Consider the following 72089-nt stretch of genomic DNA (forward strand, 5'->3'; position numbering starts at 1 on the left):
TGTTAAATTATTATAATTACATTGTTAATGTTAGAAAATAATATTCGTATATATAAATGTGGTAGTATAAAATTTAGTAAATCGACAGTTGTTTACAATAATAATTTTCGTGAAGACAATATTTTATAATGAAATAATAATTAATATTGAGCGCTCGAAATTATAATATTATTTTAATCTGTTGCAGCGGACGAAGAATACGGCGACCGGATGAAGGAGAGATAAGCTCGTAGTGCAGTTGCACTGAACGAAGGGGAGATAACGAAGTCACTTGGTAAAAACTTTCTTAATACGCTTTGTTCTTTTATTCATTTAATAATTGCATGCAATATTCTTTCAATAGTCTTTTAAGTCCTTTGACTTCAAAATTTATTTCGCGTATGTATATATGTATATATGTATATGTGTATGTACGTTCATACGTTTAAGAACTTTAAAATGTTTTATATTATTAATTAGCAATATTAATAAGCATTAAAGACTTAGTAATATTCTTATTGAGATTGAAAATAAATCATATGCATGCTATTATACTCTCGGGCTATTATTCTTAAGTCCTCTTGGTCTTAATACTTGGGCTCGAGATAATAGGGGAGATAACAAACCGAAGGGGAGATAAGTCGCGCTTCAACTTATTTGTGACGCTCTTATAAGCTTGAATAATTTATTCGCATATAATGCTATGACGTTGAATATTCACATATATATATGCGTTATTTTTTATAATGTTTAAATCATTTCTTTTACTGTCAGTAACCTTTATTGAGTATATGAAATTATTATAATATTCTATTTTATTGTATCTTTATTTTTGTTCTATGTTCAAATTATATCATTGTAATTTTTAAATTTGCATATGTATATGTGTTACAAAAGGTTATATATGTAGCGCACAGTATGTTAGATTTATTTTATTTCACGCTTGAGAGACTTCTCGCTTTGAAGTCTCCTTCGTATAAGACTTGTATTCCGAAGGGTAGATAAGTCGGCCGACGCGAAAAGCATTAGGGGAGATAAATCGCGCGTCCGCTCTGTCTTAAGCGTTCATAACGCATTATAATTCTTGCATGCTATTTTATTCGCGTTATAAATTTTTAATGTACCATAAGCAGTTATATGTACGTTGATTGTCTTTTCTACATAGGCTTTGTCAAATGGATTAAAATAATTTTAATTATTTTTATATGCACATGTTCTCTCTTTTAATTTTTATTAATTAATTGCATGTCTCTTATTAATTTATTACCATCGTTGGCTGGTTTAATACTGTCTCTTCTAAAGTTATATTCTTATATTCATTCTCTTCATTTATAATTCTTATTTCCTAGGCCGTATACTAGGCTGGATGATGCAGCTACGCATGACGTTATGCACACCGGATGAAGGGGAGATAACGAATCATACGAGGCTGGCCTTGGTCGAGCATTATAAGGCTCTTATAATTTTTTGTATGAGACAAAGAGTTAAGTATATAATTTATTCATTTATTCTTATACTCATTTTTTATTGGCCTTAATAATTTTGGAGTATCATACAAGTCGTTTAGCATATAATTTCGTTATGAATTTATTAATATTAATTATTAGTTTTATTCTAGATCATTTATTATTCTTTATTAAATTTATTTTCAGACAATTAGACGACTGCGAATTTGAGTATAAGTCTTGGCGTTACTATTATGTGGTGCCTTTACTCTGCTATATTCTTTCGTAAGTATTTCCTTTTGAGACGATTGCTAATTCGATCGTGCATATTCCATATTGAAACTTGCATAGGTACTTTTATGAAAGTCATTTATTAATTTTATGTTCGCGCTTTATATTCATCTTGTAAGATTGAATTATTAAGATTTATGTTTTCTAAAAAGCTCATGTATAAGTTCATGCATATTCGCTTTTGTTCAGTATTTTATATTTACGCTAATTTTATATTTGAAATTGTCAATGTAATAATCATTCTTTAACTGGCTTAAATGATGCTTCTACAGAGTTATTAAAATTATAATCACCTTATTAGTATACATATATTGAATAATTCATTCTTTTCAGATGGAGCTTTGCATGTACGTTGGAAGGAGACTATATATACGTCAGTCTATACTATAGTACTTCTATAGAAAGCTATGAATAATATACGAGTAAGCATAAGTATTTTCTCTTTTATTTATTTGGCTCAACAAAATGATTTTGCTGTCGTCGGGAGTTATTTTATAATTATTTCCAAATAAATAAATCAATATATTGGTATGCATTGATTTTTAATTTCATTATATATTTCCTTGATATTTATAAATTTTGACAATAATGGTCAGGTTCATTTTGTTGTTCCTTTAGTTTGTATATATATATATAATCTATTTCTATTATGTGTCTGGCTATGCGGTTAGTTCTACTAGTATACGATTTTATTTGTTAAATATATATATATATAATAATGAAAGAATAATCATGGTTAAATATGTATATATCGAATAAAATATGAGTTGAATAATATTTGATTATTGAAATAAGGAAAGAAATAGAAAAGTCGAGAAAAAATTTATTCTTATAATATTTTTGTTGCGGGACGTAACACCTCCCCCCTTAAAAGATCAAAATCCGATTGTTTTCGGAGGATTTTGTCTATAGAGGTTAGACGTGTTGTTCTAGATTATTGATGTGTTCTTTAGGTGAGAATAAGTAACAGACGTATTTACGTTTTCGGTGTTTCTCTCTGTGTAAGGTCTGGTCATCCTAGGTGCGGGAGTAGGTTGGAGGATGTCCATTTCTGGCGGTGCAGATTCAATGGTTGCTGATCGGTTTGGCTCCCTGTTGAGAGATGGTCTTTCGGAATTGTTTTCCTTTTCCTGTCTTCGAGAATCTCGTGCCAGGTGTAGTAGTAGATTTGCAAGTGAGCTCCATATTGCTCCAAGTAGATGAAAACTGCATCCATATACGGTGTGCAGAGCATAGCCATGAATGATTGTATCAATGGCTAATTTAATTAATCGGATGATCATGAATATTCCCACGATTCCGGCAGTAGCTGAGCCGAAATTAATGAATCCTTGCCAGATTCTTGAGGCGGTACTCTCTACAATTTTATTTAAAGAGTTTTCGTCGAGAAGGTTATATACTAATATGCCTTCAGTATTCATGGAGTGTCCAGTCAGTCCTCTCGCTACGGCGTTGAGTAAAGCTGATCTTTCTGCGGGAAACATAATGTGGTTCCGTAATTTTTCCAAATCGGCATCAGAGTATATGCCGCTTACAGCGAGTGGTCCTGGAGTTAGATATCTCCATGACAGTGCTGCCATAGGTTTTAGCTGATCAGGTGCTAGTTGCCTGATTTGTATTTCGGGTGTTATTTGTACCCATGTATCTTCGATTCTGTATAACGTGGGTAGTTCAATACTACATTCATGTTCGATTCCGATTTTGGTAATGATTCTGGATTTTGGTGTGAGAAAGAAGGATTCATTACGTACGGTAATTGGGAGTTCTGTTTAACATTTTTCTGTTCTTCTCACTTTTACTTCCACAGGTATACATTTTATTATTTGCACGGCCTCTCCAGTGGTGACGGCCATGTATCCTGGTCCTTTCATGAGTCTGTATGCAAATTCGTCAGGTTGCAGGGTTGCAAAAGATAATGCATTCATTATCACTTGTCTTTCCAGTTCACATTTTTGTGATATAACATTATTGTATAGAGAAGTCATTTGTTGTTTGACATGTTTTTCAATATACACAAATTTCGAATTCATATATGTAAATATATCGAGGTTATTAACAGGAATGGTTCCTCGGCTGGCGAATGTATTTCCAAGTTTCGCTTCTAAGATGAATAGTTTCGGATGTTCCGTTCGAAGAAGAGTGTATCCACACAGAGGTAACTCTGTCGTTTTCATGAGGGCGAAAGTAAATCTTGAGTCACCAAACTAGATGACTGGGGAATCTGCTTTGGAAACGTCTTCAGTGATTTTATTTGCAGGTCCTTCATATAGTACATCATATTGATGAAAATTGCAAGTAGTGGTTGGTATCGACTTCCAGTAACTATGTCCATCGTCAGCATCCAGACAGAAGCCGTCGATGAGATCACAGGTGGTTCCAGATTTTAGTTTAATTTTTCCAGTATTTAATTGTATGGGAACATATGAAGATTTTAAAGAAATCTTGACAGAGGCTTGTACGACTACGTCATCCCATGTTCCGTATGGATCATTATATTGCGTTCCCTTGCAATAACCATCAACTTGTATGCGTCCAGCAATGGTTATGCTTCTGTACGTTGTTTGATTGACTTTAATGCCAGTGATAAGACTATTATCTCCGAGAGAAAGTGTTCCGTCTTAAAACATTCTGAGGCATTGCATGTATCTAACTTCTTGCACATAATCGGCTCGTCCGTTATGAACAGCGGAAATGTGTGAATGCATGCCACAATGATATATGTTTCGAGAAATTTCAACCTTACATTGTATCACTTCAGTGTGACTATAGTCCGATAATTGTAAGAGTTGAATATGAATTTCGGTTGTATTAGGTTTCTTTATATTTAACTCGCATTCTCCCACATCAAGTAGAGAAACGGCTGTTACGTTTAGGTGTTGTCCACCGCAATCGAATCCAATTAGAGCGGCAGTTTCGCTCAGGAATAATATTAGGGTTAGAAGTATCATGTTGATTTCTGTAATAATTACAAATTCAAGTAGATGTAAATATTCAGTATATTATATAATTTGAATAATTACATAGTTACCATTTCTTTCCTTTTACATAGGTTATGTGGTTATATAATATAGTTTTGTAGGTATAATTCTATGAGTATAGCGTGTGTATAATATTCGATTGAATATATATATACTTATATTTCCGAAGGCTAATATAGGGCCTTTTATATTGATATACTATTATTTTCATTTCATTGTTTAATGTTGTTTTTTGTTATATTTCATTATATGTATATAATGGTAGGTATATATATGTTCAAGTATATGGACTTGTGAGTATATATTTTTATGTGATTATGTAATACTTAATTGTTTAGATATGCATATATATAGACATACATATGGGTATAAAAAGCTTAAATATAAAGTTATTATTTTACTTATTTATTATTATTATATTTTTTTTCGTTCTTTTCTTTTGTTAATTTTCTTGCATAATAGATATATAATTGTAGGTATGTGTACATATATATATATGATTACCATAATGATTATTGATAAATGGTTATATATTAATGTATATGTTTTTGCTGAAGCGGGAATTGACGGTATAATTGTTATTTAGTCAGAAAACATTTCGTCTAATATCTCAGGATTGTTAGGATCAATTCCAGCTTCTAGTGCAGCATAGTCTATTTGGATATTCCAACTATCGTTCGATACAATTGTTCCTTTTTTGCTTCGTGAATTTTTCGTACAAATTGAAAGTATGCTTTAATACAGGTATCGCAGTTGAAGAGAGTTTGTTTCTCTGTACATGAAAATTCTTTACAGTTGGCGCATTTCCGGTTTGGAACATTACCGTATTGAAATGAATGTGTATAACGTGTAACTACTCGATTATAGATAGCGGGATTATAACAGTTAGTACATACAATATGTGGACTTTGAAAACTTAATACGTCATGTGTCATTATTTTGACGCATTGTATATAAAAAGAGTTAAAAATTGAGTCATCTAGAAATGGATGTGCAAACGGTTTTGTTTTAAAATGTGGACACATTTTCTTTATGCATAGATTCCTTGTTTGTGAGTTCTACAAAAAGCAAAGACATTTAAGTGGCCAATGTCTCTTCCTTGGTTTCTTTCGAATATTGCTCTTTCCATGTATGAATATACACAATCATTGCATTCAAATATAGGACGCTTGAATTCTAGGGAAGAATTGCAGTACTCACATTTAGGAAAGCTTATATCTCCGTATGTTACCCAGTGGCAAACAATTAAAGCAGCTTTTTTCCTTAATTGTCGCAACCTGTAACACGAGCAACACATATAGGTGCCTTTACGATTTTTCTTTCCTACGAATCTCCGATAAAATATTACTTTTTTACATTCAGCTTTATGAAAATTTGATAGATGTGGAATAAGATCATATATAGGGTGACTGCAGGAAGGCTCGTATATATCGTTCATTTTAAATTTCAACAACTCCTGTTAAAGTTAAATTCCAATGCTTGCTCGGTTTGCAAGTAGTAAATCAGGCACTTCCTACACTCAACAAGAGGGGTACATAGAGCTATATATCTATCACACATATAGCATCTAGTGTTATAAAGGATACGGGGAGGGAAATAGGAGACGTGATGATAGATTGCAAGTTGCAGGGGTTTGTTCTCATAAAATGTGCAAGAGTGGCAATAATAGCGATCATTGGAGGGACAGAAAAACCCATCCAATTCTTCATGCAATAACTTTGAAAGATTGTAGAGGGTTTGATCGGATAATATTTTAGGCAAGACTTCCATTCGATCGGTTCAATGAAAGTTCTCGTTCTCGCTCTCCTGCTAAATAGAGCAGAAAACACTGTCGGCAATCAACTAGAGGGGTTATGATAGATACATTGCACCCACAAACACAGCATTTAGATTCAGTAATATCAGAAAAGTCTTCGGAAACGCTATGGTATTTCAGCTGAGTTTCCGTAATTTCAAAACGTTCTGCACATGAAGGGCAGTAATATTTATAGTCGTTTGACAAGTATGCATCGAATACTTCATGCACTACATGAGATAGAGTATCTGGATTTTCCTCAGAAGACATATTTAGGGAAAATAAAATTTAGCTGGAAGGTCCGACTTTGCTTATCGAGAGGTTAGAAGGATGAGTAATTCGGAATATTTCTTCAATATTCCTTAGACAAATCGTGCAATCAGAAATTGGTCGAATAATAGTAATAGGACGTTGGCAATAAGAACAGATGGTTCTATAAGGATGAGAGGCGATAGAGATTATATGTGTATCGATTGGTAAGAATGACCGTTGAGAGATAGGCGTTTGTAGCAGACAAAAGCAAGCACAACAGTAATGATTATGATTATTTAAATTTAGATAACCATGTAATTTTATACACAAAGCATTAAGCGGAGGTGGAGACATTGTAGGACATGGTCTCAGAAAGAAGGCTAATAGAACGAAAATTGAAGAATAAGAATGATCATGAAGAAATATATACATATATTTATATACGTATGTGTAAGATATTACACCTTATTCTACGAGGTCTACTTCGAAGATTTTAGGAGCTAGCGGATATCTTAAACAATCAACGTGAATTGATGAGGCTTCTAATGAACGGATAAGTTCACTTATTTTCCGAACGCACGATAGGCAATCATCAATTGGCCTGGTCGCGATGACTACGACGCCACAGGAGGAACAGTAGCTGTCTCTTGCGACGTGGCTGTTGATGAATAAGTGCTAGTCTAAAGGCCGATATTGTTGGCGAATAATATTGGTTTTGAGTTGAGAGTAGCACTTGTTGCATAAATTTGTCTCATCCAGGAGACAGATAGCTCCCTTTACGTATGCACAATGTGCGAATAAGAAATTGTCCTTTATGAGATGCAGGTCTTTCGACTGAGGTTGCGGTTGAGTTGGCTTCCTATGCCAAAGCATCTGTAACAAAGATTGTCATTTTATTAATTCATCCCGGCTGGAGATGAGACATTTTAAGCTTGTTCATGTGCACGACTTTTGTGTGTTTTCCAATTTTAAGTTTGACATTATTGGGAGGTAAAATTTCGATAATTTCATAAGGTCCAGTATATTGGTCAGAAAATTTCCCTTTCTGTGGTTCTTTCAATAGGAATACTTGCATTCCTACTTGAAGTGTTTGTTGTTTTATTGCTCGGTCGTAATATCGTTTACTTCTCTCTTCGGCTTGAATTAAGTTTTGTCTAGCCGATATCTGAAGGTCTGTTAATTTATTAAAAAGAGTAATTATATAATCTTGATATGTTGGTTCTACGTTTTCTTCAATGATAGGATGAGCAGAAGGTAGACGAGCTATTCGTCCGAATACTAGTTCGTATGGGGAATAATTGGTTCCTTCATGGACGCTGGTATTGTATGAGAACATAGCGAGTCTGATGTATTCGTCCCAGTTTAGTTCTCTGTCTATCTGAGTTTTTAAATACTCCGTTAGCACGTGATGTGATCGCTCTAGTGATCCATTCGATTGAGGGTAATATGCTGTAGTTTTAAAGTGTTGAATACGAAATTTTTTCGTTAATTGTCTAATTAATGCGGATAGAAAATTTGTTCCTTGATCTGTTAATATAGCACGAGGTGTGCCGTATATACAAATAAATTCTTTTGTAAATGCATCAGCAATAGTTAACGAGGTAGCTTCCGGTAGAGGTACTGCTACAGAATATTTAGTGAGTAAATCTTGCATAGTTAAGACATATTGATTATTGCGATCGGTTATAGGAAGAGGTCCCATGATGTTGTTACGTCCCGCAACAAAAATATTATAAGAATAAATTTTTTCTCGACTTTTCTATTTCTTTCCTTATTTCAATAATCAAATATTATTCAACTCATATTTTATTCGATATATACATATTTAACCATGATTATTTCTTTCATTATTATATATATATTTAACAAATAAAATTGTATACTAGTAGAACTAACCGCATAGCCAGACACATAATAGAAATAGATTATATATATATATATATATATATATATATATATATATATATACAAACTAAAGGAACAACAAAATGAACCTGACCATTATTGTCAAAATTTATAAATATCAAGGAAATATATAATAAAATTAAAAATCAATGCATACCAATATATTGATTTATTTATTTGGAAATAATTATAAAATAACTCCCGACGACAGCAAAATCATTTTGTTGAGCCAAATAAATAAAAGAGAAAAATACTTATGCTTACTCGTATATTATTCATAGCTTTCTATAGAAGTACTATAGTATAGACTGACGTATATATAGTCTCCTTCCAACGTACATGCAAAGCTCCATCTGAAAAGAATGAATTATTCAATATATGTATACTAATAAGGTGATTATAATTTTAATAACTCTGTAGAAGCATCATTTAAGCCAGTTAAAGAATGATTATTACATTGACAATTTCAAATATAAAATTAGCGTAAAATATAAAATACTGAACAAAAGCGAATATGCATGAACTTATACATGAGCTTTTTAGAAAACATAAATCTTAATAATTCAATCTTACAAGATGAATATAAAGCGCGAACATAAAATTAATAAATGACTTTCATAAAAGTACCTATGCAAGTTTCAATATGGAATATGCACGATCGAATTAGCAATCGTCTCAAAAGGAAATACTTACGAAAGAATATAGCAGAGTAAAGGCACCACATAATAGTAACGCCAAGACTTATACTCAAATTCGCAGTCGTCTAATTGTCTGAAAATAAATTTAATAAAGAATAATAAATGATCTAGAATAAAACTAATAATTAATATTAATAAATTCATAACGAAATTATATGCTAAACGACTTGTATGATACTCCAAAATTATTAAGGCCAATAAAAAATGAGTATAAGAATAAATGAATAAATTATATACTTAACTCTTTGTCTCATACAAAAAATTATAAGAGCCTTATAATGCTCGACCAAGGCCAGCCTCGTATGATTCGTTATCTCCCCTTCATCCGGTGTGCATAACGTCATGCGTAGCTGCATCATCCAGCCTAGTATACGGCCTAGGAAATAAGAATTATAAATGAAGAGAATGAATATAAGAATATAACTTTAGAAGAGACAGTATTAAACCAGCCAACGATGGTAATAAATTAATAAGAGACATGCAATTAATTAATAAAAATTAAAAGAGAGAACATGTGCATATAAAAATAATTAAAATTATTTTAATCCATTTGACAAAGCCTATGTAGAAAAGACAATCAACGTACATATAACTGCTTATGGTACATTAAAAATTTATAACGCGAATAAAATAGCATGCAAGAATTATAATGCGTTATGAACGCTTAAGACAGAGCGGACGCGCGATTTATCTCCCCTAATGCTTTTCGCGTCGGCCGACTTATCTACCCTTCGGAATACAAGTCTTATACGAAGGAGACTTCAAAGCGAGAAGTCTCTCAAGCGTGAAATAAAATAAATCTAACATACTGTGCGCTACATATATAACCTTTTGTAACACATATACATATGCAAATTTAAAAATTACAATGATATAATTTGAACATAGAACAAAAAATAAAGATACAATAAAATAGAATATTATAATAATTTCATATACTCAATAAAGGTTACTGACAGTAAAAGAAATGATTTAAACATTATAAAAAATAACGCATATATATATGTGAATATTCAACGTCATAGCATTATATGCGAATAAATTATTCAAGCTTATAAGAGCGTCACAAATAAGTTGAAGCGCGACTTATCTCCCCTTCGGTTTGTTATCTCCCCTATTATCTCGAGCCCAAGTATTAAGACCAAGAGGACTTAAGAATAATAGCCCGAGAGTATAATAGCATGCATATGATTTATTTTCAATCTCAATAAGAATATTACTAAGTCTTTAATGCTTATTAATATTGCTAATTAATAATATAAAACATTTTAAAGTTCTTAAACGTATGAACGTACATACACATATACATATATACATATATACATACGCGAAATAAATTTTGAAGTCAAAGGACTTAAAAGACTATTGAAAGAATATTGCATGCAATTATTAAATGAATAAAAGAACAAAGCGTATTAAAAAGGTCTTTACCAAGTGACTTCATTATCTCCCCTTCGTTCTGTGCGGCTGCACTCAGAGCTTATCTCCCCTTTATCCGGTCGCCGTATTCTTCGTCCGCTGCAGCAGATTAAAATAATATTATAATTTCGAGCGCTCAATATTAATTATTATTTCATTATAAAATATTGTCTTCACGAAAATTATTATTGTAAACAACTATCGATTTACTAAATTTTATACTACCACATTTATATATACGAATATTATTTTCTAACATTAACAATGTAATTATAATAATTTAACACGCCAGAATTTATTGTTAATAATATTAATTAAATTTCATATTGTTATTTAGCTAATGACAAAACTTCACTTTTAAATAAAACGTCGTACAAGAACCATTCATGTCTCATTTAATAGAGGAAAATTTACTGAATCAAAAGACATATATGAATGCATTATAAAATTCTGGTTGCTAATAAATTATTATAAAAGACTTACCTTTATAAAAGAACAATGTATTCAATGCACAATGTATAATAGACGGCTCCGTCGCTCCCCACTCTGTACTGCGCGCCTACTACGTCACAACGCACTTGAGGAAGAGAGACAGCAATAACGGTCGAGCCGCCTACGCCGCCTTCTCCTACCATCGCCGACGTCTGGAAAGGAGTAGGGATCCGAGAGTACCTTAGGAGCGAGAGCCTCAGTCTCCGCGCAGTTGACCGTAAAATCTGAAAGGAGAAACACATAGACGACTTACCAGTAGTTAGCAGTTAGCCTTACCAGTTGACTGTAAGATCTGAAAGAGAAAACATCAAGAAGACTTACCAGCAGTATCGCTATAATAAAACTTAATCGCAAGTTTGAATTTTGTAACGTTGAGACCTACAACACCGAGAGTGTATAACCAGTCTAATAAAGTATTATTAAATAATACTTCGGGTCTTCTGCCGATTCTCTCATCAACCCTGACACCTCCCTAGGAGACTTGCTGAGTGCCTTCGATCTTGGGAAGGAACATCGTCATTACGAGTTGAAGAATCCATCCTCTGGTAAGTACAATTACAAATCATAAATTAATTAACTAACTATATTTCAACTACGCATGTCAATTCAACCTATATACTTACTACTTTACTATTTTCCCTTGAACCCTGACTGTTCATACAGACATTTAGTTTCTTTTCAAGTTGAATATTATTTTAATTTCAACCGGTCCTCAGTATTCAATACTTAGAGCGTAGCGCCGTTCTGGTCAATCACTTGATGTGCATTGGGTAGCATACTACTCCTCTGCCGCTTTCATAAAGGGATTCTCTTGAAGAATTTCTTTATGGATTCTGAGCCGCTGTGACGGGACGTCTTGCACATCGATACTTGACCTCGAATGAAAGACTGGCTCCTAGAGGATCTGTCGAAATAATAGATATTATGCACTGACTTATAACTTTGAATTAAATATACATACAAATAATTTATACTCGCAGAATATAAGTCAGCCGCTTTGATTCATGTCATTGATTGACATTGTCTGTATTCCCATATCCTTTCCCTTTGACAATCTTAGATTCAACCTAGAATTTTGAAATATGAATTAATAAATTAAAGTCGCTATTACTACATAGTGAAACATAGCAATATTATATCATGCTGCTCTGATCCAAGCATGAACATTAAACCTGTCAATCACTTCCTCTCTACGCACCTTCTATTAAAAAGATTTTAAAGAAGTAACACACTAACCCATTTGTTTCAATTATCCCTTCGACAGGACCCCTCATCTTGAATATACATATATATACGATCCTATATAAAGGAATAAACTAATCATCGTAAGTAGATTCTTTCCTTTCATAAATTATAACTTCAAATAAAAGTGTTTATTAACAATCGATGAAATTAATTATAGATGGTTAATGTTAGACGAATTGATCGAATCTAGAACCGTGAATTCTCCATCGGAGAAGGTCGCGTTAGACGACGAGCAATTATAAGGAGTAGAATAACGAGAACTCCTGTCTCTAGACGATTATTTATTGATCGTGATGAAATTCCTGCTAACATCTTAACATCTTATAATAATCAAGAGGATATTCCTTTCGACCTCTCGTTTGCCCCTCTAACTATCGACCCGAGCCCTGAGCCTGCCCTTGAAGAAGCTCAAGAAAATAACCCTAAAGGAGTTATCCTAGAAGAGGAAGAGGACACTGAATACTTAGACGGATATTCAAGTGATATTTCCTTGGAGGAAGCGGATTGTAGAATACCGCTAGCATTGCTCCGAGGCTGGGAACGAAATGCTGAAATAAGACCTTTGGTTGACGTCGGCGTCCAAGTGCCGTCCCCGTATTCTTCCCCGGTGTCGCCCTTGCCATACTCTCCCCCGAGCTCCCCTTTATGGTCTAACTACTCACCCCCCAGTTACTCCCCGGTACCCCTGGAAGAACTTGAGGACTGCTGGGATGAATTCGAGAGAGATACATTAAATCAAACACCGGAGCCCCTCTTTTCCGAGCCGGAGGAAGACAATGAAGACTTCAATAACAGAATAAATGCACTCCTGGACCATATCTAAAGCAATTTGTTAAAATAATATAACGATTTCAATAAACCACATTTAGATATTATTCTCTCTTTATATAATAAAGAAATCAATATACACATGTATTAACCTATAATACACACATTTATATACAAATATAAATAAAAATAAATATATATATATATATATATATATCATATTGTATCGCCATAATGAATTGGAAGAAATAAAAGAAATTTGGTCAGGATTGAATAATCTAGAGTATTTTACTGTCGATATAAGACTCTCCTACCCAAAAAGGTTTCCTTAGACTCTATCTCTCGGCGTCCCAGGGTATAGCCGGCTTAGCAGGTTGCCCTAGAAAATAAATTGAGAGATAAACCTCTGGTCAAGAGAGATAAAAATTTAGTTAATCTAAATTAACCCTCGAGACGTAACACTTCGGATCATCGCATGCTATCTTTAAAAATTACGTTTAATTCACGTTAGTACGTCGCACAGGCGTGCGTTATCCGGATTAAAAGCATTCATTTCAACTTAGTTCAGTACTTCGGATCATCGCATGCTATCTTGAAAAAAAGTGTTTAATTCACGTTAATACGTCGCAGAGGCGTGCGTTATCCGGATTAAAAGCATTCATTTCTACTTAGTTCAGTACTTCGCATCATCGAATGCTATCTTGAAAAAAAGTGTTTAATTCACGTTAGTATGTCGCATAGTCGTGCGTTATCCGGATTAAAAGCATTCATTTCTACTTAGTTCAGTACATCGCATCATCGAATGCTATCTTGAAAAAAAGTGTTTAATTCACGTTAGTACGTCGCTCAGGCCTGCGTTATCCGGATTAAAAGCATTCATTTCAACTTAATTCAATACTTCGGATCAGCGCATACTATCTTTAAAAATTACGTTTAATTCACGTTAGTACGTCGCAGAGGCGTGCGTTATCCGGATTAAAAGCATTCATTTCTACTTAGTTCAGTACTTCGCATCATCGAATGCTATCTTGGAAAAAAGTATTTAATTCACGTTAGTACGTCGCAGAGGCGTGCGTTATCCGAATTAAAAGCATTCATTTCAACTTAGTTCAGTACTTCGCATTATCAAATGCTATCTTAAAAAAAAGCGTTTAATTCAAGTTAGTACGTCGCATAGTCGTGCGTTATCCGGATTAAAAGCATTCATTTCTACTTAGTTAAGTACATCGCATCATCGAATGCTATCTTGAAAAAAAGTGTTTAATTCACGTTAGTACGTCGCATAGGCGTGCGTTATCCGGATTAAAAGCATTCATTTCTACGTAATTCAGTATTTCGCATCATCGAATGCTATCTTGAAAAAAAGTGTTTAATTCACGTTAGTACGTCGCACAGGCGTGCGTTATCCGGTTTAAAAGCATTCATTTCTACTTAGTTCAGTACTTCGCATCATCGCATGCTATCTTGAAAAAAAGTGTTTAATTCACGTTAGTACGTCGCACAGGCGTGCGTTATCCGGATTAAAAGCATCTATTTCAACTTAGTTCAGTACTTCGCATCATCAAATGCTATCTTGAAAAAAAGTTTCTAATTCATGTTAGTACGTCGCACAGACGTGCGTTATCCGAATTAAAAGCATTCATTTCTACTTAGTTCAGTACTTCGCATCATCAAATGCTATCTTGAAAAAAAGTGTTTAATTCACGTTAGTACGTCGCAGAGGCGTGCGTTATCCGGATTAAAAGCATTCATTTTTACGTATTTCAGTACTTCGCATCATCGTATGCTATCTTGAAAAAAATTGTTTAATTCACGTTAGTACGTCGCACAAGCGTGCGTTATCCGGATTAAAAGCATTCATTTCAACTTAGTTCAGTACTTCGCATCATCGCATGCTATCTTGAAAAAAAGTGTTTAATTCACGTTAGTACGTCGCACAGGCGTGCGTTATCCGGATTAAAAGCATTCATTTCAACTTAGTTCAGTACTTCGCATCATCGCATGCTATCTTTAAAAATAGCGTTTAATTCACGTTAGTACGTCGCAGAGGCGTGCGTTATCCGGATTAAAAGCATTCATTTCTACTTAGTTCAGTACTTCGCATCATCGAAAACTATTGTTACGTTTGAATTCGTTGTTACGTCTCGATCGTAACTTCTGACGTATTTATTTGTTACGTAATTGTAACTTCTCTCTATTTCTTTTTCAGGGCAACCTGCTAGGCCGGCTATACCCTAGGACGCCGAGAGACTAAGAATCTTTCACGCTTCTTTCAGGAGTAGGATTGACGACGGGAAATAAATTTTAGGTGTATTGAACCTGACCCAATTTGTCCTTTTGATCTGTTTTCTTTTATTATTTCACCTCCTTAAAGCTTTACAAATTTTTATTATTATTATTATTTTTCGACAGTTATAGGTAATGTATATCGTTATACATATAGATATGTGTGTATGTAGGTAATGTTTTCTCTATAACATTTCTAATTAAATGTGGTTATTATTTGTTATAACATCTTAATATTGTTCCTTTCAGTGGTTATTGAAGAAATTATCTCGCTGCAAGTATTCGTAAATCTCGATAAAATCTTCATCCGTTAATCCAGAGAGGGGCTGGATGTTACTTGGTGAGACCAGGCCCTCTGGTTCGCTATCTGGGTAGAAATTTGGTTCAGGATGATCCTGTACCTGACCTTGGTTGGATGGACCAGCTTCTGTTTCTGTTCTTCGTTCTATGGGTCTTTGTTCTTCCGGTATGGGAGGCAGATCCTCCGGTGTCCGGACTGGCGAGTAACTAGGATTGGATGAATCCTGGATGGGGGAGTAGTTGGGCGAGGGCGGCCTGGTTCTGGACAGTTGTTCCTCGTGAAAAACTGCCGGAGGGTTTCGGGGAGGACGATAAGGGTATGCGCGGGAGGGAGCGAAACTATGTACTGCGGAGTACCTCGTTACTCTGCCCGTTAAGCTGTTCTCGTCGGCAAACAATTGACGAGCTATCGGGAGCCTATGTATCGACCGTGAAGCACGGCGGCGTATACCCGCGGCACGGAGGGGAATTTCACGTCCAACGGAAGAAGTTCGGCGGGGGATAACCATCTACCGAGGGAATATGACTATTTAGTATGTTCGATGTGATTAATTTAACACAAAAGGGGGTTTACTTACGATGATGCGTAGAAAGGTACCTGTTAAGATGAATGGTTTTATAAGGTAAATGTAGTCACAACAAGGTGGTTCATAGAGTTAAGACGAATAATACGGCTTAATGGATTATTATGAGATAGACGAATGTTGATAATGATAGTATATCTCAATCATTCCCATATAATGGCCGAAATGTTCAGCAATATACAGGTCATTAGGGTACAACGAGTAATAATTTATTTAATATATTTTGAATTTCCAGGAGCATGCGGCCGCACCGAGAGGTCTGAAGATTCAGGGGTACAGACAAGGGGACGAGTAAGAGCGGCTGGCTTACTTCAGATAAGTATAAATTCATGAAATGTTTTAATAGTTAACTTGTAAGCCAGTGCATAAATTTTATTATTTCGACAGGTCCTCTAGGAGCGAGTCTTAAATTCTGAGTCTAGTATCGATGTGCAAGACGTCACGTCACAGCGGCACAGGATCCACGGAGAAATTCTTCCAGAGAAGCTCTCCGTGAAAGCGGCAGAGGAGTAGAATTTGCTACCCAATGCACATCGAGTGACTAACTCGAACGACGCTACACTCTAGGATACGCTTCGAGCGTTCTCAGAGGATCGGTTGAAATTTAAATTATTCAACTCAAAAGAAAAAATTTAGAGTCTGTATACGGACAAGTAAGATTCAAGGAAAATTGTCATACAACGAATGATAATTTATCTAGCATATTTTGAATTTCCAGGAGCACGCGGCTGCACCGAGAGGTCTGGAGATTCAAGGATACAGACAAGGATACGAACATGAGCGGCTGGCTTACTTCCAATAAATATAAATTCATGAAATGTTTTAATAGTTAACTTGTAAGCCAGTGCATAAATTTTATTATTTCGACAGGTCCTCTAGGAGCGAGTCTTAAATTCTGAGTCTAGTATCGATGTGCAAGACGTCACGTCACAGCGGCACAGGATCCACGGAGAAATTCTTCCAGAGAAGCTCTCCGTGAAAGCGGCAGAGGAGTAGAATTTGCTATCCAATGCACATCGAGTGACTAACTCGAACGACGCTACACTCTAGGATACGCTTCGAGCGTTCTCAGAGGATCGGTTGAAATTTAAGTTATTCAACTCAAAAAAAAATTTAGAGTCTGTATACGGACAGGTAAGATTCAAGGAAAATTGTCAATATATCAAGAGCAAATCAAGCTAATGTACGAAGTTATTGTCAAGGTTGATTAAGAATAATTATTATTCAATTATTTCCTTACCGGATGACGGGATTCGTGGGTGGATAAAAGCACCGCTGCTCCTTCTCTGGATTGTTCGACCTCGGTGAGAACCTGAAGAAGTGGCAAGGCAGCGCAGAAAATGGCCAAAGACTCAGAGGTTGTTGGGTGGTAGCACTTTATTAGGTGTTGGTGTTGATACAACTCTCTTAGTAGAGATTGAGACTAAGTCTCGAAAGAAAAAAAGGTCGAAATCGCGACTAAGTTATTTTCGAATATGCTAAGGTGTCCGGTAGGCTTCTAGGTTTCTTCCTCCTCAAGAGCTGGAGATCTAATGACTTGGAGGACTGAGACTCGACGCCCGAGGTGTCTTAGGTCCCCTCCTTTGGTTTGGTGTTTAATGGTGGGGAGAAGAGGTGGGCCTCTTCGGTGATTGGTGGGTCGGCTGCAGGAGCTGTCCCTTCCTGTTATGAATATGGCGAGGCGGTGGGTGAGAGTCTTGTGGTGGGGGTTGCGAGTCTTGAGTCTTAGACTTATTAAATTCTTTTATAAGAATAATTTTTTAATAATTATTTTTAACAATCAGAATTTTTACAATTTCATATTTATGTTATTCGAAAATTTGAGTTCGATTTATAGCAATTGTATAAATTCTAAGTGATATTTTGATAAATTCTGATGTATTAAACCATTATTATTACAATGATTTTTACAATGGTACATATATATATAGTTAGAATTAGTAATAATTAGTAAAGAAAAATTTAGCATTTGAATTGCTATAAGAGATTTTTCTTTGCAGGTCCTAAAGCAACGGGTACGAAGATGGCTTATCTCTTTTCTAAGAATAGATATGCTGGATGTTCTTCTAAGAATTGCTCATCGCATTCTTTCTCTTTATAAGACATGTTAGTAATAGTAATATTTTTAATGAATTACCCTTTTTTTAAAATTCATTTACGTAGACTAAAATGACATATTACACGTAATATTTCTAGATTTAATAATTATCGTAAGACTAATTGTCGAGATTTATCATTTACAAGATATATTTTTATGCATTTGATGACGGCTTTAACAATTAGAATTTTTTGTAATGTTATATGTATATATCTTAAAGTTTTCAAAGTTGACCTTTAATGATTACGTAAGTCTACGAATAATATTTTAATAAATTCTAATGCGTTAAGGGGATCCTAAAGTGATGGGCGAACTCCTACGGGATAGCGCCCTCATCTAAGCGTAATTAAAATTGTCGATAATACCGACAATTTTAATTTCGCTATTACCGACAATATATGCATAATTCATATTACAAAGAATAATTTTTAATTGTGTTTAACACATTTTAAAATCAGACATCTTTCTGTTTCATTATCGCACGCATATCGAAGCATGTAGATAACAGAAAAATATAGATGTCTGGCATATAATATGTATCAAACACAATTTCATGATTATTCCTGATTATACACACATATACACATATATATATATATATATATATATATATATATATATATATTGATTATATGTCTTCTCATGTCATCTCATAAAAGTAATAACACATTTGGCCATTTGTGTACATATGTATTATATACATACGTTTCCATACATACATTTCCATACGTTATAATCTATATATTCTAGATTTCTATATATTTTTTACAATGTAAAATATAAAAATTTATTATTCTGTCACGAATAAGATCATATATTGTAAATGTTTGTAAATTTCTATTATAATTGTATAAATAATTATACATATTGAATGAAACATTTACATTAAAAAAATTTAATTTTATATTATATAATGTATTTTTGTTAATTTCATCATACTAATCATGTGTGAAAAATACAATCTATACTGCATAGATTGTAACTTATATAAAGTTACATTACATATATATAAGTATTACCATACATGTATAATAATTTGTTATAAAATACAATGTATGCAGCACAGTTTTTTACACACAATTGAATTAGAAAATAATATTATATGAAGTCATATTTTAATCATGTGTACATATTTGTTTTGTTACATGTACATATGTACAAATGTTTATATTTATAATAGAAATTTACAAATATTTACAATATATTATCTCGATTGAGACAGAATACATTTGTAAAAAATATAAAAATATAGAATATATAAAATATAATAAAAATGGTAAAATGTATACAGGGTGACCCATTTTAATCTATCACCCCAAATATTTCCGTTCCCTTACATTTTACAAGAAAATGTTTTAAACAAAAGTTGTATGGTTTCAAGGGGGCCATAAAAGGGTTCCATTGGTTTGACCTTGAATTTTCGTTTCAAGGTCATGTGAAGGTCACGTCGATTTTGTTAAACGGAACACCTTGTTTTTTATTACATATTCTTGTAGCTTATCTCGAGAGCTTTCCAAAACACTATAATTAAGTACCTTTTCGTTAAATACTTCTTGAGTTAAAGGCTTGAAATCATTTCTTAATTTTACATAAACTATAAAATATCTTGTAAAATATTCATTTTTCGATTACCTTACCTTAATACTTTTATGCACAAAATAATGAAAGGAATCAATTGGTGTAAAGAAAACAAACAGTTGTTTTAAAAAAAAAAATATGGAATTGTTAATTGCAAATTACATATTTTTTCTTAGTAACAACTATGTGTTTTCTTTACACCAATTGATTCCTCTCATTATTTTGTGCATAAAAGTAGGTAAGGTAATTGAAAAATGAATATTTTACAAGATATTTTATGGTTTATGTAAAATTAAGAAATGATTTCAAGCCTTATAACTCAAGAAGTATTTAACGAAAAGGTACTTAATTATAGTGTTTTGGAAAGCTCTTGAGGTGAGCTACAAGAATATGTAATAAAAAACAGGGTATTCCATTTTAAAAAAATCGACATGATCATCACATGACTTTCAAATGAAAATTCAAGGTCAAACCAATGGAACCCTTTTATGGCCCCCTTGAAACCATACAACTTTTGTCTAAAACATTTTCTTGTAAAATGTAAGGGAACGGAAATATTTGGGGTGATAGATTAAAATGGGTCACCCTGTATAAATATAGAATGGGCCCCTCCATCGCCCATTCCCGTGAGAACGCAACCAAAATATTTTATTTATTTAATTCGTCTCTCCGACATTTATAAGCGAAATTGAGCGCATTTTTTATTTGTCACTCTTACGAGTATTAAAATAGATCTTTTTATTGTGAAAGGATAACACTTGGAAAAGGCAACAGTTTATTGTTTTTTAAAATTTTATAGAAATGTTCTCTCATACATTTTACATCTATAGAATATTTCTCTTCGCAAAGATTGCCTCCTAAAGCTATAGTCGTGGCAAAAGCTGCAGCATAAATTCCACAACATATTCCATCAGGTTGAGTTTGAACTTTCTCAAAAATTATGTCATCTGAGTTTACTCTCGGATAACGACGATGTATATAATTTTTTTCTTTAGCTACCAATTTATCGTATGTACAGTCGGGTAGACTATCATACACATGAAGTTTGGTGCCATCAAAGAAAATACATCTCCAGTGATTACTACAATTCCCTCCAATTATTTGTAAGCTTTTGTTACTATGACTAGCTACAATCATGTGAGGATATTCTAAATATAACACACTTTGTGTTTCGAAACAAGAAGTTTCTCTTATGATGCGCAAAAATAAATCCAACGATTCATCATTTAATTGACTTTCTATAGGCAAGACATTATTCTTGAGCACAGAGGGAGAAGCAAACGTCTCATCTAAGAATTTTCTTTGTCTTACCATATCGTCTTCAGTTATATTTCGTTTATTTTTCGAGTAACTTATGATAATGCAGTCATCATCATCTCGCTCTTTTCTCGAAACAGTAGCAGCAGTCACTGCTGCTTCTATTGACGAAACGTTCGGTCTGAATTGTTTGTTATTTTTCATGCCATTTTCGCTTTCTATTAAACTTCGTATATTTATTCGACTAGCTATTTTTTTTGCTGCTGCTTCTTTAGCTTCAATAATATATCTTGGATTTCTGATAGGCATATGCCTATTGTGACGACTGTCCAAGATTTCTGGAAGCATACATTCATTATAGAAGCGTTTTAAGAAAGGCAGCATTTCATTTCTCCAAAAAATATTGTCTTTACTAATGTGTAACATTTTCATGCTTTTTGGAGTCCAAATAGCGAAAATACAATATTCTCGCTGTGTTATATTTAACTGACCTTGAATTTGATAATAATATCGGTGATTTCGATTCATTTTATCTGCATTTTTTTTATCAAAGATATTTTTTAAAGAAGTCATTGTCTGAATAGCTTCTTCTGCTGTTAAATTTTCAGCTGATAGAGGACATTTTATTTCAACCACACCATCTTCATCAATAAGTCCGTCTGGGGAAGCACCCAAATATGGATTTTCAGTATCGATAAATAGTCCGCAAGGTTTTATTTCTTTATTTAATTTTAAGGTCAATTCTTTCCTTGCTACTTTTTCATTGTCACGGCCATATTGCATGGCTGCGTTGTCAATGAACGAAGGATATAATATTGCTTTTACTGTCGCTGCGCAAGACGTTGTTGATCTCATGCGACATACTGTTCCAAAATTGGATGCCGTCAACATTTCTCGTCTCAATGATAACCATAATTCTGATGAACTTTGGTCTCTTGTATTCAGTTCAATTTTCTGCCAATTTATAGCATTTTCTGACAATTTTTCTAAATGGTTTTGCCGAAGTTGTTCGAATATATCAAATGGAAGATCTGGTTTTTGTGATTGCGGACCGTAATGACGGTCCATTCCTGACCTTGATTTGAATTTTTTTTGCCTTTCTTGGGTTTCTCGAGATTCTCTGGTTTTCGCAACTTTTATTTGTCGTCGTTTTTCCAGATTCTCAACGACAGGCGGAACAGTTTTACGCATGCTTTGATGCAATTCTGTAAGGACTTGTTGCGTATTGTATTGCACAACTGCTCCCGCAATTCGAGCATTGTAGGAGCCTCGTTTACCAAAATTAATGCGCTTTCCACCGATTTCTTTGCAGATTATCGAGTTAAACGATTCTGCAGGATTATTTGTGAAATTTAGTAACAAGCTGTCGGAATAACCGCTAAGATATATGATAGCGCTTTCTATTTTTTGATACAGACCATATAATTTTAAAGCTGGTACATAATTTTGTTTCGTTTCATTAGCATTCTCTTTGCATATATGACCTCGTGCTTCGCATCGTTTATGTTCGCCAAAAACATGGCTAGGAATGTTCAATATATCTTTTTGTAATTCTATAGCCTTACTGTGTTGAGGTGTTTGTTCTTCTTTTCTTCGCAGTTCAGCTATCTTTTCTATCTCTTTTCGGATATTCAAAATATTGCTTTTTACAACATTTCGCAATTGTACAAAGCCACGCTGCCTTTGTGTTTTAGGCTGAGTTATCTCTGCCACAGCTTTCAACTTTTTACATAAATTGCGAAGCAAATGATTTGTGCATTCTATTTTTTTTACTGTTATCATCTGTTCACAATACGGTCTGTTATCAAGAATAGTCTGATACACGCTACTGTCTCCATCGGCAATAACTGTTTTATAGATTAACCCATGCATTTCGAGGCTACATTTAAAACCTTCCGCGATAACATCGCTCTCAATACTTGTAGAACTTGCGTCGCGATTAAAATTTTTATAGCATTTGTGAGCTCTTGGTTCGATACCTTTTCGCTCTGCCATATCACAGATTGCACAATATTTATTGCGGACACCAACGAAGAGAATCTTTTTCGTATGGTAACCAATTATAGCTCCAATACCGGAAAGCGAGTTATAAGCATTACCATATGATCTCTTCATCCAACTACCGTCTGCTACAACGGTTATGTATGGAATACCGTTAATAGTATCATTTCTTTCAAGAGCGAGTTGTTTTTCAACTTCGCCAGCCAATTTCATATTTTCCATGGCAGTTTTTTTAAAATCATCGACTAAATTCTCTCTATATGTAATATAAGTTGGCTCAGACATACAAGGAATATTAATGGCAGCACACAGCTCTTCTAACTGGGCATAACCAATTCTCATTGTAACAGTTCCTGCTACAGCAGCTGTATTAATGTCCAATAGTTCTGGTTTTGTGGGTTCTGACCAGATGTTAGCTTCATAATTGCACATTTGGCATTTGAAGAACAACTGCGTCATCAAACCACGGCGATGAGAATTTATGAGTTTCCAATCTTTAAATTGGCACTCTATTCCTCGCGCATGATTATCAAACGTTCTGTGAATTTCATTCCATATAAAAGAAATGTCAACAATGCGGCGGCCTTCGGGCATGTTTTCCTGAATACGGTTTGTATCCAGGGGGCCATTATCGATAACAAAATTATCTTCACAAAGTTTGACATTTTGATACTCACACATACCTGCATTTGTAGTTGACTCCAGGCATTGCATTGTTTGGATACTAACTTTTGAATCCATCATATCGGAAGGAGAGTCTACCGATTTTTCGAAATCGATGGATTTATCGTTACTACCTTTCATGCGCCTGGAGTCATTTGTTTCTATCTGCTTCAATAACTGTCGCCTGCAAAAAAATTAATGGATTAATATTTTCTATAATATTGTTATAAAAATTACATATGTTACTTATTTTATCTCTTTATGTAATCCTAAAGATGATGTAATCCTAAATCTGTGAAAAATAAATGCAGTCCTTAGTTTATAAAATTATTACTGACAATAACTATGATACGATGATGTTTAGACAACATAAAAATAATTTTTTTCAAAAATCAAAGCGTACATGCAAACAACGCATTACATTTTTTTAAAAAACCAGCACACGAATAGATCGCCTCTGGGATAAAGTATTGTTTTACAATCAAAGCGCACATGCAAACCGCTTCTGACAAGAAATATTTCTTGAAACAACCAGCTCACGAAAAGATCGCCTCTGGATATTTTTCATAACCAGCACACAAATAGATCGCCTCTGGGATAAAGTATTGTTTTACAATCAAAGCGCACATGCAAACCGCTTCTGGCAAGAAATATTTCTTGAAACAACCAGCTCACGAAAAGATCGCCTCTGGATATTTTTTTCATAACCAGCACACGAATAGATCGCCTCTGGGATAAAGTATTGTTTTACAATCAAAGCGCACATGCAAACCGCTTCTGACAAGAAATATTTCTTGAAACAACCAGCTCACGAAAAGATCGCCTCTGGATATTTTTTTCATAACCAGCACACGAATAGATCGCCTCTGGGATAAAGTATTGTTTTACAATCAAAGCGCACATGCAAACCGCTTCTGGCAAGAAATATTTCTTGAAACAACCAGCTCACGAAAAGATCGCCTCTGGATATTTTTTTCATAACCAGCACACGAATAGATCGCCTCTGGGATAAAGTATTGTTTTACAATCAAAGCGCACATGCAAACCGCTTCTGACAAGAAATATTTCTTGAAACAACCAGCTCACGAAAAGATTGCCTCTGGATATTTTTTTCATAACCAGCACACGAATAGATCGCCTCTGGGATAAAGTATTGTTTTACAATCAAAGCGCACATGCAAACCGCTTCTGACAAGAAATATTTCTTGAAACAACCAGCTCACGAAAAGATCGCCTCTAGCACTAATTACTACAAAAATTTATAACTATTATTACTACTATTATTACAAAATTTACATATATAAAAAATATAATGATAAATATAAATATAAAGAAAAGGACTGCATTTTTATTTTTCAAAAATTGGTTCTTTTATCATAATTTGTGTACAGGGTGAGCCATCTGAATCTATCACCTTAAATATTTCCGTTCCTTTACATTTTACAAAAAAATATTTCAGACAAAAGTTGTATGGTTTCTAGAGGGACATAAGATGGTGCTATTAGTTTGACCTTGAAGAGTCACATGAAGGTTACGTGAAGGTCATTTTGAATTTCTTAAATGGAACACCCTATATATTTTTATATATTCTTGTAGCTTATCTTGAGAGCTTTCCAAAACACTATAAATAAACATTTTTTCATCAAGTACTTTTCGAGTTTGAGGCTCGAAATCATTTCTTAATTTTACAGAAACCGTAAAATATCTAGTAAAATATTCATTTTTCGATTATCTTACCTTAATGCTTTTATGTACAAAATAATGAGACGAGTCAATTGATGTAAAGAAAACATACAGTTGTTTCTAAGAAAAAATATGAAATTTGTAATTAACAATTCCATATTTTTTCTTAGAAACAACTGTATGTTTTCTTTACACCAATTGACTCCTCTCATTATTTTGTACATAAAAGCATTAAGGTAAGATAATCGAAAAATGAATATTTTATTAGATATTTTACGGTTTATGTAAAATTAAGAAATGATTTCGAGCCTCAAACTCGAAAAGTACTTGATGAAAAAATGTTTATTTACAGTGTTTTGGAAAGCTCTCAAGATAAGCTACAAGAATATATAAAAATATATAGGGTGTTCCATTTAAGAAATTCAAATTGACCTTCACGTAACCTTCATATGACTCTCCAAAGTCAAACTAATGGCACCATCTTATGTCCCCCTAGAAACCATACAACTTTTGTCTGAAATATTTTCTTGTAAAATGTAAGGGAACGGAAATATTTGGGGTGATAGATTCAGATGGCTCACCCTGTATATATGTGTTTGTATATGTATGTGTATTTGTATGTGTATGCATATATACAAGGTGGAATTTAAAGAGTTACAAGCTATTGGTCTATATTCTGAATTCTTTTTGATTCATAAAGGTGCCTCTAAAGGTGGCTCGTAACCAGTCAAAAGACTTATCCACTTAGCCAGCCTTCTAGAGGCACTTTTATTGATAAAAGAGGATTCAGAATATGGACCATTATCACTGAAAGTACACATTATAGCAAAAAATTTTTCAAACTAAAGTTTTGACTCTAAGAAAGATATAAGAAAAAGTAATTGTTTTGAATTTAGATAATTGTTTGAAGATTACATGAACGTCATCTTTAATTTCTTTAATGGTAAAACCTATTTATATTTTTTTGTACTTTACCTCGAGAGGTTTTGAAAACACTATAAGAAAATATTTTCCATGCAGTACTTTTCAAATTATGAGGAATAATTTCTTTATGTTACATAAACTGAAAAATATCTCGTAAAATATTCATTTTTCGATGATCTTATTTTTGAGGTAAGAAAAACGTAAAATGAATATTTCTTGAGATATTTTTTAGTTTATGTAAAATTAAAAAATTATTTCAAGCCTCGTAACTCGAAAAATATTATATGAAAAAATACTTTATTATAGTGTTTTGAAATATTTTTTGTTATAATGTGTATTGAAACAGAACTTGTAACACTTTAAATGCTTAACCCTGCATATTAAAATATAACAATAATTATTAGCAATAATTTTAAATTTATTTAAATATAATTTTTTTCAGTTTTTATATACTAATTTGTATAAGTGTACAGTGTGTTTCAAAAATATGTTTTTGTAAATTTCAATTATTTAAAAAGAAGGCGAATTAAATTAAATTGTAATAAATAATTCGATAATTAAGCTACAAAAGGTAATTTTATAAAAATGCTCCCTCTCTCAATAATTAGTTTGAAGCGCTTCCAAAAAATAGTTAATAATTGTATATAAAACTTTAGCTGTAATTTATTATTTTCTTCAGTCACACACTTGAAGAATTTCAAAACATTAGATAATTCTAAAAATTTTTTAGAACGCATTATTAAAAAAATAAAAAGCTACAGTTGAAATTCAACATATAATTATTTTTTTCATGGTTATCTCAAATCTATTATAGAGAAATAAACATTTTAAAAGTTCCTGCTTATGATGTAATCCTTGAATAAAAATTTATATTTAATTTGAAAAAAATTGTTCACGAAACATCAATCTAAATCACCATGTATAAAAATAATAACATATATAACATATATATATATATATTTATATACATATATATATATATATACATATATATATATATATATACAGGATGTCTCATTTAACTTGACACATCGAAATATCTTGTAAAATCTAAAAGATACGAAAAAATGTTTCAGACAAAAGTTGTATGGTTTCAAGGGGGATATAATATGGTGTCATTAGTTTGAGCTTGAAGAGTCATCTGAAGGTCATATGAAGGTCACAATCAACTTTTTAAATTGGACACCCTATATGCTTTTGCATATTCTTATAGCTTATCTCGAGAGCTTTCCAAAACATTATAATTAAGTACCTTTTCGTTAAATACTTCCTGAGTTATAAGGCTTAAAATCATTTCTTAATTTTACATAAACCATAAAATATCTAGTAAAATATTCATTTTTCGATTATCTTACTTTAATACTTTTATGTACAAAATAATGAGAGAAATCAATTGGTGTAAAGAAAACATACAGTTGTTTTTAAAAAAAAATATGGAATTGTTAATTGCAAATTACATATTTTTTCTTAGCAACAACTATGCATTTCTTTACACCAATTGATTCCTCTCATTATTTTGTGCATAAAAGTATTAAGGAAAGGTAATTGAAAAATGAATATTTTACTACATATTTTATGGTTTATATAAAATTAAGAAATGATTTCAAGCCTTATAACTCAAGAAGTATTTAACGAAAAGGTATTTAATTATAGTGTTTTGGGAAGCTCTCGAGATAAGCTACAAGAATATGCAAATACTGACTGAGTATCACGATATGACAACATGACATATGTCAACCTGTAATGCACGAGTCAGAAGTTGGCTATATCGCAGGGCCAAAAATGAAATGGTGGACGTCGCCCGCGATATTTTAAGCCGAAAAATCTCGTATAATATGTAAAATATTTACATTAAATCATACATCGTTATATTCGTTTCAAACAGCGCTACAACTTTTATTATATCAAAATATCTACATTATTATAAAAAAATTATACATATCTCTCCGTTCTTTAATACAGATAAATTTTGTAATCAACCACTGTACTTACAATAAAGTTCAGTTAAAGCCATTTAATTTCATATATATTTGTTATGGTCTATCTCTTTTAGTTTAAAAGATAAAAGGGGGTGGCCACTTCCAGGTGGTACACCCTGTATATATATGTACATACATATATATATATATATATATATATATATATATATATATATATATATGATGATTTAGAATAATGGTATGTGACAAATTATTTTCAAATTAAATGTAAATTATAATTCAAAGATTACATCACGAGCAGCAACTCAATATTTATTTCTCAATAGTAGATTAAAAAATAAAAAAATCATTCTACGTTGAATGTAAGCTATAACTTAATATTTTTTTATTATGCGTTTTAGAATGTTCAGAATTTCCTAATTTTTTTAAATTCTTCAAAAGTGCATCACTGAAGAAATAAATAATTACAGCTACAGTGTCATATATTGTACAATTATTAACTATTTTTTGGAAGCGCTTCAAACTCATCGAAAAGGAGTATTTTTATAAAATTATCTTTTGTAGTTTAGCTCTCTAATAATAAATTACAATTTCATTTAATTTGCCTCATATAATTATTATTTTTGATGTACTCACTTTTTAAACCATCCTCCTTTTGTAGAAAGTCGGCGAGTATACAAAGGTAAACGTTTTGAATTATATTTCACCACCATTGTACACAATAAAATAAATACTAAAGAAATACTGAGTAGATATATATATATATATATATATATATATATATATATATAATGTTCGTCAAAAGTTATTACGATCTTTTCCCGCGTTACTTGTTCTTACACGAACGGTACAAGTACTGTCGCTCAGTAACAGTGATACTAGAATGGATACTGACGAGTTTAGCTCGATTCTCGACTGTTTCACAGGAACGCCGAGTTATATTCAATGCAAAATAATTTGTTACCAGCATCATTGTTCAGTAAATATATATATTACATCCGCCGCGCAGTCTGATTCCGCGGTACTATAGAAAATAAAATTTTTATATTTCGCATTTCTGCGACTTGAAAATAGTTGCAATAGATTAATGAGAATTTTGCGATTAAAATGACACCAAACACGACATAAATCGAGTGATTTTTAATTAAATACATAATTAAAATTTTGTAATTAATTTAATTAAAAATGACCCGATTTATGTCATGTTTGGTGTCATTTTAATCGCAAAATTGTCATTAATTCATTGCAATTATTTTCAAATGGGAAAAGAGCGAAATAAAAGTTTTAATTTTTATGATATTTAAATCCCTAACAATTATAGATAAGAAAAGGAATCTCCGATTCGAAGCGAGAGCGAGAAGGAATAAGGAGCAAGCGAGAAGACGAGACATGAAAGAGTTCCGAAGTCTCGCTCGCCAGGCTCACTTTTTCTTATCTTCGTGTGTATACATGTCAATTCATTATGGAAAATAAAATTTTTATATTTCGCATTTCTGCGACTTGAAAATAGTTGCAATAGATTAATGAGAATTTTGCGATTAAAATGACACCAAACACGACATAAATCGAGTGATTTTTAATTAAATACATAATTAAAATTTTGTAATTAATTTAATTAAAAATGACCCGATTTATGTCATGTTTGGTGTCATTTTAATCGCAAAATTGTCATTAATTCATTAAAATTATTTTAAATATATAAAATTAAAAGTGTAGAAAAATAAAAATTGTAATTTTTTACGACCAAACGGCGCGACTATCAGATAAGATAAGCTCTTTCAGTTTTTCTTCGAGCTCGCTGGAAATAAGAGAACATCGATCAAGTTACGTTTAAACAAAAAAAACGGTCAACAATTGTTCACGTGATGCGCTCAACGGTTTCGGCCCGAGTGCTCGTGCTGTGCGTTGTGTCTGGCAGTCGTTATTCGTCTCCGAACCGTGTAAGTTCCTCGCAAGCGAAGAATAATGGCTCGATGTAAGTACTTTTATTCTCAATATGTTTAAATTTACTCTCTTTCTCTCTCCCTCTCATTTTGCTTTTTTGTTTTGCTTTTTCACAAATTTATTGATAAAATTAATTGATATAAATTTATTTTCAGCAAAAAGCGAGGGAAGTCTACCCGCTGCAAGCTACGGGAGACCGGGGCGGAAACCTGGTGCGCCGGCGGCGGTGGCGAGGACGTCGACGGCGCTGGCGACGATGCCGACAACGGCGGTGACGATGACGCCGACGACGGCGATGGCGACGACGCCGACGATGGCGATGACGACGACGCCGACGACGGCGATGGCGACGACGCCGACGATGGCGATGACGACGACGCCGACGACGGCGATGGCGACGACGCCGACGACGGCGATGGCGACGACGCCGACGACGGCGATGGCGACGACGCCGACGACGGCGATGGCGACGATGCCAACGACGGCAATGGCGACGACGTCGACGACGGTGATGGCGACGACGCCGATGACAACGGCGATGGATAATACCAACGCGAAGCCCGGACCACGACAGAATATGAAAAAGGTTAGTAATGAAAAGTTTATACATATATATATATATATATATATATATATATATATTGCGACGTTTATTCAATTGAGATTCAAAATGAATCGCGACACTCCTCGAGATGTTGGATGGGAGTGTGCGCGGGGGAGCGAAAACGCCGTCAAAAACAATAACGAAATTATTGTACTCGCGTTCTGAGGAACAGGGATGGAGGACGTTCTCGCGCGAGCCGCGGCGGAGCGGAGACCGTATCGATATATCGAAAAGCTGGGCGCCAGATGCGGTCTTTCACGCATCAGTTTTCGCGAAAAAGCCGAAAGACGTTAAAAGAAAACGATAGCCTGCTTCGCCACGGGCCGACTAGCTCGCCTAACGGTAGAGGGGAGAGGTTATTAGAGAAAGTTAATTGATTATGCGAGTCTTCGCGAAATTAACGGACGACAGACAAAACGACAATCGACAACCAAGCGAGACGAACACTTAAATAAATTACGCGATTTGAACAAAAAAAAATAACAAGTTTATTACTAGAAAATTAAAGTAACACTGCGAGTGATTAATTAACAAATCAATAACAAGACTTGAATCGGTTTTGAACAATGACTCAGCCAACAATATTAAGCGATAACTTGACTGAGATTCACAATTCCTGACAAAGATATTATTTCGCTATTACTTCCCCGCAATGCGAGAACGAATCGTACAAATAACAAAAAAAAGACGACGCTGTCCGACAAATTCAAACGAACTACAAGAGCGAAAAATACCATATAATTAATCCTGGCCCAAAATTGCGACGGTATTCTGAGCGAGTATCCGCTCGAATCGACAATGAAAATGAGAGCGCTAATACTATCCGGTTATTTATCCGAGCCCGTTTTTATGGTCGGAGTTCGCAGGACTGAGCGAGGCTTTACGGAATAATAAGAATTTTCGGTACAAAAATATTCGCGGATATCCTTCAAACGAGAGCATAATTTCTATAGCCAGATCTACCACTTATCGCAACGGAATTTTCCCCGCAATTCCCTAATTCGCGGAACAAATCGGCAGCTTAATAATTCGACAACATAATTAACCGAAAATACGGAATAATTTTGCGAAGACGGATCACGTATGCGATAAACGAACGCTATTCTCAAGCTGTTATAGCCGACGACAAACGGAGAATTTTCTCCGCCGATATCTCGCTTCTTTCTTCCGCCCGAATCGCTCAATTTTACTCTCAAGTCTCTGGCGATTATCTCGCACCACAATAAATTCGGTAGACGCTACATATTATTTATTACGCGCCATTCGATAGCGTAACAAGCGCGACAAAGACGACCATAATCTGTTATTCTTTATTACGCTCTTTTCGGCGGCGTAATAAGCGCGACGACGACGCAATTACTTTCACGCTCACTCGACAAAGAAATACCCAAAAACGCTCACACTCACTCTTACAATTACCGACGACATACACGCTATTAGACATCCAAAAATCGCCCTGAGATACGTCACGGGATATTCTACGCGGCGACAACGGCGGTACGACAACCCGTGCGGTATTCGCTTTCACGATCCTTCGCGCACGCGGTCGATATTCGCCGGTCGATAGCTTCGCGTACAGAACACCCGAAACCCGGAGAGAGACGAACGTTGCCTTATCAATTTATCGCCGACGTTACAATGGTCCTTCCTCGGTCGCTTGCCTCCGGTCGCCCGACAAATCCACGAAATATCACCGTCTCGGCAAACGGCTCGAGCGGTCGCGAAACACGAAAAATATGGCGACGGCGGCAGAACGGCCGGCACGCGGACGAAATCGCGTACGTGGCTTTTACGAAAGGATGGGCAACCTCACCGATAACACGTCCTCCTGCTGGGGTGGTCCTCGGCTTCGTCCTCGGCTCGGTCTCTCAAGATCAGCGACACACCAAACGGGTCTTACACAGCAATCAAAACGACTCTACCAAGCAAGCGTCCGCACCAGAATGATCCTGGGATCTCGCGGCCCGGGGTCGATAGCGGCGTCAATGACCGCTTAGTGGGGTGCGCAGCCCCGCGGCCAATCAGGATTCGGCACGCGAAAGGTCCTAGCGCCTCGCGAGATCCGCGGCGCTTTTCGCGCTTCGCGCGCAATTAATTCAATTTGAATTATGTAATTGCTGTCTCGGGCCCCGGTACAAGGGCCCGTTGGAGGCTCCGCTGTCGACGGTCCTCCTCGGAGGGTAGCGTCGGTCGGACTCCTGTCCTCCTTCCTGGGACGTGGGTAAATTCCCGTGGTATCGTCCTTTCATCCGCTATTATCTCCTCCGTGCGCTGTCGTTAAGCGTCCTGCTGCAATCTTCCTTGATGTGCTTCCGGTCCTCCGGATCTTCTCCGGCGAGGTGCCCGTTGTCGTTTATTACAAACAAAGAAAAATTCGATACAATTAATAACAATCTTAATAAACTATCGATAACGCTCGTCTCTCCGGGGATTTTTAGATAACGCTCTCTCGAGGTTGATTCTGGCGCGGCCGCTCGGCCTGCGCCCCGTAAAATCTCGGGGCGGATGGACGCTCTAAAGGACGGCAACGTCACAATATATATATATATATATATATATATATATATATATATATATACACACACACACAGGGTGTCCCAAAACTCATAATCAATCTTTCAAAGAGATTCCTGTGATCATTTGGAGACGATTTTTCCTCAGTAAAAATGTCGATAAAGACTATCATTTTTTGCATGTTTCCAATTTTTGTCATATTTCTTTGCAGCCTTAAATTAAAACTCAACTAAAGTAAACTCTATTTCAAATTAATCAAAGAATGTGATTTTGTTAATATTTTATTTCTACATAGCTTAGTTTACGAAAAACCCCTTATTTCCAATCACTTATAATTCGAAAATTATTAGTGCCCCGACATTTTCGTTGAGGAAAAATCGTCTTCAGATGATCTCAAGAATCTGTCTTTGAAAGATTGATTATGAGTTTTGGGACACCATGTAGAATATTCCCAGCAAACACAGAATATTGCAGCAATATTGCGACAATATTACAACATTGCAGCATTGTTGCTGTAATATTCTATATTTGCTGGTTGATCATAGAATTGTTAATTGAATAAATAAGTTAAATTATATGTATTTAATTAATACAAAAATAAGATTTAATTTTTTTACAAATTTCGATTCAAAACTTAACTATTTCCTACTTTCGATCCAATTTCAAATAATCTATTTAATATTTGGAATCCCTTGTTGAGATTGTACTAAAAATTAAACTGATGAAAAAAGATAGACATTGTAATATTGCTGCGACATTGCTGCAATGTTTTGTGCTGTATGGGATAATATCCAAAATCTTTATCTTTTTTCATCAGTTTAATTTTTAGTACAATCTCAACAAGGGATTCCAAATATTAAATAGATTATTTAAAATTGGATCGAAAGTAGGAAATAGTTAATAGTTTTGAATTGAAATTTGTAAAAAAATTAAATCTTGTTTTTGTATTAATTAAATACATATAATTTAACTTATTTATTCAATTAACAATTCTATGATCAACCAGCAAATATAGAATATTACAGCAACAATGCTGCAATGTTGTAATATTGTCGCAATATTGCTGCAATATTCTGTGTTTACTGGGAATATTCTTGTATGTGTATATATATATATATATATATATATATATATATATATGTCTTGTTGAAAATAAACGAAAATGTAATCTATATACATATATGTATATATATATATATATATATATATATATATATATATATACGTGTATATAGATTACATTTTCTTTTATTTTCAAGAAGACATAATACATGTAACCACATTTGTATATATATCAATATATTATTATTATTATGCTTTTACTTTTTAAATAATGATATCTATATATATTATTTTTCTTTTTTTCAGCGTATCAATGAGGCGGTGAGGCGTGCGATGAACAGGCAAAGAAAACGGGGGCATAATTACTCATATATGCCTCCTCCGCACTCAGGATTTGTGCCCATATCTGCGGCACAGGCAGGATACGTGCTTACGCCTCCTCCGCACTCAGGATATGTGCCGAATCCTCCGGCACACGCAGGATTTGTATCCACGACTCCGGCACACGCAGGATATGTAGCCACGGCTCCGGCGCACGCAACATACGTCTCTGCGCCTCCGGCGCAGGCAACATACATCTCTGCGCCTCCAACGCACGCAACATACGTCCCTGCGCCTCCGACACACGCAACGTACGCCTCCGCGCCTCCGACACACGCAACGTACGCCTCCGCGCCTCCGACACACGCAACGTACACCTCCGCGCCTCTGACACACGCAACGTACGTCTCTGCGCCTCCGACACACCCAACATACGTCTCCGCGCCTCCGACACACGCAACATACGTCTCTGCGCCTCCGGCGCACGCAACATACGTCTCTGCGCCTCCGACACACACAACATACGCCTCCGCGCCTCCAACACACGCAACATACGTCTCTGCGCCTCCGACACACGCAACATACATACCGCTATAAAAAACAGTGAATACAAACACATAAATATGTATGTACACATGTACACTGCGCGACAACGATTCGTTCCGAGGTCCCTCTCGCGAGGCAAGGGGAGCGTAGCTTCTAACCAATCAGCCATTGCCACGCTGCCAGCTGATTGGTCACTTCTACGCTCCCCTTGCCCCGCGAGAGAGTGGCCACGGAACGAATCGTTGTCGCGCAGTGTACACATTTACACTTATGATTCATACTTATCTAATGAGAATTTTTCGTCATATGGAACACGTGTCTGCGCGCACACACACACCCACACACACACACACACACACACACACACACACACACACACACACACACACACATACTTATATATTATATAAATATTTATCTTTGTGTACATTTGTATGTGTACATTAAAAAAAAATATATAAATAAGAATAAATACAAAGTTAATTTTATATTGGTTTTATATTTCATTTACCTTTTTACTCCCATTTAGTTTTACATTCCTTTTATTTCCTTCATAAATGTATTCTTTTATAAAATTTTACTTAAATTGTAATTGCATTTTTGTATTTCTGTTCTCTCGATCATATGCCCATTTTTTTTCATTCGTTTATTACCTCCGCCTTTTATCTTCATATTTACTTTCATGTTCATTCGAATTTCTCTCTCTCTCTCTCTCTCTCTGCTTATTTTCTCGGTAGTATATATTCTTACATGCGCTCATGTCATAACCTTTACTGTTTTTTTTTCTCATTTCTCTATATCAAAATAAGCTTTTTACATGTATGCATTGTTATTTTATAATTTAATATAAAATATTTAATTTGTCTCTCTTTCTCTCTTTTATTATAATGAATACACCATGTAATACAATTTATATATTATATATTGTTTACATTTGCAGTAAGAATAATATTTATGATAATTGATAAGAATTTATAACTATTTACCAAAAATAAAGTTTAATAGAATCAATTTACATCACAAATATGTATATAAAATCACTATTACAAATAATCTCAACATATAATATATAATAATAATGAAATTTACAAGTTTTACTTAAAAAAAATTTTTTTTTGATAAATATAGACTATAATTCTTAAAAATTATAAATATATATTTATCTGCTATAAAAATCATAACTATCATCATTGTATAAAATGAATAATTGAAGTAAAATTGTATACGCTTATACAGGTTAAAATTTAAATTGATAAAGTCCATCAAATTTTATTTTTTGTAAATTGATTCTATATTCAACTTTATTGAATCTTGATTTGTAAATAGCTGCAAATTATGATCAATTGTCCTACACATTTTTTTTCTGCAAATGTGAAATATATATATAAATTGGATGGCATAGATATATTTATTATAACAAAATAGAGAGAAAGAGAGATAAATGTAATATTTCATATTTTGAAACTATATAATATATATATATATATATATATATATATATATAAATGCATATATATAAAAAGTTTTTTTGATATAGAATAATAAGAACCAAAAAATAGTAAAAATAACATGAGCGAATGTAAGAATATAATACCGAGCAAAAAAAAGAGAGAGAGAATGAGAGAGAGAGAGAGAGAGAGAGAGAGAGAGAGAGAGAGACGCAACATGTAATGTAAAGCATGAAGTTGAGCGATATGTAGTGAGTGAAAAAAAGAGACAGATTGAGCATATGATCAAGAAAACGAAATTAAAAATACGAGGGAGTGCAATCATGCGTATACGTATAAACTATTATCATAGGCAAAAGAGAGAAAGAGAAAATACGATTTTATTTGTCCTCGTCGATAAAAGTTTAGATGACAGTGCCATCTATCATGCTATTCGTCAACTAATTTTTTTTTATTTTACTCTTTTATATCGATATTGTACATGCACGCACGTACACTAAACAGTTCGATCATTAATTTTTTTATATAAGCTTCTAAGATCATTTTTTTTACTTTTGTATTATTCTTTCATGTTATCCCAACTGCGAGCGCTGTGTCTTTTACACAGACAAACTGCAAAACTTATATATTAAAGCAATATTGTTACGACGTGATGGAAGAAGTCGGTAACACTAATGTAATTAACACAGTTTTATGTAACTTTTCTTGGTTTTTTGCATTAAGTTAAAGCTTCCGCACTTCGTCATTCTTAGAACTTTAATTGTGGAAAAGGATTTATCGATATGTGTAGCCAATAAAAAGAATAGTGATCGAACTGAATCTTCACATTTTGTCGGTAAAAAAGTCCACTTTAGGATCCCCTTAAGCCATTATCATTACAATAGATTTTACAATAAAAATATACGTATATAAGTATATGGAAATTAGTTATTGCTTTGCTTAATAGTTATTATATCGCTAAAAGAAATTTTATTTTTACAGTTCTCGGAACACCGTATGAAAAAGCGGCTTGTTTTACTTCTAAGAATGATCACGACGGTCGTGCTCAAGGAATTCGTTGCACGCTCTACAGTGATCTTTTATTCAAGAGGTCTTTTGATTCTGACAATGTTTTATTCCTTGAAGAATTTCGTTTGGGCGATTTTTATATTAGCACGTATATATACACGGTGGGCCATTTTAATCGATGCACTCGAATATCTCGAAAACAGCACTCTTCAGAAAGAAATGTTTCAAACAAAAATTGTAGGGTGTGAAGGGGGACATAAGATGGTAGCATTGGTTTGACCTTGGAAAGTCATTTGAAGGTCACATAAAAGTCACCTTCAATTTCTTAAATTGAACCCACTATTTTTCATTACATATTCTTGTAGCTTATCTCGAGAGCTTTCCAAAACACTACAGACAAATGTTTTTTCATTAAGTACTTTTTGAGTTATAAGGCTTCAAAGTTTGCAGTACTTCGATATAAAATGCAAAATATCTCGTAAAATATTTAGTTTTCGGTAGTCTTACCCTAATACTTTTATGCACAGGATAATGAGACAAAACTATTGGTGCAAAGAAAACGTAGGATTGTTTATGATAAAAAATGTGTAATTTGCAATGCACTTTTTGTTATAAACAATCATGCGTTTTCTTTGCACCAATAGTTTTGTCTCATTATCCTGTGCATAAAAGTATTAGGGTAAGACTACCGAAAACTAAATATTTTACGAGATATTTTGCATTTTATATCGAAGTACTGCAAACTTTGAAGCCTTATAACTCAAAAAGTACTTAATGAAAAAACATTTGTCTGTAGTGTTTTGGAAAGCTCTCGAGATAAGCTACAAGAATATGTAATGAAAAATAGTGGGTTCAATTTAAGAAATTGAAGGTGACTTTTATGTGACCTTCAAATGACTTTCCAAGGTCAAACCAATGCTACCATCTTATGTCCCCCTTCACACCCTACAATTTTTGTTTGAAACATTTCTTTCTGAAGAGTGCTGTTTTCGAGATATTCGAGTGCATCGATTAAAATGGCCCACCGTGTATATATATATACAGGGTCTACCAAAAGTGTGGAAACCCCTAAATATCTCGGAAAATATACGTTTTACAGAAAAGTGTTTCCAACAAAAGTTGTAGGGTTTAAGAAGATCTATATACTGATTCTATCAGTTTGACCTTGGATGGCGTCGTCAAGGTCAGGTCAAGGTCACATTGACTTTTTTAAATGACACCCCCTACATTTGATTGCATATTCTTATAGCTTAATTCAAGAGCTTTCCAAAACACTATAATAATGTTCATTTTTATTAAGTACTTTGCGAGTTATGAGGGTTGAATGATAGAGTAGCGCCGGTATTAACATTATCCAAGGTGTACTACATGGAGGTTACTCGCTCGGATTTGCATCTGTTGTGTGTGTGATCCAGCTAACTAAGGCAAGATCGATTCCTCAACATATCCTCATATTTCGCTGAAGTCAAATTGCCAAAAAATTGCTCCATAAAACGTGTATGAAACGTCTCGTTAGTTCCTTCATTTACCGCTATGTGACGCACTACATGCAGTCTAACTCGCATTTAAAATTCAACTAAGAATGTATAAAGCTATCAAAGAACGAGCACCTTCTAACTTCAGCTTTGAGCAAGCAGAAATTAATTGTTATCGTCCAAATACAACGTACAATTAATTAAAATTAAACGTTTTAAAAATGGCTGGCGACTTGTCGGAACGTGAAAGAATCACTATCCTCATGATGCGTGGATGGGGTGATAACGAAAGATCGTTCTCTGATGTCGTTCGATTATTTAATGACACGTATCCGAACCGTCGAATTAATAAGTCCACTGTGTTAAAAACAATAGAACGTTTTAGACAAACTGGTAGCGTAAGAAATCGCTCTAAGTCAGGAAGACCATTGTCTGCAACCAACGAAGAAAAACAACTTGATGTTCTGCAGACATTTATTGAAGATCCCAATTCTAGTGTTCAGAGAGTCGCTCAAACTCACGATATTGCTCCCATGTCGGTTTGGAGAATTTTAAAGAAGAACAAGTTCCATCCATATAAATTGCAATACGTTCAAGAATTGCAAAACGGAGATGAGGAGCGTCGTATACATTTCTGTGAAAGAATGATGGCACTAATAGATGTCCGGCCCATCTTCCCTTATCAAATTGTTTTCACAGACGAGGCAACTTTTACCTTAACGGGAGAAGTTAATAATCAAAATTTTCGTTTCTGGTCAGATGAGAATCCGAATTGGGTGCGGGAAACTCACACACAACATCCACAAAAAATAAATGTATGGTGCGGAATAATAGATGGCTATTTAATAGGGCCGTTTTTTTTTGAAGAATATTTGAACGCTCAAAGGTATGAGAGATTACTTGTTGATCAAATAATTCCAGCCATACAGAATACTTTTCCAAATAATTTCCAAGAAATATGGTTTCAGCATGATGGAGCTCCTGCTCATTTTGGTGCAGGACCACGTCGTATTTTAAATGAGACTTTTCCGCTACGGTGGATAGGAAGAAGGAACGGAAATGAGGGAGGAGAGGATTGGCCACCTCGGTCACCAGATCTAACTCCTCTTGATTATTATCTATGGGGATATCTGAAGAGTAAGGTTTACAGAACAAAACCTAAAACCATTCACGAATTGATACAGCGAATAAGGGATGAAATGGCTTTGATACCTTTTGAAACGAATCGTAAAGTCATTTCTACATTCTACCAAAGATTAGCATATTGTCAGGAAGTAAATGGCAGCCACTTTCAGCATTTACTTTAACACATTGAAACACATTTGCAATCGTTTGGTGCAACCTAACCTGATCTCTGTATACACGCACCGCACGCACGCACATGCACACATTTCGAACAATTATTATGATAAATGAGCATCCACAAATTTATTTACTGTTTACTATGTCGATTGCTTTCCAGGTCTTTAAATGCTCGATTGTAATTTGGTTGGGTCTTTGCTTTTGCTGACTGGATCCACGACCGATCTTGCCTTAGTTAGCTGGATCACACACACAACAGATGCAAATCCGAGCGAGTAACCTCCATGTAGTACACCTTGGATAATGTTAATACCGGCGCTACTCTATCATTCAACCCTCATAACTCGCAAAGTACTTAATAAAAATGAACATTATTATAGTGTTTTGGAAAGCTCTTGAATTAAGCTATAAGAATATGCAATCAAATGTAGGGGGTGTCATTTAAAAAAGTCAATGTGACCTTGACCTGACCTTGACGACGCCATCCAAGGTCAAACTGATAGAATCAGTATATAGATCTTCTTAAACCCTACAACTTTTGTTGGAAACACTTTTCTGTAAAACGTATATTTTCCGAGATATTTAGGGGTTTCCACACTTTTGGTAGACCCTGTATATATATATATATATATATATATATATATATATATATATATATATTTGCTATTTCTGGTTTTACGGTTAGTTCCACTAGTATAACGAAATTTTATAGAGAGTAATAATAATATGATAATATTATGACATTCCACTGATATTTTCATTATATTTTCAGGTATACTATAGCGACTTTCAATGAGTGTACTACACATATGCTGTCAGCGAGGGACAGATGTATTGTATATATATAGACGTTATTATATAAGAATAGTAGATAAAGATTATGATATAAATATAGTTTTGAAATTTTAATATGTGATATAGTATAATATAAGGATTTTGAAAAATTTTTATTGCGGGACGTAACACTATCTTGAAAAAAAGTATTTAATTCACGTTAGTACGTCGCATAGGCGTGCGTTATCCGGATTGAAAGCATTCATTTCTACGTATTTCAGTACTTCGCATCATCGCATGCTATCTTGAAAAAAAGTGTTTAATTCACGTTAGTACGTCGCACAGGCGTGCGTTATCCGGATTAAAAACATTCATTTCAACTTAGTTCAATACTTCGAATCAGCGCATGCTATCTTTAAAAATTACGTTTAATTCACGTTAGTATGTCGCAGAGTCGGTCGTTATCCGAATTAAAAGCATTCATTTCTACTTAGTTCAGTACTTCGCATCATCGAATGCTACCTTGAAAAAAAGTGTTTAATTCACGTTAGTACGTCGCACAGGCCTGCGTTATCCGGATTAAAAGCATTCATTTCAACTTAATTCAATACTTCGGATCAGCGCATACTATCTTTAAAAATTACGTTTAATTCACGTTAGTACGTCGCAGAGGCGTGCGTTATCCGGATTAAAAGCATTCATTTCTACTTAGTTCAGTACTTCGCATCATCGAATGCTATCTTGGAAAAAAGTATTTAATTCACGTTAGTACGTCGCAGAGGCGTGCGTTATCCGGATTAAAAGCATTCATTTCTACTTAGTTCAGTACTTCGCATCATCGAATGCTACCTTGAAAAAAAAATGTTTAATTCACGTTAGTACGTCGCAGAGGCGTGCGTTATCCAGATTAAAAGCATTCATTTCTACTTAGTTCAGTACTTCGCATCATCGAATGCTATCTTGAAAAAAAGTGTTTAATTCACGTTAGTACGTCGCAGAGGCGTGCGTTATCCGGATTAAAAGCATTCATTACTACTTAGTTCAGTACTTCGCATCATCGAATGCTATCTTGAAAAAAAGTATTTAATTCACGTTAGTACGTCGCAGAGGCGTGCGTTATCCGGAATAAAAGCATTCATTTCAGCTTAGTTCAATACTTCGCATGCTATCTTTAAAAATTACGTTTAATTCACGTTAGTACGTCGCACAGGCGTGCGTTATCCGAATTAAACGCATTCATTTCTACTTAGTTCAGTACTTCGCATCATCGAATGCTATCTTGAAAAAAAGTGTTTAATTCACGTTAGTACGTCGCAGAGGCGTGCGTTATCCGGATTAAAAGCATTCATTTCAACTTAATTCAGTACTTCGCATCATCGCATGCTATCTTGAAAAAAAGCGTTTAATTCAAGTTAGTACGTCGTATAGGCGTTCGTTATCCGGATTAAAAGCATTCATTTCTACTTAGTTCAGTACTTCGCATCATCGAATGCTATCTTGAAAAAAAGTGTTTAATTCACGTTAGTACGTCGCACAGGCCTGCGTTATCCGGATTAAAAGCATTCATTTCAACTTAATTCAATACTTCGGATCAGCGCATACTATTGTTACGTCTCGAGTATTAATTTAGACTAACTAAATTTTTATTTCTCTTGACTAGAGGTTTATCTCTCAATTTATTTTCTAGGGCAACCTGCTAAGCCGGCTTTACCCTGGGACGCCGAGAGATAGAGTCTAAGGTAACCTTCTGGGTAGGAGAGTCTTATATCGACAGTAAAATACTCTAGGTTATTTAGTACTGACCAAATTTCTTTTATTCCTTTCAATCAGTCGTGGTGATACAATGTTAAGAATATATATATATATATATATATATATAGATGTATATTTTTATATAAACGTGTGTATTATAAGTTGATACATGTGTATATATGGTTTATTGGAATTATATCATTTGACAATCGTTTTAGATATGGTCCAGGAGAGCATTGATTCTGTTATTAAAGTCTTCGTTGTCTTCCTCGGGATCAGAAAAGAGGGGCTCTGGTGTTCGATTTAGCGTATCTCTCTCAAATTCATCCCAGCAGTCCTCAAGGTCCTCCAGGGGTACAGGGGAGTAACTGGGGGGGTGAATAGTTAGACCATAGGGGGGAGCTCGGGGGAGAATATGGCAAGGGCGATACCGGGGGAGAATACGGGGATGGCACTTGGACGCCGACGTCAATCAAAGGCCTTATTTCGGCATTTCGTTCCCAGCCTCGGAGCAATGCTAGCGGTATTCTGCAATCTGCTTCCTTCAAGGAAATGTCGCTTGAATGTCCGTCTAAGGATTCAGTGTCTTCTTCTTCTATGATAACTCCTTCCGGATTATTTCCTTGAGCTTCTTCTTCTTGGGCAGGCTCAGGGCTTGGTTCGATGGTTAGAGGGGCAAACGAGAGTTCAAAAGGAATATCTTCTTGATTATTATAAGATGTTAATATGTTAACAGGAATTTCATCACGATCAATGAATAACCGTCTAGAGACTGGAGTTCCCGTTATTCTACTCCTTATAATTGCTCGTCGTCTAACGCGACCTTCTCTGATGGAGAATTCACGGTTCAAGATTCTATCAATTCGTCTAGCGTTAACCATCTATAATTAATTTCATCGATTGTTAATAAACTCTTTTATGTGAAGTTATGATTTATGAAAGGAAAGAATCTACTTACGATGATTAGTTTATTCCTTTATATAGAATCGTATGTTTATGTATATGTATATTCAAGATGAGGGGTCCTGTCAAGGGGATAGTTGAAACAAACGTGTTAGTATGTTACCTTGTTAAAATATTTTTTAATAGAGAACGCGTAGAGAGGAAGTGGTTGACAGATTTAATATTCATGCTTAGATCGGAGCAGCATGATATAATATTGCTATGTTTCACTGTATAGTAATAGCGACTTTAATTTATTAATTCTTATTTCAAAATTCTAGGTTGAATCTAAGATTGTCAAAGGGAAGGGATATGGGAATACAGACAATGTCAATCAATGACATGAATCAAAGCGGCTGACTTATATTCGGTGAGTATAAATTATTTATACATATATTTAATTCAAAGTTATAAGTCAGTGCATAAAATCTATTGTTTTGACAGATCCTCTAAGAGCCAGTCTTTCATTCGAGGTCAAGTATCGATGTGCAAGACGTCCCGTCACAGCGGCTCAGAATCCATAAGGAAATTCTTCAAGAGAATCCCCTTATGAAAGCGGCAGAGGAGTAGTATGCTACCCAATGCACATCAAGTGACTGACCAGAACGGCGCTACGCTCTAAGTATTGAATACTGAGGACCGGTTGAAATTAAAATAATATTCAACTTGAAAAGCAACTAAATGTCTGTATGAACAGTCAGGGTTCAAGGAAAAATAATAAAGTAGTAAGCATATAGGTTGAATTGACATGCGTAGTTGAAATATAGTTAGTTAATTAATTTATGATTTGTAATCGTACTTACCAGAGGATGGATTCTTCAACTCGTAATGACGATACTCCTTCCCAAGATCGAAGGCACTCAGCAAGTCTCCTAGGGAGGTGTCAGGGTTGATGAGAGAATCGGCAGAAAACCCGGAGTATTATTTAATAATACTTTATTAATGGACTGACTATACACTCTCGGTGTTGTAAGTCTCAACGTGACAAAGTTCTATTATAGCGGTACTGCTGGTAAGTCGTCTAGGTGTTTCTCCTTTCAGATTTTTCAGTCAACTGCGCGGAGACTGAGGCTCTCGCTCCTAAGGTACTCTCGGATCCCTACTCCTTTCCAGGCGTCGGCGATGGTAGGAGAAGGCGGCGTAGGCGGCTCGACCGTTATTGCTGTCTCTCTTCCTCAAGCGCGTTGTGACGTAGTAGGCGCGCAGTACAGAGTGGGGAACGACGAAGCCGTCTATTATACATTGTGCATCGAATACATTGTTCTTTTATAAAGGTAAGTTTTATAATAATTTATTAGCAACCAGAATTTTTATAATGCATTCATATATGTCTTTTGATTCAGTAAATTTTCCTCTATTGAATGAGACATGAATGGTTCTTGTACGACGTTTTATTTAGAAGTGAAGTTTTGTCATTAGCTAAATAACAATATAAAATTTAATTAATATTATTAACGATAAATTCTGGCATGTTAAATTATTATAATTACATTGTTAATGTTAGAAAATAATATTCGTATATATAAATGTGGTGGTATAAAATTTAGTAAATTGACAGTTGTTAACAATAATAATTTTCGTGAAGACAATATTTTATAATGAAATAATAATTAATATTGAGCGCTCGAAATTATAATATTATTTTAATCTGTTGCAGCGGACGAAGAATACGGCGACCGGATGAAGGGGAGATAAGCTCTTAGTGCAGTTGCACTGAACGAAGGGGAGATAATGAAGTCACTTGGTAAAAACTTTCTTAATATGCTTTGTTATTTTATTCATTTAATAATTGCATGCAATACTTCTTTCAATAGTCTTGAGTCTTTTGACTTCAAAATTTATTTTGCATATATATATATATATATATATATATATGTATGTATATATATATGTATATGTATATATATATATATATATATGTGTATGTACGTTCATACGTTTAAGAACTTTAAAATGTTTTATATTATTAATTAGCAATATTAATAAGCATTAAAGACTTAGTAATATTCTTATTGGGATTGAGAATAAATCATATGCATGCTATTATACTCTTGGGCTATTATTCTTAAGTCCTCTTGGTCTTAATACTTGGGCTCGAGACAATAGGGGAGATAACAAACGGAAGGAGAGATAAGTTGTTGCGACGCTCTTATAAGCTTGAATAATTTATTCGCATATAATGCTATGACGTTGAATATTCACATATATATATGCGTTATTTTTTATAATGTTTAAATCATTTCTTTTACTGTCAGTAACCTTTATTGAGTATATGAAATTATTATAGTATTCTATTTTATTGTATCTTCATTTTTGTTCTATGTTTAAATTGTATCATTGTAATTTTTAAATTTGCATATGTATATGTGTTACAAAAGGTTATATATATAACGCACAGTATGTTGGATTAATTTTATTTTACGCTTGAAAGACTTCTCGCTTCGGAGTCTCCTTCGTATAAGACTTGTATTCCGAAGGGGAGATAAATCGGCTGGCGCGAAAAACATTAGGGGAGATAAATCGCGTGTCCGCTCTGTCTTAAGCGTTCGTAATGCATTATAATTCTTGCATGCTATTTTATTCGCGTTATAAATTTTTAATGTACCATAAGCAGTTATATGTACGTTGATTGTCTTTTCTACATAGGCTTTGTCAAATGGATTAAAATAATTTTAATACCTGAGAATAATTGTTTTTATATGCACATGTTCTCTCTTTTAATTTTTATTAATTAGTTGCATGTCTCTTATTAATTTATTACCATTCGTTGGCTGGTTTAATACTGTCTCTTCTAAAGTTATATTCTTATATTCATTCTCTTCATTTATAATTCTTATTCTCTAGGTCGTATACTAAGCTGGATGATGCAGCTACGCATGACGCTATGCACACCGGATGAGGGGGAGATAACAAATCATGCGAGGCTGACCTTGGTCGAGCATTATAAGGCTCTTATAATTTTTGCATGAGACAAAGAGTTAAGTATAAAATTTATTCATTTATTCTTATACTCGTTTTTATTGACCTTAATAATTTTGAAGTATCATACAAGTCGTTTAGCATATAATTTCGTTATGAACTTATTAATATTAATTATTAGTTTTATTCAAGATCATTTATTATTCTTTATTAAATTTATTTTCAGACAATTAGACGACCACGACTGCGAGTATAAGCCTTGGCGTTACTATCATGTAGTGCCTTTACTCTGCTATATTCTTTCGTAAGTATTTCTTTTCGAGACAATTGCTAATTCGATCATGCATATTCTATATTGAAGCTTGCTAGGTACTTTTATGAAAGTCATTTATTAATTTTTACGTTCGTGCTTTATATTCATCTTGTAAGATTGAATTATTAAGATTTATATTTTCTAAAAGTCTCATGTATAAGTTCATGCATATTCGCTTTAGTTCAGTATTTTATATTTTACGCTAATTTTATATTTGAAATTGTCAATGTAATAATCATTCTTTAATTGGCTTAAACGATGCTTCTACAGAGTTATTAAAATTATAATTACCTTGTCAGTATATATAGATTGAATAATTCATTTTTTTCAGATGGAGCTTTGCATGTACGTTGGAAGGAGACTATATATACGTCAGTCTATACTATAGTATTTTTATAGAAAGCGATGAATAATATACGAGTAAGCATAAGTATTTTTCTCTTTTATTTATTTGGCTCAACAAAATAATTTACTGTCATCGGGAGTTATTTTATAATTATTTCTAAATAAATAAATCAATATATTGGTATGCATCGATTTTTAATTCCATTATATATTTCCTTGATATTTATAAATTTTGACAATAATGGTCAGGTTCATTTTGTTGTTCCTTTAGTTTGTATATATATATAATCTACTTCTATTATGTGTCTGGCTATGCGGTTAGTTCTACTAGTATATGTGTTTATACCTTATATTCGTGTTTGAATTTTCATGGATATTTATTAATGACTTTATTGATAATTTCAATTATTCATGCAAACTATCAGCTGCTTAATAATACTGTTAATAAAGATGTCTAGCATTCATATAATTATTCATTTGGTTAATTAGTTATATTATATGTATTGATTTTATAGTAGTCTTAGTATTTTAATTCTTTATAAAATTTTATTGTTTATTATATGTATATCGTGAAGTGTAAAGAGCATTTATTAAATTTATTTATATATGAATTTTATTGGGTTTAAGTATATAAATTAAATTCTTATATTGAATTTTGTTTTACATGGTTAAGTTTCCGAGTTTATATTATATTTTTATTATTTCTTTTTTTATCATTATTTTGTAAAATAGTCTTATTAATATTAATTGTTGAGAACTTTTAAATTTTTGATGACAATTACTTCTTTTGTTTGGAGAAAATGTTTAAATAGAATTTATTGCTTTTAGCTTATGTTAATTAATTTTTCACAGATTCTCTAGATGGAATTATACACATTTATAACAAGGAGAAAGGCATTCTTTCGAAGGACATGAATCGCATATATGCGTTGGGAAGATAGCTGATTCTGCTTACTACATTTCGACAGAAGCTTAAGTTTATTGTAAGCATTTATTTTCTTTTTACTTGTTATTTTTTATTTTTATTTAACAAAATGAATCTTTGTTGAATTTTGTTATATTAATCAACTAATAAAGATATATATACATGTGTATATGATTTCTAGAATTCTTCATTTTATAATTTCTCTTTTTATTTAATGACTAATTACGATTTATTCAATAAATTTCTGATACTTGTGGTTAGGTTCATTTTGTTAATTTTATTTGTATATATGTATATTATCTATCACTACTATATAGCTGATTTTTCGGTTAGGTCTACTGGTATAGCGAAATTTTATTATAGAGATTATTAGTAGTACGATATATATAAGAGTGTGTACGTTCACTAGACTCTTTTTATAGTAAAGATTAATCTTCTTTATAACATAATTAAGGAAAGAAATAGAAAATAAAAGAAAAAATTTATTCATAAGTGTTTTTTTGTTGCGGGACGTAACAACTCCCCCCTTAAAAGAGCAAAATCCGATAGTTTTCGGAGGATTTTGTCTATAGAGGTTAGACGTGTTGTTCTAGATTATTGATGTGTTCTCTTAGGTGAGAATAAGTAACAGGCATATTTACGTTTTCGTTGGCCTTTTCTGGGCATGGTTTGATCATCCTTGGTGCAGGAGTAGGTTGTAGTACGATCATCTCTGGTGGTGCTGTAGACTCAGTGGTTGCTGGTCGATTTGCAGGTTCTCTGCTAGGAGGTGATCCTTCGGACTTATTTTGTTGTCTTTGGGGATCTCGTGCCAAGTGAAGTAGCAGACTGGCAAGTGAGCTCCATATTGCTCCAAGTAAATGGAAACTGCATCCATATACAGTATGCAGAGCATAGCCATGAATGATTGTATCAATAGCTAGTTTAATTAATCGAATGATCATAAATATTCCCACGATTCCGGCAGTAGCTGAGCCGAAATTAATGAATCCTTGCCAGATTCTTGAGGCGGTACTCTCTACAATTTTGTTTAGAGAGTTTTCATCGAGAAGATTATATACAGATATTCCTTCGGTGTTCATAGAGTGTCCAGTCAATCCTCTTGCTATGGCGTTGAGTAAAGCTGGTTTCTCAGCGGGAAACATAATATGGTTCCGTAATTTTTCCAAATCGGCATCAGAGTATATGCCGCTTACAGCGAGTGGTCCTGGAGTTAGATATCTCCATGACAATGCAGCCATTGGTTTTAGCTGATCAGGCGCCAATTGTCTGACTTGAATTTCAGGTGTTATCTGCACCCATGTGTCTTCGATTCTGTATAGCGTGGGTAGTTCAATACTACATTCGCGTTCGATTCCAACTTTAGTGATGATTCTGGATTTTGGTGTGAGAAAGAAAGATTCGTTTCGTACAGTGATTGGAAGTTCTGTGTAGCATTTCTCTGTTCTTCTTACTTTTACTTCTACAGGTATACATTTTATTATTTGCACGGCTTCTCCAGTGGTAACAGCCATGTATCCTGGTCCTTTCATTAGTCTGTATGCAAATTTGTCAGGTTGCAGGGTTGCAAAAGATAGTGCATTCATTATAACCTGTCTTTCTAGTTCACACTTTTGCGATATAACATTGTTGTATAGAGAAGTCATTTGTTGCTTGACGTGTTTTTCAATATATACGAATTTGGAATTCATATATGTGAATATGTCGAGGTTGTTAACAGGAATTGTTCCTCGGCTGGCGAATGTATTTCCAGGTTTCGCTTCCAAGATGAATAATTTCGGATGTTCCGTTCGAAGAAGATTGTACCCGCACAAAGGTAACTCTGTAGTTTTCATGAAGGCGAATGTAATATCTTGAGTCACCAGACTATAGATGACTGGGGAATCCGTTTCGGAAACATCTTTAGTGATTTTATTTGCAGGTCCTTCATATAATACATCATACTGGTGAAAGTTGCAGGTAGTGGTTGGTATGGACTTCCAGTAACTGTGTCCATCGTCAGCATCCAGGCAGAAGCCATCTATGAGATCACAGGTGGTTCCAGATTTTAATTTGATTTTTCCAGTATTTAATTGGATTGGAGCGTATGATGATTTTAAAGAAATCCTGACGGAGGCTTGTACGACTACGTCGTCCCATGTTCCGTATGGATCATTGTATTGCGTTCCCTTGCAATAACCATCAACTTGTATGCGTCCAGCAATGGTTATGCTTCTGTATGTCGTTTGATTGACTTTTATGCCAGTGATGAGACTATTATCTCCGAGAGAAAGTGTTCCGTCTTGAAACATTCTGAGGCATTGCATGTATCCAACTTCTTGCACATAGTCAGCTCGTCCGTTGTGAACAGCAGAAATGTGTGAATGCATGCCACAATGGTATATGTTTCGAGAAATTTCAACCTTACATTGTATCACTTCAGTGTGACTATAATCTGACAATTGTAAGAGTTGAATGTGGGTTTCAGTTGTATTAGGCTTTTTGATATTTAACTCGCATTCTCCCACATCAAGTAGAGAAACGGCTATTATGTTTAGGTGTTGTCCACCGCAATCAAATCCGATTAAAGCGACAGTTTCGCTTAAGAAAAATGCTAAGGTTAGGAGTATCATGTTGATATCTGAAATAATCAACAATTTTGATTTGATGTAAATACTCAGTATATTATATACTTTTGAATAATTACAGTTTCATGATTTCTTTCCTTTTACAATATATATATGTGGTTGTATAGTATAAATTTACGAATATATTTCTACAAATATATGTTATGAATAACAATAGTAATGGTTATATAAATGGTTATAATATGTGATTATAATATCTGATTGAATATATATATATACGTATGTTTTTGAAGGCTAATATAAGGCCTTTTATACTAGTGTACTATTATATTTTATTATTTTTTGTTTTTTTTTTTTTTTTTTCATCATATATAATTGTGAGTACATATATATTCATGTATATAGGTTTTGTGAGTGCATAATGTATAAACTATATAAAGGACCCCTCACGAAATGATAAGGTTTCGGACCACTGTGAAATTGGCTGAAACTGAAATATGTTGTAGTCCTTGACCTCCTGAACAAAAATCCCCATGGGTGCGAAATCTGAAAATGGCCAATTTTTGAGATACGGTAGGTCAAAGGTCGCTAAATCATCACTTTCAGGAGTAGCAAGTAAAACTTAGGGATTCCTTGTTCATTAATTATATATATATATATATATATATATATATATATGTATACTTATGTAAATCCCGAGGAGGTAACCACTCTTGAATTCCGGTGTACAACCCGTCAGAAGTCCGTTGAATTCCTCGAAGTCCGATAAAGTCCAGTAAAGTCAGACAAAGTCCGATAAAGTCCGACAAAGTCCGATAAAATCCGATAAAGTCCAATGAAGTCCGATGAAGTCCGGCAAAGTCCAGCGAAATCCGGCGAAGTCCGGCATAGTTCGATAAAGTCTATGAAGTCCATGAAGTCCGGTGAAGTCCGGTGAAGTTTTGAAGTCAGAAGTCCAGGTGTACACATATTTTCTGAGTGATTACCCCCTCGGTAAATCTTTAACGTAACGACGTAAAGTAATCCGTAATGTAACGACTAAAAACAGATGTATTATCAGACAGCGATCACCGACAGCACTAGCGTCACCCGATGTGCACCACGAAGTGATTGCGCGATCAGATTTTGCGCATCATGTAGCCCTAAAAAGGACCGATTTTTAGGTTTTCTTAATTATTAATTTTTTTCTATTAGGTGTGTGTGTGCGCGCAAGCGCGCGCGCGTGCGCGATTTCTTATGTGCTTAATTAAATGATTTCGACGTTGTCATTTTCAGGGAGAGGTCTGTTTGCAGCATCTAGTATGTGGTGCAATACAACTGTGGGAGGATACTTGACATGCTGTTCGTGCCGAGCATATCCTAAAAACCAAAGGGTGCTCGCTACGTGGGCGCAAGTTCCAACGGTTCTTGAGCCACATTTACAAGTACAGTAGTAACCAGTTATGGGAGGATCATTTATGTCATTGTCAACATTAAAAGAAATCCATAGCTGATGTCTACCTGCATTTTTGAAGCGAGAGAATACCCTAAGTCTTATTAGATTTCGTTCCACGCGATTTTGGTCATACTGGAATATGTCGCTATTTTCTCTTTCTAGTTTATCTTGAATGTAACCTGGTGCTAGGTTGACTTGATATACACCAAGGCAAATATCACGAAGATATTGCAAATCAAGACGTGGAAAATCTTGCGCCTGATTTTCATCCAGGTGAACCCATTCGCCGCCTCTTCTTAAGAGATTGTCTACTTCTACTCGAGCTCTTAGAACATTTATTGTTTGTGCTCTTTGCAATATCAATTGTGCAAGTTGAGCGTCTGCTCCACGCATCAAAATGCGTTCACGGTATTTATTAATTAATGCACCTGCAATTAGATAGTAATCTCGAAGATTCATAATATGAGCAAAGGGAACCGTATGATCGAAAAACTTGAAAATGGATTTCATGTGGCCGTTACGGGCTTCATTAATCCACCTTGATTTTGTCACTAATCGTGACTCATTTGCTTCTTCTGTGGTTAACTGACGTTGACCTTGTTGCAAAAGTGCTGGCATTTTGTATCGAATACCAATTCCTTCCAAAAAATCCGTTGCATCCGATATCCGCGGTCAACTAAAACGATGTCATCCTGTTGAAACCATGCCCTCATGCCTTGTACATCGTTATCAAACTCTCTTAGAAGCATAGCTGCATCATTATTTCTGGCATCCGAGAAATATGGATCATGTATGGCTAAAATGTAACCATTTGGTGCAACTAATAGGGCTGGTTTCAATAGGTGATAACCTTTATGTTTGCAGTACGTTTGACGAAGAACACGGAAGTTGGAACTTTTTTCAACTTTAGTGTAGGTACCATCAACCGCAACTATTGCCTTAGGATCATCGGGTTCTGGATTATAAAGATGATTAGCAAAACTTGTCACATGTCGTTGTATGTAAGTATTTCTGTCAACCGCAGCAAATCCAATATTTTCAGGTATGAACCTTGCTCTTAGCGACTTTCTGACTAAGCTTATAGCTAGGCTTGCGGACTGTCGAGTGGAATATTGAAAAATGACTTTCAACATTTTATCTGAAATACCTTGTCGAAGTTTACAGAGAAACGTGATTAAATGTCTTTTCGAAATATACCTAACGCCATTTTGCATTGGCACAGGATCACAATATCCATAAAGGTCATTGAACTGAGCTTTCGTCAAGGAAGTCATTTGTTTGAATTCAACATCTAAAAAGTCAGTTTCATCTGTATACCTAGCATTAACTTTATTATTTGTGTAGGTTCTAAGTCCTTGCAAGAAGTGCGTTAACTCTTCTCTTTTAAGGACAAATGGTCTATTCAAAAATAGTAAACCTTGAGTGATAGCATTAGGAAAATAACCATTTTCGCCTAAATGTTGAAGACATACTCTTGTAAATTCTGGTATAAAAATGTTAACTTTTACAAAAATATCTACTCGACATTGTAAAGATAATGTATGAAGATTATTAACATTATTGCAAAGACAACATAATCGGCCTGATGCACGTCTCAGCACATTAAATCTTATGTTTGAAGGATTTTCTTCTAAAATTCTTATTTCATTTAATATGTTAATGTTGCAAGGCTGACAGATTCGAGAATCATTATTTACCTCCAAAAATGGGTGATTCATTTGCTCTCTTCGAAAGATAGCTATTTCGCGTTTATGAGCATCATTGTCTCCACCTATTCTTGTCATCTGAGCTGGAGCTCTAAGAGCATTGCATACATAACAAGATAGTCGATTTCGAAAAGTCATAACTTTACGAACAAAAAAAATGGTTTAATATTATTGCAATGTGCTAACTTATTTGATCGAATCACAAAAAATGAGTGATTATGAAAGAATCGTAATACAGAATAATATAATGGAATGAGAATAATCGAATGCGGCTGGTCAGCAAATGCCTCCTTGTCAAGTCAGCGGGCGTGTATTCTCAAAAGAGCTTCGGGAATACAACGTGTCACAAGTCATAAGAAGTTGAAGAGAAGAAAGCGAGATGTTGGCAACGATGTTTTTATAACGTATGAGGAATAAACATAGCTATGTCTGCGGGTGTGAATGAGTAAACATATATATATGTATGTATATACTTATATAGGCAAATCTAAGGAACTTTAAATCGCGCTATTAAATATCAAAACGTTTAGCATTCTGCCGGGTATGTTTATAGATATGAAACCTAAAATAAACCAAAAGCCCATAAACCGACAAAGCTTAAACCAGTAAGCCAAAACCCATAAATCCTATACCTATAAACCCTAAGCACATCAACCCTAAAAAAACAAAGTAGCAGAGATAGAACACATTTAAATAATATTAGGGTTGTTCGGTTTAGAGTTTTGGAGTTATGAGGTTTATGGATTTAGGGTTTATATGGGTTAAGGATTTACATAAGTATACATTCATATATATATGTATATATATATATATATATATATATATATATATATAATTAATGAACAAGGAATCCCTAAGTTTTACTTGCTACTCCTGAAAGTGATGATTTAGCGACCTTTGACCTACCGTATCTCAAAAATTGGCCATTTTCAGATTTCGCACCCATGGGGACTTTTGTTCAGGAGGTCAAGGACTACAACATATTTCAGTTTCAGCCAATTTCACAGTGGTCCAAAACCTTATCATTTCGTGCGGGGTCCTTTGATATTTAGTAAATGATAATAATCATAATGTGCTAGTGTATTTGGATATATATATAAGCATATTATGAAAGCTTGAAAATAGAATTCTTATGTTAGTATATTATTGTTTTTATTCATTCATTATTATTTTTTTTTTTATATGTTTGTTGTTTTTTTTTTTTCTTATTAAAATGTCTATATTTTCATATATAATTATAGCATGTGAATAACTATCATATTAGTAAAGTATTATATGCGTATATATATGTATTGGTTAGTATAATTGTAACGGTATAAAATAAATGTAAGTTTTTTTTTTTTAATCCGAGAACATTTCATTTAACATTTCTGGATTATTAGGGTCGATTCTAGGTTCTGCTACGGCGTAATCTATTTCTAAAGAGATTGACTCTACGGATATCCCTATCAATCGACGGAAAGTTTTTTCTTCACTTTCCTTATAAGCCTTTTGAATAAATTGAAAGTATGCTTTAAGACATATTTGACATTCAAAAAGAGATTGCGTTTCAATACAGGTAGATTTTCTACAATCAGCACATCTTCGATTAGGTACGTTTCCGTATTGGAAAGAATGAGTATAATGCGAAACTACTCTATTGTATATAGCGGGGTCATAACAATTAGTGCATATAATATGTGGACTGTCAGAAGTTAATACATCATGTGTCATCGTTTTTACGCATTTTATATAAAAGGTATTAAAGAATGAGTTATCTAAGAAAGGATGTGCCGGTGGTTTCACCTTCAAGTGTGGGCACATTTTTATTTCTTTAAGCGTAAATTCCCTGTTTGTGAGTCTTACAGAAGGCAAAGACACTAAGATGACTAATGTCTCTTCCTTGACTTTTTTCATAAATTGCTCTCTCAAGATATGAATATACACATTCGTTACATTCAAAAATAGGTCTACTAGACTCGAGAGAGGAGTGACAGTACTCACATCGAGGAAAACTTACGTCCCCATAGGTTACCTAATGGCAGACAATTAAATCTGCTTTCTTTGGTAATTGCCGTAATCTATAGCATGAGCAACACATATAGGAGTCTATTCGATTTTTCTTTCCTACCGTTCTCCGATAGAATATTACTTTTTTGCATTCCGCTTTGTGGAAATTAGATAAATGAGAAGTAAGGTGGTGGATAGAGTGACTGCAGGAAGGCTCGTATATATCGTTCATTGTTGATTTTAACTACTTCTATTGAAGTTGAATTCCAATGCTTGTTCAGTTTGTAGGTAATAAATGAGGCATTTCTTACATTCAAGAAGCGGAGTACACAGAGCTATGTACCTGTCACATATATAGCATTTAATAGTATAAGGAATACGTGAAGGGAAATATGAAACATGATGGTACGTGGTAGGTTGTAGAGGGTTGTTCTCGTAAGATGTACAGAAGTGACAATAATAATGGTCGTTAGAGGGGCAGAAGTAACCATCCAATTCTTCATGCAACAATTTGGAAAGATTATAAAGAGTCTGATCAGTATTTTAAGCAAGACTTCCATTCGCTCTTTTCAATGAAAGTTCCCGTTCTCGCTCTCCTGTCAAGTAGAGCAAAAAACACTGTCGACAATCAACTAGGGGTGTTATAATAGATACGTTACACCCACAAGCATAACATTTAGATTCGGTAGTATTGGGGAAGTTCTCTGAGATAGAATGGTATTTCAGTCTGGTCGTCGTATTCCCATGGAGTTCTGCACATGCAAGGCAGTTGTACACACAGTTCCCAATTAAATATCCATCAACAATTTCGTGCACTATATTAGATAAAGTATCAGAAGACATATCAAGAATTAACTAGAAGGTCCGACTTCACTTATTGAGAGATTGGAAGGGTGCGTGATGCGAAATATTTCATCAATATTTCTCAAGCAAACAGAACAATCGGAAATCGATCGAATAATAGTGATAGGACGTTGACAATAGGAACAGATAGTTCTGTAGGGGTGAAGAGCAATAGAGATTATGTGCGTATCGATAGGTAAGAAGGCGCGTTGAGAAATTGGTGTTTGTAATAAACAAAAGCAGGCACAACAATAGTGATTGTGGTTATTTAAATTTAAATAACCATGTAATTTAATACATAGAGCATTAAGCGGAGTTGTTTGAGACATTGTTGAACATGGTCTCAGAGAGAAAGCTAATAAGATGAAAATAGAAGAATTGTCGTGAAGAAAGATATACATATAATCATGTATATAATATTATTTTTATTCGAATAGATCTTTCTCGAAAACCTTAAGAACTAGAGGATATCTTAGAGTATCTACGTGAATAGATGAGGCTTCTAATGATCGGATGAGTCTGCTTATTTTCGTAACATACAATAGGCAATCGTCAATGGGCTTGATCGTGATGACTACGACGCCACAAGATGAGCAGAGGGTTTCCCTTGCAACATGACTATTGATAAATAGGTGTTGGTCCAGGAGCCTATATTGTTGTTTGATGATTTCGGTGCGAAGTCCTGAGTAACAATTGTTACATAGATTCGTCTCGTCTAGGAGACAGATAGCTCCTTTTGCATATGCACAATGTGCAAATAAGAAGTGCTGTTTGATGAGATGCAGGTCGTTCAAATTAGGCTGCAGTAGAATTGGCTTCCTGTGCCAAAGCATCTGTAACAAAGATAGATACTATTATTCATCCTGGTTGAGGATGTGACATTTTAAGTTTATTCGTGTGTACGACTTTAGTATTCTTCCCGATTTTGAGTTTGACATTGCTGGGAGGTAAGATTTCGATAATCTCGTAGGGTCCGACATATTGGTCAGATAATTTTCCCTTTCGTGGTTCCTTTAATAGAAATACTTGCATTCCTACTCTGAGTGTTTGTTGTTTTATTGCTCGATCATAGTATCGTTTGCTCCTTTCTTTGGCTTGTATTAAGTTTTGTCTGGCAGATATTTGTAAATCCGTCAGTTTATTAAAAAGGGCGGTTATATAATCTTGATATGTTGGTTCTACATTTTTCTCGATAATAGGATGAGCAGAGGGTAATCGAGCTATTCGTCCGAATACCAATTCGTAAGGGGAATAATGCGTTCCTTCGTGGACGCTTGTGTTGTATGAAAACATGGCTAATTTGATGAATTGATCCCAATTAGTTTCTTTATCTATTTGGGTTTTTAAATATTCTGTTAATACATGATGAGATCGTTCCAATGATCCATTCGATTGAGGATAATAGGCTGTGGTTTTAAAATGTTGAATGCGGAATTTCTTTGTTAATTGTCTGATTAGCGCGGATAGGAAATTCGTTCCTTGATCTGTTAATATAGCACGAGGTGTTCCATATATACAGATAAATTCTTTTGTAAATGCATCAGCAATAGTTAATGAGGTAGCCTCTTGTAAAGGTACAGCTACAGAATATTTAGTAAGTAAATCTTGCATAGTTAAAACATATTGATTATGATGATCTGTTATAGGAAGAGGTCCCATAATATCTAATGATAATTTATCAAAGGCAGAACCTGGTGTGTCAGTAATGACCATAGGTTGTTTATTTTTTACACGAGTTAATTTCTTTAATTGGCATTCTCGACAAGTTTTTATAAACTCTTGAATATCTCTCTTCATGGTTTTCCAATTATATCGAGCTCGAATGCGGTTATATGTTTTTGTTACACCTTTGTGTCCACCATGTGCAGACGCATGATTTTCCTTAATTAAAAGTTGTCGTTCTTCCATTTCAGGTGTCTGGATTAAATTCAAACATATGGTTATACGGATTGAAAATTCTTGTAAATATTTTTTTATTTGGTTAATGATGTAAGATCATGGGAAGTCATCAAATCGTTCAGTTTTACTGAGGCTTATTGAAGGAAGTTCTATTTCAGTAATGACGTCTACTAAAGAGTGAAGACAATTTTTGAGATTTTGAGCTTCTATTAAAATTCGGTCATTATGTTTAATTGGGAGGGCAATTAGAGTGTTACCTTTAATTGTACATACTTTAGCTCTTTCGAATGTTAATTCTTCGTATTTGGGGAGTAGATTAGCTTCTTGATAGGTTTTAGCTCCAGTATCATATGGATTTCCATTTTGATAAATGAATATAACATGATTATCTTTCTGTTGCAGGAGATTTCCACGGACTTCTTGCAGATGGGCACGACTCCAAGGAGGTGCTGGGGGAAGATCTGGAGGTTGGTAAAGTATAATATCAGATTCTATAATTTCCGTATAATCAGATTCTTCTTCTTCTTCGGGGTCTGTCACTTCTTTAATAAGGATTTGAGGGTCTTCGTTAAGTTCTTGTATGAGGGGGTAATTTTGGTAATTTTCTTCACCTTGATCTTCTGATTCTTCAGGAATCTCTATAATTCTCCTTCGTGCTTTTACATTTCCTTGATTAGATCTAGTAGGTTGTTGCTTTGGTAAATTAGCTTTCCCTGGTGACCGTTGAGGTTGGTGTGAAAATATAGATTCGTCGGAAGAATATTCTCCGTCTATGGAATAAAGGCGCTGTTGTTTCTACAGGTGGGTTTCTGGATAAGGCATCGGCATTATAATTTAGAGTTCCCTTTTTATATTGAATTTCATATTGATATTCTGATAATTTCGTTCTCCATTTCCATAATCTTGATGAAGGATCTTTTATTGAGTGTAGCCACACTAGTGGTTTATGATCAGTAACAATAGTAAATAATCTTCCATATAAGTAAGGTCTAAAATGATTCACGCAATAAATAATTGCTAAACATTCTTTTTCTATGGTAGAATAATTTTGTTCGACGGGATTTAAAATTCGAGAAGTATAAGCAATGGGTAAATCTTTTCCTATGGTGCCTTGACTAAGTACTCCTCCTACTGCATATCCAGATGCGTCAGTGATTAATATGAACGGTTTGGAGAAGTCTGGATATTGTAAAATTGGTTCTGAACATAATGAATTTCTTAAAATGTCAAATGCTTCGGTTTGCTTTGTTGTCCAGTCGAATTTTCTATCCTTCTTCAGAAGGTCTGTTAATGGTTTTGCAATTTTGGAGAAATTTGGTATAAATCTTCGATAATAACCGGCTAGCCCTAAAAATTGTTTAATGTTTTTTGGATTTTTTGGAGTAGGAAAATTCATAATTGCTTTTATTTTAGCTGGATCTGGTTTAACTCCATCAGATCCGATTATATGTCCTAAGTACATGACTTCTCGTCGTAAAAATTCACATTTATCTGGCTGTAATTTTAAATTAGCAGCTCTTAGCCTTTGCATTAATTTTCGAATTTATTCTCGTGTTCCTGTAAGGATCTCGCGTATATAACAATGTCATCCATATAGACAAATAATTCGTTGCCTTGTAATCCGGAAAGTACATTATCCATTAGTCTTTGGAATGTTGCAGGAGCATTTTTAAGTCCAAATGGCATCCTTTTAAATTGGTAGTGTCCATATGGTGTGGAGAATGCAGTCTTATGTGCGTCTTGTGATGCCATAGGTATCTGATGAAATCCAGAGGCCAAATCTAATATTGAAAAATACTTAGCAGACCCAAGTTGGTCTAATATGTCTGTTATGTTAGGTAAAGGATATGCGTCTCCTATGGTTTTTTCATTAAGATTTCTGTAGTCAATTACCATTCGCCATCTCTTGTTCCCTAAGGAATCAGGCTTTTTCGGTACGATCCATATAGGAGAATTGTAAGGTGATGTGGAGGGTTCGATTAAATTTGAGGATAATAATTCGTTCACTTGTCTATTAATCTCTTCTTTATGAATAGGAGGAAATCGATATTGTTTCACATGGACAGGTACGTCGTTGTGAGTTGGAATGTAATGTTGAGCGGCATTTGTCGCTTGAAGATCTTCACTCGGAAGATGAAATCTATCGGAATGTTTGGAAATTATTCGTCGAACATTTTCTGACTCCTCGGAGTTTAGATGCTCGAGACGAAGAAGTTGTAGAATATCTGATGTTCTATCAGTACATGAGGATTGTATTTGAGTAAAATATAGAGGATTATCTATATTTTTGGAAAGGTCCCTTATGGGCTGATAAAGAGAAATAGAATTATTGAGGTTCGGAGTTTCGATAGGTCCTTCGGAAGACCCTAAGGTTCCGGAGGAGTTGTTATTTGTATTACAAGTATCGAAGTCTTGTAATCTATAAATGGAATATTGAGAATTATTTCTTCCTCGGAAGTATTGAAAACAGGCATATAAGCTTTTCCATTATTATTAGCGACGAGAGCTTCGCCGAAATATATGCCGTCGACAGGTGTATGACGAGGCACGTATCCGTTTTGCTTTTCTGGATTAGCGATATAGAAAGAACAAGGAGTAACTGTTCTTTTTCTTAGATATATTGTATTAGAATTCGAGAATGGAATCTTTGCATCTTCATACTGTAGGTAATTGTCCTTATAGTTCAATATTACGGAACGTTCCCTCAGGAATCTGTTCCCTAGGATTCCGTCTTGCGTGAATCCAATAGAATCAGAAATAACGTAGAATTCAGACAATTTTCCAAGTATGCTTATTGAGACAGCTCCTAGAGTGACAATGGTTTCAGATGCGATTCCTTATAAGCATAATGTATTAGACTGGTCGAGAACGACAGTGGGTTTTAGACATTTTTGTTTAATGAGATTGAGTCCAGATCCAGAATCAACCATGAATTTGCAATTGTTTATTAGATCAGTAGAGGTCAGAGTCACCGTCGGTAGTTCCATGGATTGTTTCGTATCATTTATTTGGCAGATTCTATGATTTGCAACGGCGTCTCTTGAGGGGCCGTTATATTGACTTTCTTTTGTATGTGGTAGGTCGGACGTCCTGGCTGTGGGTCGTTCCGGCGGACGTCTGTTTTCAACGGAACGCCCTGAGCGTTTCCCGAAGTTCCGGGCTGATTTGTTTCTAAGGCTTTTCTGTAGGCCAGCTTTCGGCATTCTTCTATCAAATGTCCGGGAGTTTTACAATAGCGACAAATTTTAGTTTGAAAATTTTGTTGAGGTTGCATCGTAGTATTTATTTTTGCAGGTGTCGCAGGATATGGTGGTTGTGAATTTGCAGAGCCATTGTTAGGACGGTATCCTGGGCGATACCCATTATTAATATTATTGTTTGTAGGGTTTTGACGAGGGAAATTTCCAGCATTATTTGGAGGATCAGCGCGTGGTTGAAAATTCGGACGGAAGAGAGTTCTTTTGCGAAGATTTTCTGCTTCTATGGCTTTGGATAGTTGTATTGCTGTGCTTATTCCTTCTTCAAAGTTCTTCGGGCGCTCTAATTTCACGCGTACTAACAAATCGGAAGGAAGCCCGTTAATGAAGCTATTCAATGTTGTCATTTCTATAGCATCTCTACTTCGTTCACTTATATTTCCAGCTAAATCAGATTCTCCGTCTAAGATTGCAGTGCGTAATTCTTGTACTCTTGCAATATAATCAAAAATGTTTTCATTTTGTTTCATGTAAATATTTCCTAATTCTCCTCGGTATTGATCCACTGATTTATTTGGTCCGAATATTGATTTCAATCTTTTCGTTAATTCGAAAACAGTATTAAATTCTACTCCTTCGATGGCTGAATAAGCATGCCCTTGTAATTTGTTGATAATTAGCTGAACCAAATGATATTCATGATAAGCTGGTATTAGGTTGAGGGCTCTCTCGCAAATTTTACTAAAATGGAATACGGACATTTTGTGTCCATCGAATCTAGGCACAGTGTCAATAGCATCCTTTAGACGTATTGGGGAGGGTTGATCCAAAAAGTCAAAATGTTGGAAAGTTGGTTGCGAATATGGTCGTTCTTCACGAGTATGTGATCGTTCTTGCTGTTCATTTTCTTGAGAAGTTTCTAAATTTGCGAGTCTCGAATTTATTCTTTCGATGCAACTAGTCATTGTGTGCATTGAAGCCATTAATTGTTGTACGTCAGGTAGTTGTTGACTACCTGCTGCTTCTCTTCGATCAATTTCTTCTTGCATCTTTGCTATACGTTCAGCTTTAGCTTGTAAAGCTTCGGTTTGTTCCCTCAGTTGTTTTTCCCTTTCGTTTACTTTTTGCGTTAAAATGTCAATTTCCTCGGACGAGTATTGTTTCCTAGTTGTGCTTACTACAGAGCTTGCAGATCCTGATCTTGTTTGCATGATGATTTTGGTATATATATTTTCCAAGAAATTTAAATTCTTTTGATAATTTCTATGTATGAGTTTATATTTTATCGTCACTCTCCGTGAAGCTTATACTCTTTTGGCAAATCCCACCGCTGCCACCAAAAATTAACGTTGCCTCTTGTTACGTCTCGAACTCTAATTTAGGCTAACTAAATTTTATTTCATTCGATCAGAGGTTATCTCTCAATTTATTTTCTAGGGCAACCTGCTAAGCCGGCTATACCCCGGGACGCCGAGAGATAGAGTATTTCGCTTCTTTATGTGAGAGGATTGACGACTGGAAATAAACTCTAGGTAAATTGAACCTGACTCAATTTGTTCTTGGAAATATATAATATGTTTATATTTTTATTATTAACAATTTAATAAATACATTTGTGGTATATATTTGTGTGTATAGATTAATTTTTTCATAGAATATATGTATATGGAAAACGAAAAAATAGACGTAGAAATTTATTGATATAGTTTAGAGATTTTACTCGTCTTCGGCAATGGACCTATCGAGTGATTCGATTAAGGCACTTGCATATTCATCGGCGAGCCTGTCAGCTTCTTCTTCATCTGAAATAAGGGCTCGACTTCTCGTTGTAAATTTGATCTTTCAAACTCTTCGATGTCTTCGAGAGTCAATGGAGAGTAACTCGGTGGCATGTAACCAGGCCACAAGGGTGATAGTACGGGAGAAGATGGGGGAGAGTCTTGAGGAGTAGATGGCGGTGAAACTTGTATATTTATTTCTCTTGACGAGTGAATTTCAGCATTCCTTTCCCATGCGCTGAATAAAATTTCTGAAGTTGCCTCATCAAGGATAATTGTGGAGCATTCACTAAGATTGTCGGAATCGATTNTTCCTTTTTATATTGAATTTCATATTGATATTCTGATAATTTCGTTCTCCATTTCCATAATCTTGATGAAGGATCTTTTATTGAGTGTAGCCACACTAGTGGTTTATGATCAGTAACAATAGTAAATAATCTTCCATATAAGTAAGGTCTAAAATGATTCACGCAATAAATAATTGCTAAACATTCTTTTTCTATGGTAGAATAATTTTGTTCGACGGGATTTAAAATTCGAGAAGTATAAGCAATGGGTAAATCTTTTCCTATGGTGCCTTGACTAAGTACTCCTCCTACTGCATATCCAGATGCGTCAGTGATTAATATGAACGGTTTGGAGAAGTCTGGATATTGTAAAATTGGTTCTGAACATAATGAATTTCTTAAAATGTCAAATGCTTCGGTTTGCTTTGTTGTCCAGTCGAATTTTCTATCCTTCTTCAGAAGGTCTGTTAATGGTTTTGCAATTTTGGAGAAATTTGGTATAAATCTTCGATAATAACCGGCTAGCCCTAAAATTGTTTAATGTTTTTTGGATTTTTTTGGAGTAGGAAAATTCATAATTGCTTTTATTTTAGCTGGATCTGGTTTAACTCCATCAGATCCGATTATATGTCCTAAGTACATGACTTCTCGTCGTAAAAATTCACATTTATCTGGCTGTAATTTTAAATTAGCAGCTCTTAGCCTTTGCATTAATTTTTCGAATTTATTCTCGTGTTCCTGTAAGGATCTCGCGTATATAACAATGTCATCCATATAGACAAATAATTCGTTGCCTTGTAATCCGGAAAGTACATTATCCATTAGTCTTTGGAATGTTGCAGGAGCATTTTTAAGTCCAAATGGCATCCTTTTAAATTGGTAGTGTCCATATGGTGTGGAGAATGCAGTCTTATGTGCGTCTTGTGATGCCATAGGTATCTGATGAAATCCAGAGGCCAAATCTAATATTGAAAAATACTTAGCAGACCCAAGTTGGTCTAATATGTCTGTTATGTTAGGTAAAGGATATGCGTCTCCTATGGTTTTTTCATTAAGATTTCTGTAGTCAATTACCATTCGCCATCTCTTGTTCCCTAAGGAATCAGGCTTTTTCGGTACGATCCATATAGGAGAATTGTAAGGTGATGTGGAGGGTTCGATTAAATTTGAGGATAATAATTCGTTCACTTGTCTATTAATCTCTTCTTTATGAATAGGAGGAAATCGATATTGTTTCACATGGACAGGTACGTCGTTGTGAGTTGGAATGTAATGTTGAGCGGCATTTGTCGCTTGAAGATCTTCACTCGGAAGATGAAATCTATCGGAATGTTTGGAAATTATTCGTCGAACATTTTCTGACTCCTCGGAGTTTAGATGCTCGAGACGAAGAAGTTGTAGAATATCTGATGTTCTATCAGTACATGAGGATTGTATTTGAGTAAAATATAGAGGATTATCTATATTTTTGGAAAGGTCCCTTATGGGCTGATAAAGAGAAATAGAATTATTGAGGTTCGGAGTTTCGATAGGTCCTTCGGAAGACCCTAAGGTTCCGGAGGAGTTGTTATTTGTATTACAAGTATCGAAGTCTTGTAATTCTATAAATGGAATATTGAGAATTATTTCTTCCTCGGAAGTATTGAAAACAGGCATATAAGCTTTTCCATTATTATTAGCGACGAGAGCTTCGCCGAAATATATGCCGTCGACAGGTGTATGACGAGGCACGTATCCGTTTTGCTTTTCTGGATTAGCGATATAGAAAGAACAAGGAGTAACTGTTCTTTTTCTTAGATATATTGTATTAGAATTCGAGAATGGAATCTTTGCATCTTCATACTGTAGGTAATTGTCCTTATAGTTCAATATTACGGAACGTTCCCTCAGGAATCTATTCCCTAGGATTCCGTCTTGCGCGAATCCAATAGAATCAGAAATAACGTAGAATTCAGACAATTTTCCAAGTATGCTTATTGAGACAGCTCCTAGAGTGACAATGGTTTCAGATGCGATTCCTTATAAGCATAATGTATTAGACTGGTCGAGAACGACAGTGGGTTTTAGACATTTTTGTTTAATGAGATTGAGTCCAGATCCAGAATCAACCATGAATTTGCAATTGTTTATTAGATCAGTAGAGGTCAGAGTCACCGTCGGTAGTTCCATGGATTGTTTCGTATCATTTATTTGGCAGATTCTATGATTTGCAACGGCGTCTCTTGAGGGGCCGTTATATTGACTTTCTTTTGTATGTGGTAGGTCGGACGTCCTGGCTGTGGGTCGTTCCGGCGGACGTCTGTTTTCAACGGAACGCCCTGAGCGTTTCCCGAAGTTCCGGGCTGATTTGTTTCTAAGGCTTTTCTGTAGGCCAGCTTTCGGCATTCTTCTATCAAATGTCCGGGAGTTTTACAATAGCGACAAATTTTAGTTTGAAAATTTTGTTGAGGTTGCATCGTAGTATTTATTTTTGCAGGTGTCGCAGGATATGGTGGTTGTGAATTTGCAGAGCCATTGTTAGGACGGTATCCTGGGCGATACCCATTATTAATATTATTGTTTGTAGGGTTTTGACGAGGGAAATTTCCAGCATTATTTGGAGGATCAGCGCGTGGTTGAAAATTCGGACGGAAGAGAGTTCTTTTGCGAAGATTTTCTGCTTCTATGGCTTTGGATAGTTGTATTGCTGTGCTTATTCCTTCTTCAAAGTTCTTCGGGCGCTCTAATTTCACGCGTACTAACAAATCGGAAGGAAGCCCGTTAATGAAGCTATTCAATGTTGTCATTTCTATAGCATCTCTACTTCGTTCACTTATATTTCCAGCTAAATCAGATTCTCCGTCTAAGATTGCAGTGCGTAATTCTTGTACTCTTGCAATATAATCAAAAATGTTTTCATTTTGTTTCATGTAAATATTTCCTAATTCTCCTCGGTATTGATCCACTGATTTATTTGGTCCGAATATTGATTTCAATCTTTTCGTTAATTCGAAAACAGTATTAAATTCTACTCCTTCGATGGCTGAATAAGCATGCCCTTGTAATTTGTTGATAATTAGCTGAACCAAATGATACTCATGATAAGCTGGTATTAGGTTGAGGGCTCTCTCGCAAATTTTACTAAAGTGGAATACGGACATTTTGTGTCCATCGAATCTAGGTACAGTGTCAATAGCATCCTTCAGACGTATTGGGGAGGGTTGATCCAAAAAGTCAAAATGTTCGAAAGTTGGTTGCGAATATGGTCGTTCTTCACGAGTATGTGATCGTTCTTGCTGTTCATTTTCTTGAGAAGTTTCTAAATTTGCGAGTCTCGAATTTATTCTTTCGATGCAACTAGTCATTGTGTGCATTGAAGCCATTAATTGTTGTACGTCAGGTAGTTGTTGACTACCTGCTGCTTCTCTTCGATCAATTTCTTCTTGCATCTTTGCTATACGTTCAGCTTTAGCTTGTAAAGCTTCGGTTTGTTCCCTCAGTTGTTTTTCCCTTTCGTTTACTTTTTGCGTTAAAATATCAATTTCCTCGGACGAGTATTGTTTCCTAGTTGTGCTTACTACAGAGCTTGTAGATCCTGATCTTGTTTGCATGATGATTTTGGTATATATATTTTCCAAGAAATTTAAATTCTTTTGATAATTTCTATGTATGAGTTTATATTTTATCGTCACTCTCCGTGAAGCTTATACTCTTTTGGCAAATCCCACCGCTGCCACCAAAAATTTACGTTGCCTCTTGTTACGTCTCGAGCTCTAATTTAGGCTAGCTAAATTTTATGTCATTCGAACAGAGGTTATCTCTCAATTTGTTTTCTAGGGCAACCTGCTAAGCCGGCTATACCCCGGGACGCCGAGAGATAGAGTATTTCGCTTCTTTATGTGAGAGGATTGACGACTGGAAATAAACTCTAGGTAAATTGAACCTGACTCAATTTGTTCTTGGAAATATATATGTTTATATTTTTATTATTAACAATTTAATAAATACATTTGTGGTATATATTTGTGTGTATAGATTATTTTTCATAGAATATATGTATATGGAAAACGAAAAATAGACGTAAAAATTTATTGATATAGTTTAGAGATTTTATTCTTCGTCTTCAGCAATGGACCTATCGAGTGATTCGATTAAGGCACTAGCATATTCGTCGGCGAGCATGTCAGCTTCTTCCTCGTCTGTAAATAAGGGCTCGACTTCCTGTTGTAAATTCGATCTTTCAAACTCTTCGATGTCTTCGAGAGTCAATGGGGAGTAACTCGGTGGCATGTAACCAGGCCACAAGGGTGATAGTACGGGAGAAGATGGGGGAGAGTCTTGAGGAGTAGATGGCGGTGAAACTTGTATATTTATTTCTCTTGACGAGTGAATTTCAGCATTCCTTTCCCATGCGCTGAATAAAATTTCTGAAGTTGCCTCATCAAGGATAATTGTGGAGCATTCACTAAGATTGTCGGAATCGATTTCTGCTAGGTCATTGTTAAGTTCGTTGCTGGGTTCCTCAAGGGGGTCGTGCTCGTGATTTTCTGGAATGTCCGACGGGTCCAGAGAGAGGGGTGACAATAATAATGACTCGAATTCTGATTCCTCGTGGTTATTGATTGTGGTTTCAATTGCTATAGGGATGTCATCGACATCTACGAAGAGCTGGCGAGGAATGGTTACGCCACTCCTGATAAATCGTTAGCGAATCTGTTCACGCCTACGGACGCGTCCTTCGCGAACTGAGTAGACTCTATTGGTTATCTGATCAACTCTACGTGAATTTACCATCTACAAAGGTGGTTCATTTTAGTATGGAAATGTGCGTGTTAACGGTAGTTTGTTAAGTATGATAGTTACTTACGATGATGTAGTAATTTAGATTAATAAAGGATAAAAATATACACTCTCAGTGTGTATGTCCTGTTAAGAAAATAAAATAAAATAAATGAGTTGGATGTTTGATTTAATAAGAATATGAGAGCATAGTTGAGTTTGAAAAATAGAGTCTGTAAGATATTCGGAAGACAAAGCATCAGGGTAAGATCAAATATTTTAAAGATATAAAATAATATAGTAAAAATACGAATTAAATATTGATCCAATGATATAAAAGAGAATAGTGAAATAAAGTTTTAATTGTTCGATATATTCATAATATTTGAAGTATATGTTTTCGTATTAAAATTGTTAAAATGTGTATATAAATATATTGAATGATAATTACGAATTGTTAATTTTGTTTAAAATTCTCAGGTTCGATCAGAAGTGTCTAGACTGGAGGGGATATATGGATACAGACTATGTCGCTTAATGACATAAATATAAAAGCGGCTGGCTTATATTAAGTAAGTATAAAATTAATTGAATATTTTAATAATTAAATTATAAGCCAGTGCATAAAATCTATTATTTGGACAGAACCTCTAAGAGCCAGTCTTTCATTCGAGGTCGAGTATCGATGTGCAAGACGTCCCGTCACAGCGGCTCAGAATCCATAAAGAAATTCTTCAAAAGAATCTCTTTATGAAAACGGCAGAGGAGTATATGCTACCCAATGCACATCAAGTGACTGACCAGAACGGCGCTACGCTCTAAGTATTTAATACTGAGGACCGATTGAAATTGGAATTTCAATCACAAAGAAAACTAGAAGTCTGTGCAGTGGTAAGGTATGGTTCAGGAAAAATTATTAAAGTAGTAAGAATAGTTGAGTTGTCATGCAAGATTAAAGTTAAGTCATTAAAAAAATAATTAGTTGATTGTTGAATTTTTATTACTTACCGGTTGATGGAATTCGCAGATGTACGAGAGGACCGCTGTTCTTTCTCAAAACTGCTCTACCTCGGTGGAGATTTGGAGAAGTGACAGGGCGATTCAAAAAGTTGGCAGAAGATCGAAGATGGTGAGTAAAAATCACTTTTATTTGAATATTATTTGTTATACAATTCTATTATATCTAGAGACTAAGTCTCAAAAGAAAAATTAAAATCGCGACTAAGTTCTTATTATGTATGTGTCCGGTAAGCTTGACTGCTAATGACTGAATGAATGAAGAGCGCGCACAAGACGGAGCATGCAACTTGCAACTACTCTCTGTGGACTATAACTAGCGACTGCGGTCTGTGGTTCATTCCTTGAAATACTGTTGATTCCCACTTCTGTTCTAGGCGTTGGAAATGGTAAGAGGCAGGCGTTGGAGGTGGGGAGAGAAGCGCATTGGCTGTTCCGCCGCTAGTGCTGTCTCTCTTCTTCAAGCGTGCTATGACGTAGTGGGCGCGCGGTACGTAGTGGGGGACCGCGGAGCTGTCAGTTGTGCTTGTGCGTCGAGGCATTGTTCATATAATTATAACGGTAAGCCTTTTTACAATAATTTATTAGCTTCCAGAATTTTTGCAATATATATACTTATATATTTTGAATCAGTGAATTTTTCTCTATCATTTAAGACATGAATAATCTTTGAAAAATGTTTTGTTTAAAAGTAATCATTAACTATTGTGTAATAATAAAAAAAAATAATTATTAATAATATCGTCAATTCCGGTGCTTCAAATCATTGTAATTACATTGTTATTAACAAAAATAATGTGTGTAACATAATTTCATAAAAGATTAATTGCATAATATAATTATAAATTGTTGGTAATAATAGTTGATCATAAAATAATAATTTTATAACGAAGAATAATAATTATTAACGCTAGGAGTTCGAAATTATAATATTATTTTAATCTGTTGCAGCGGACAAAAAAAGGAATACGGCGACCGGATGAAGGGGAGATAAGCTCGGAGCGCAGTTGCACCGGATGAAGGGGAGATAAGAGAACAATAGGGGAGATAACTGAGTCACTCGGTAAATACTATTCTTATACTTTATAATTTCGCATTCAATAATTGCATGTAATAATTTTATTTCAATAATTTTATTCTTTTAATAAAGATACATATATAAATATATATATATATATGTATATGCATATATGCATGTGTGCATATATTCTTTTTACTTAATAAATTTATTTATTTAAAATAAAATTATTCATAATGTATACGTAATAAGTGTTAATGAACTTTAATAATTGAATAATTATTAGTAATATTCCTATGCATATATTTTGCATCTATATATATATAAATTCGATTTGTGAAAATAAATTTTTATTCATTAACATTAATAAAATCGAGAACAGCTTTATGCATGCTATTATTCTCGTGCTATTATTTCGAGTGCGCTTGGTCTTGAGACGTCGCATTTCGAAGGGGAGATAACAAAGAATAGGGGAGATAAGACTGTACGCCGGATTTATTTACGACGCTCTAATAGTCTGTAATAATTTTATTCGTACTGAATAATATTCTTTTAATTATTCATATATATATATATATATATATGCATGAACTAATTTGTTTAAATAATTACTTTCATTATTGTTTTTGGCATCTTTGGCTATTGATTAGCAAAAAATATTTGATTAGCCTTATTTTGATATAATATATATATATATATATATATATATATATATATATTATTAAAATTATTAAAATGACTTATATATTTCGAATTATATCTTTCGATTGATGTATATATATATATATATATGTTTCATGAAATTTTATAAATTCTA

The 72089-nt window shown here is 34.5% G+C and overlaps 1 protein-coding gene across 1 annotated transcript; it reads left to right on the forward strand.

Annotated features, from left to right (window-relative positions):
• The first annotated feature begins 30446 nt into the window (after positions 1–30446).
• Positions 30447–31071, forward strand: LOC112638602 (prostatic spermine-binding protein-like). Its single transcript, XM_025410644.1, has 2 exons — positions 30447–30556; positions 30681–31071. Exons 1-2 carry the CDS (start codon positions 30447–30449, stop codon positions 31069–31071), a joined length of 501 nt encoding a protein of 166 aa, XP_025266429.1.
• Positions 31072–72089: the final 41018 nt, after the last annotated feature.

This window comes from Camponotus floridanus, unplaced genomic scaffold (assembly GCF_003227725.1).
Source record: "Camponotus floridanus strain SB8 unplaced genomic scaffold, Cflo_v7.5 scaffold333, whole genome shotgun sequence".
In the NCBI taxonomy this organism is placed as follows: domain Eukaryota; kingdom Metazoa; phylum Arthropoda; class Insecta; order Hymenoptera; family Formicidae; genus Camponotus; species Camponotus floridanus.

What these genes read in the sequence shown, in the direction of transcription:
- LOC112638602 (XM_025410644.1), top strand. Translation starts at nt 30,447, where the DNA reads ATGCGCTCAACGGTTTCGGCCCGAGTGCTCGTGCTGTGCGTTGTGTCT. An exon ending in GCGAAGAATAATGGCTCGAT is followed by an intron (nt 30,557 to 30,680) that starts GTAAGTACTTTT and finishes ATTTATTTTCAG; the next exon opens with CAAAAAGCGAGGGAAGTCTA.